The sequence below is a fragment of the Dendrobium catenatum genome, unplaced genomic scaffold (genome assembly GCF_001605985.2).
Source record: "Dendrobium catenatum unplaced genomic scaffold, ASM160598v2 fragScaff_scaffold_1608, whole genome shotgun sequence".
NCBI classification, from domain to species: domain Eukaryota; kingdom Viridiplantae; phylum Streptophyta; class Magnoliopsida; order Asparagales; family Orchidaceae; genus Dendrobium; species Dendrobium catenatum.
In genome coordinates, this window is record NW_021320070.1 from 554,740 (window position 1) to 610,147 (window position 55,408).

General features: G+C 33.5%; 1 protein-coding gene across 1 annotated transcript; it reads left to right on the forward strand.

Annotated features, from left to right (window-relative positions):
- Window positions 1-1,844: 1,844 nt before the first annotated feature.
- Window positions 1,845-33,936, forward strand: LOC110097218 (MLO-like protein 12). Its single transcript, XM_028700928.1, has 11 exons — window positions 1,845-1,978; window positions 2,086-2,143; window positions 2,229-2,401; window positions 3,038-3,154; window positions 3,241-3,301; window positions 3,397-3,485; window positions 3,594-3,668; window positions 3,758-3,846; window positions 4,037-4,086; window positions 4,188-4,228; window positions 33,474-33,936. The coding sequence occupies exons 1-11, from the start codon at window positions 1,865-1,867 to the stop codon at window positions 33,708-33,710; spliced, it is 1,104 nt and encodes a 367-aa protein (XP_028556761.1). The 5' UTR covers window positions 1,845-1,864; the 3' UTR covers window positions 33,711-33,936.
- Window positions 33,937-55,408: the final 21,472 nt, after the last annotated feature.

Here is a 55,408-nt window from a genome sequence, read left to right on the forward strand (position 1 = left end):
TCTAACAACCTATTTACTAGACTCAACACAGCCACCAAGCTTTTCGAAATGAAATTTCTACATGCAAAAAACATTATTCAGTGAATCAAAAAAGTAGAAAGTAAAGTCCTTTTTATAGTACTTTTCAAGTCTAGGAAATATTATACCTTAGAAGCTAACATAATACTATTATATGTATTGATGACTAGCTCGCTCTAATATAAAAGGAAAGAAAATACGAGAAATAAAAAAAAAATCAAAGGTTCAAAATAAAAGAAAATTAGGACTAGCTAGATAAAGTACATTGGTCTTGTAATCAATCAATTTATGACAATTTTTATTTATGAAAATTTTTGTCTTCTTGGCTGGCCTGGCCAACCTATCACTGTAGGGGCCTTAAATTAAACTTTTTAATTATTCTCTCATAATTTTAATAAGATTATGGGATGTCCATGAGTTTGCATTCAAAGTTATGCATGGTGAATGGCCAAAAATTTTAATGTAGAACATTGGTTTGTGATCATGTCCTAAGCCTTTATGTAGGTGCTACATCAAGATTAAACATGGACTTCTTTCTAATTGCACCTCCTTTTTTATACATCTATCATCCCATTCTTCTTTTATTAAATTTCCTCCTTCATTTCCCTATAGCTATACCAATCTAAATAGATTTTATTTAGTCTCTACTAGATTAGAAATCCTTAATTCATGCTAAGGGTTGCCTAATTTTATCTCTTGAACTTCTAAGAAATCTTCAGAACTTTCTGTAGGTGTACTAATCAAATGTCGAAAGCATCTAGTTAAAGCTATAAATTTATATTCATTTTTCAATACTAATCATCCTCCTTGCATGAATCTCATAAATATATCATGTATTTGTAGTCTTACAAATGGTAGTACAAAAAATTCACTAAATACTTCTATAAACACAATCCATAAATTATAGAATTTAGCCTTTCATGAAAATTTTCTTGTTGGCCCAACCATCTTTTTGCTTCTCCTTCAAACACATACAATCTAAGAAAGTTCACTATCCTCTGAGTACTTTATTTCAGCAAATACCTTTTAATTTCTAATTAACTGATTTTCAGCTAAGAGTGGTTCTATCTTCCCTTCAAACAAAGGCGGTTTCATACTTTGAAGTAAACTGATGTCTATCAACCATTTCATCTATACTCGTTCATTCTACTTTGTGCATTTCATGATAACTATGTTACTATATTAGATAACTAAATTATTAAGTTTAACAATATTTCTAAAATACCTTTAGTTTCCAACATATTATTATCATCAGCTTATTCACGTTGCATTATTGATTGTTTAGAACTTTGATCATTAGTGAAATCTTATTGTTTGTTTACGAAATAGTCCAACAACTATTAAACAAATATATTTATTGCGTATGCACATTAATTTTAGACAAGTTCCTTAATTTATTTTAAATAATCATAATGTCATAAAAAGGAAATTTAATGGCAAATAAATAAATAAACAGGTACCTTAATTTGTACTACCATCCTTATGCACCTCAATCGTAAGCAGTAGATAAATCCAACCGCTCTTATCCTTCTCTGTCAGGAAAAACAGCCTACCCATGCCGACATTAAACGTGTGATAATCCCGACCAACCCTAACAACACTTAATTTATCTAATCTTCCACTTCTTATTCTTCTTTGTTATTCAATTCTATAACTTATGTCTTATAATTAATCCGCCACGCATCAATACTAATCTCAGAGAAAATTCCAAATATGAGGGCAGCAAGATTTTAAATATTCCAATTTAACATCGAACTCGAACACATTTCAGGTCTATAAATATTTATGCACAAACACTAACGAAGAACTCCTATGAGAAGACAGCTTCCAGCTTCTGATTAAAGCAATGGCACTGGGAGAATCTCTGTCTTCTACGCCAACTTGGTCTGTTGCTATTGTCACAACTGTCCTCGTAATCCTTTCTCTGCTCATTGAGCACTCTCTCCATATCCTAACTCATGTACTCTCTCTCTCTCTCTCTCTTACTCGCCCTTTCCTTTCTCTCTCTTTCTTTCGTTTGGATTTATGAAAATAACTTTGATTTATAAGCTGATATACGCTATGTAGTTTGTTGATAGAAGAAAAAGGAAGAGTCTTAAACAAGCTGTATGCCAAATAAAGGCAGGTGAGAATTCAAGCTATATTTGTGTTGGAATATATTTATCTAATTTCAGAAGTAATCATTTTGTAAAGAAAAGTTTTGTTGACAGAATTGAGAAATTTGGGGTTCATTTCTCTACTGCTGACTATGGCTCAACAACCCATATCTAAGATCTGTATCTCTGTGAGCATGGCTGACACTTTCCTTCCTTGTAAGGAAAAGCCGCCTCTTCCGACCACAAGCTTTGACAACGTGGAGAATGCAAATACATGCGTGAAGAAGGTAGGTGGGAAACTAAGAACAAATCTATTGAGGCCCGCTTATGTCTATTTAGTTGCTTGTGCATATAGAATAGGTTTTAAGAGAATATGTAATTTAAAGATAATATGGATTTTGAACTTTATAATTTCAAGAATATATAATAATGATTCTTATTTCTCATAAACAATATTGAAAATAAAATAATTATTTTTTATAACATGGTGTAAAATAAAGCAATTTTTATAAGTAAATTAACTTGGTAAATTCCAATATTTGGTCTGATTAAATTAGTAATAATTAAGTATGATTTAAACTTGGAGTTCTCAGATTTAGAGATTTCTTCTGCTCAAAATGGGGGAAAAGGGAAAGAGGGAAATAATTTACTGGATCAGATCTAAGATTATCAATGAATACTTCTGATTTCTTTGAAATCCACGTGAAAATCAAACATTCTGAAATTACCCACAACCATATAGTTATCAAAGTCTTGATGAAATTGTTTCTGTTCAATCGTGTTAAATAAATTGATAATTACATTATACTATATATTAATAAAATGAGTTATTATTTTAGTTTAATTTAATTTAATCCATTCAAAAACTACCTTTTACTTTTTTTTTTAATTATTTTAATAAATTTTACTAATTTTTGTTGCAGGGTAAACTGCCACTTATGTCATCTGATGGAACACAGCAGCTGCAGGTTCTGATATTTATGCTGGCGATTTTCCACGTCGTTTCCTCCCTTCTTACTTTGGGTCTTGGGGAGATCAAGGTAATTTTTTTTTCAGTTTAAATATTTTTGCTCTTTTTTTTTTTACTTTTTTAATAGTTTTTCTAGCTTAATTGCTATTTTTTCAGACGAAGAAATGGAGAAAATGGGAAGAAGAGGCTCGCAGTCTGGAATACCAGTTATCAAATGGTGAGATTTTTTGCAGTATAGAGAAAAAAATATTTAAAATGACAATCATTCTCTTGATTTTATTATTGTTTTCTAAAAAGAAAATAATTAAACAGATCCGAGACGATTTAAGCTCGCTAAACAAACATCCTTTGGGAGAAGGCACATGCAGTTTTGGAGTAACCACGGGTCACTTCTCTGGATTGTTAGTCTGAGAATAAACACTGCGCTTAAACAATGCAATAAAAATATTATTTTTTTAATTATTCGCCTTTTTATAAATTATAATTAAGCACGGCTATACTATTTTCAGGTTTGTTTTGTGAGGCAATTCAAGAATTCTGTATCACGAGCTGATTATTTTGCTCTTCGAAATGGCTACATTGATGTAAGATATAATTGAGGAGATTAGTAATTTTGAATTTAAAAAAGCAAAAAAGGATAAGGTAACAATTATAGGGATTCAATCTGTTGCAGGCTCATCTTGGCCCAAAGTCAGCTTATAATTTTCACAAGTTTCTTAGAAGATCTTTGGATAAAGATTTTAAAGGGTTAGTTACAATCAGGTAATTATAAGATATGCACTTGGGTTACCTTTACCTTTATTGACAATAACATTTTAATGTGTAAAAAATAAAATTTTTAGTAGTTGACTTTTTGGGTAAGAACAACATTATCTTTTCTTAAAGATATTTTATTTAACATTCTATGTATTAACAATCCATTTTTACCTGCTTTCTTTCCACAACACTGCAGCCCTGCAATCTGGACGGCTGTCAACTTGTTTATCTTTTTCAACGCTCATGGTAATGTATTTTATATGCATGTTTTTCTCAACTAACAATTGTTGTTTAAAAGCTTTTACCAATTTTCGTTGTTAAACAATTTACTTTCTGCTTCATTGCAGTCTTTAACAACCATTACTGGCTTCCTTTTATCCCGTTAGTGGTGAGTACATATTCAATAAGAACTAAGGAAATTCAACTCAGATATAATATTCTGTGATGTGTAATTTAATTTTTATATTTGCATGACAGTTTTTTTGCTTTTTCACTTGATTATATTTTCAATTATTTCAATCAAACTGAATAATCAAACTGTTAAACTTTAATTTAACAATGTAATTTGTGAGAAGCAAATGATTTAATGTAGATGCAATGGTAGCATTCTAATAGTTAAATAGTTTTATAATGCTTATCTGCATGCAGTACTCAAATAAAATGAAAAATCTTAAGCACGGTAATATGATTTTTATGAAATTTATAATTGCCTTTATTTTAAAGGAAATTTTATCAAAAAAATAATTTTATTTGATGCATGCTTTATCATCCATTTTCTAATAACATTAGGTGATGGGTCAAACATTCTTATATACCTATATGTGTTAGATCCAAATTTAATTATGAATGACGTAGATGACCTGGAACTTGTGTAGGAATGAAGAGAAATAGAGGAGAGAGAGAGAGAGAGAGAACACATCCACTAACTCAAATATTTGTAATACATGAATTCAAGCTATTAGAGAGCTACAAAAGATGCCAAAAGATCCATAAAAGAGAAAAATTCCTTAAATGCTCGTCTTCACCACTTATTTATACGATCTAAGGACATTAAAAATGTCTACATCCATAAATAAAAGAAAAAAAAAATACAATGCTACACATATTACCTTTGATGTGTACGTGCTGCTCTCTAATTGATTGGTTGAGTGAAGAGAGACTCAATATTGTTATGGTAAATAGTTGTGGGCTCCGAAAATTCTGCCACAACCTCCGCTCGCTATGCTTTTTTTTCGGTGGAATTTTAATAGAATAAAGTTTCGGGGTAAATTTTTAGAAGGCAAATGGGTTTGTAGATAAGACACTACCCAGAGATCTCACCCTCATTTTGCGAGGACTTTTAAAATGTGACTTCTGGTTTCCAATAGGCGTGAGCCTCTATAGTTAATAAACACTCTCGATAACGAGAGAGAACTTTTGATTAAGGCTAGTCGTCAATAAAATACGTAGAGATACGTGCTATCAAGCATATAGTAACATCATGGGCAATGTGTATTTGAAAATGGTTGAGGGTTTGAAGATTGAATATTTAAAATAGAAAATTCACCATCTTGCACTTAAAGCGGATGGTGAGGGAATAGATGATAGAACCGATCAAGATCCCATGGTTCCGTCGTCCCGGGCCATCGTGGACCCTGGTCTACTTAGTAAAAGGTGGTAATCGACCCAACCTAACAGAAGGATCCTTGTCGGCAACCATGGGTTGCTTCGTCCAAGGTTACCTGATAGACCTGGGGTGAATATTTGTTTAAGGGGACAAATTTGAATCCAACTTAGCTAACAGAGGGCTTTGTGCCCTATCGATCATATCCTATATATACATATCTCAAGTATTTGATGCCATTACGGAGCAAATTGACTCTGGTCATGATCGGTATTTCGTGGTGCCATTTGGCGGCAAAACTACTCAGTTCAGAGGGCCCCGGGTCATAACCGTTTATCCTGTGGTGTCATTTGGTGGCAAAATTGTAGGTCATAGGACACGTACCACGTCCTTACTAGTAGGAGATTATTTGAGAATTGATCATAGTGATATTTTTTACTAGACAATAGCTCCTTATGAGACGAAGTAAATAGGGGTGTCAATTTTGAGTCAAAGGTTGGGTTCGAGACGAACGCAAAATTGACCCGACATTATTCGGTTCGGGTCGATCAGACCCATTTTTTGTAAATGGGTCAATTTTATGGACCTGAACCCGACCCACTTCGGGTTCGGGTCAACCCGACCCGACCCGCGGACAGACAACTGACGTGGAACTGGTTGCGGTGTGCTCGAGGGCTCGACACGGGATGTTAGGCATACTCAAGTACATGTCGTGGAACTATCACACAGAACAGATGCGAGACCGTTACGAGGGACGCGCGCGAGTTCTTGACCATCAAGTGGGGTGATGCGAGGATGCAGGGCTCGCACGAGGGCTCGACGCAGGATGCGGGGCTTGCACGAGGGCTCGATACGGGATGTGGGGTGCGCCCAAATACGCGACATGGAACCATCATGCGGAACTGCGTGGGGTAGCCGGCGCAGGCAGGGCGGGGTCCTTCGGGCAGATGGATTTATGTGTTATTTTGGGTGATTCCTGAGTTTTTGGGTCAACCCGAACCCGACTCGATTTTTCAAACGGGTCAGTTTTCTAGACCTGAACCGATCCGCTTTGAGTTTGGGTCAACCAAAACCCAAAACTTTTTGGTAGGGTTCGGGTCGTGTCCAATATTGACAGCTCTAGAAGTAAATTTTAATTTATCCACCTTGGTAAGCTATTGTAGAGGGCGGATGAATATTTGCTTTAAGTGTTTGATAGTGTTGTTTCAATTCTAAATATTCTAAATTTGAATGACTTTGATATTTTTGGAGTTTTGGATTTTTGGATATTCTTCCTCGGGCCATCGTGGTCCCTGGTCTACTTATTTAGAGGAGGTAGTCGACCCAACTTTATAAAAGGATCCATGTCGGCAGCCATAGATTGCTTCGTCCAAGGGTACCTTATAGATCTAGGATGAGTATTTGTCAAAGGGGACAAATTTGAATCCAACTTAGCTAATAGAGGGCTTTGTGCCCAATTAATCATATCTTATTGATTCATATCTCAAGGATTTGATGCCACTAAGGAGCGTATTGGCTCTAGCCATAACCTGTATTTCGTTGTGCCATTTGACGGCAAAACCACTCTGTTCAGAGGGCCCTGGGTCATAGTCATTTGTCTTGTGGTGCCATTTAGTGACAAAACTGCCAGTCATAGGACACATACCACATCCTTACTGACAATAGATTGTTTGAGAATAAATCCTAGTGATATTTTTGACTAGGAATTAGCTCATTGTGAGCTGAAGAAAATTTTAATTTATCCACCCTAGCAAACTATTAGGGAGGGTGGATGGATATTTGCTTTAAGAGTTTGATAGTACTGTTTTAATTTTAAATATTATGGATTTGAATGACTTTGGCATTTCTGGAGTTTTGGATTTTTGTAAGTATTTGGGTGGAGCTTATAAGGCATTTAAAAATATTTGTGAACTCCTCCGGTTGAAATAAATATTAAACATGGCCATTATTGGGATGTTTTGGGATTATTATATTTTCAAAAATTTGCATTTTGTGGATGAATCTTGTCAACTTTATCGAGCTGCAGATATAGGATATGGTTTTGTAGGCTTTATGCCTTTATTAGTGAATTCTCATATAATATGAATATATTATGGAAATTCTGGTTATCACCACTATCTATTTATTTGATGGTTCAAATCCTATCGACTCCTATTGATCTGTATAGAAGAGTTGTGTTTCGTAGGCTTTATGCCTTTATTAGTGAATTCATAATGTTATAGGCCTTGAAGGCCTAATATGAATATACTAAAGTAAACATACCGGTCACCACAACCATGTATTTTTTTGATGGTTCAAACCCTGTCAACTCCTATTGATTCTTATAGAAGGATCGGGTTTGTACTTGAATTTACTTAATGACCCGCGTAAAATCCCTAGACTTCACGTGTGTATCAATAACACGCTCGCAGGGGCCCATGCGGGTGTTTGGAGGTATTTTATAATTATACTTTGTCTACTCCTTTTTTTATCTACTTAGGGGGATCGGGTTCAAATTTGATAACCCGCGTAGCATCGTTAGACGTCATGTGTGTACCAATAATATGCTCGACGTGGCCCATGCGTGTGTTTGGGGGCATTTTATAGTTATTTGCTAAACCTTGTCGACTCCTGTTTATATGCTTAGGAGGATCGAGTTTAAATTTATTGACTCGAGCAGCATTCCTAGATGTCACGTGTGTACAATAACATGCTCGTAGGGGCCCATACAGTTATTTTGATTATAATTACCTCTTTGTGTACCAATGTGTAAATTGACTACGGTGCGGTGTATGGGTATTCTTGGAATATTTGTAACTACCTTTTGGCTTCTTATAGGGATGTTGCGGATCTTGTGGTGTGGCGTAGCAGCTTATAGATTGAGTTGTTCGTTGTTTTGTACAGGTAAATTGTCATGTACTACATGTTACTTTCTGTAGGTGGATCATAGTGCACTAACAAATCTCCTGCTTTATGTTTGTCGATGCTTACATTAATTATAATACTTTCATATTTTCTTGTAGATAGTATACTATGCGTACAACGAGTTTTCTACAGTGACTCATAGGAGCTTCCATTTGTTCATAAATAGTTTTCAATATTCATAGCGGGGCTCCAGTAGAAGCTCATGGGAGCTTGTATCTGTTGTATTCTTTATGCACTTTGTTGTGGTCTTTGGCTCATGTAGTGCATCCACCACTGTTACAAGTAGACAAGTAGATGTATTCTTTCACATACTAAAATTGACTACATTATACTGCATTTAATTAAGTCTTTCTGTATCTACCCATAATTGGCATGTGGCACATTCATCTATCTTTATAAAGAGCTTGTATGTATTGCAGATCTTTTTATCTGCTAAGAGAAAGTATCAAGTACGTATGGTGGACCTCTTGTAACAATTTGATAGCACTTATATTTAATATATTTCTTTTACACTTACACATACCCATAGAAAACAAGTTGAAAGTGTAATGGGTCTTCTACAACTATTCACATGTGTCTGCATTTATCACTACTCTTCTATAATCGTGTAGGACGAGTTTCTCACAGCAGCTCGTAGGCACTTTGTATTTGTTGCATATTCTTCTACATAGCATCTTTTATGTGCATCTGCATTCATAAGAAACTTATATATAATGCGGACTTTCTATCCTTACCTGCGGAGATTTTGTGTATTTTCTTATACCCTTTTTAATGCTCGTAGCAACTCCCACTTGTGTCTTCTTGATACTACAAGCTTTTGTTAGTGCTTGCAAATGAATATATTTTCCTGTATTTTGATGTTGAATGCAATGTATCATTGCATTATTCACCGATCCTCCCATATAAACCGATCGATGGACTATTATATCATTTGTACATTGACTAGTAAATTGCTATATTCACTCGCGCCTTGGCTTTTAGTGTACATTGGAGACTAATATCCTTGCTTGCATGGTTCATGTAAATGTTGCAAATTAGATGCATCATTTATAGGTGATATATTTATTAAATATCTTTGCTCCTTCAATTATGATCAAATTATATATCTCCTTTGATTTTTATTGCCTGTGAAATTCAGATGCTAACAAGTTATTATATTCTCTTAGGTTTCTATTAATCAATTCTTACAAGTAGATCACATATCCTTCATTTTTGTTGATGATTGCTTGCAACTAAATATTGATTGAATTCTTATTCATCATGAGTTCCTTGTTGTCCATCCAAGTCCTTACTTGAGTTCAACTACTCAAGTCAAGTTTGAATCAAGTTCTTTGTTCATTTGAATTTGAATGAAACTAGTTCAAGTCATATCCACTTGATGTTCAAATTAAGTCCAAGTTTGAACTCATTAAATTCAAGTATGTTTTGCATTATGTCCAAATACAAGTTCATTTCATAGTTTCAGTTCAATGTCAAAGTTCTAGTTTTGTATGAGTCCAAATCAAGTCCACAAGTTTGATGTCAACTTGTCCAAGTTCTTGTTCAAATTCACTTGAAGTTCAAGCCATTTTGTGGTTCATTTAAGTTCTAGTTTAGGTTCAAATTAAATTCAATGTGATTTTGTCAAAGCTTAAGCTTTAGCTTAAGTCCACAATGCAAGTTCAAGTCTTATGCTTTTCAAATTCATTTGAATTTAAGTTTATTTAGGTCCATTTGGTTCAAGTCTGAACTCATAAGTCCACTGTTGTTCAAATGTGTCCAATCAAGCTCAAGTATGAGTTCATATTACCATAAATTTTGGCAGCCTCCCCACGTCTCCCCCTTTTTAAGGAAAACTATGAGAAACTGGGTCTTCCCATCATACTTAGAAAAGTGTGTATGGTAGGTGTCCTCACACAAGAACACTGCAGTCGTATATTTTTTACCCCCTACCACGCTAAGAAAAATTTGTATGGCTCTTCGGTACCTAATGTAAAAGAAAAAAAGTTGTTTCCCCAAAAGCGGGTACTTATAGGTATGCCCACTTCGTCTTACGCATCGCACTGGGTTTTCATCCCACCATGCTAAGAAAAGCGTGTATAGGATATTTTCCGGAGATCTATGAACTTTAAAGAAAGGGACTTTAGGTGATCACCCAATTCGTCGAGAGCACCGCGATGAACTTCCTCCCACCATGCTAAGAAAAGCATATATATGTGGTCATTTTGTCGTGTTGCAAGCATCGAAAGCGTGTTCTCGGAGTTTTAGGGTTAAGGGATTGTACCTTGGCAGTCGACGCGCATATCAGGCAAGGAAACTGAAGTCCTTTTTTCTTTTTAAAATAATTAATTATAAGCAATGATAGTTAATTAAAATTTATAATCAATTAATTATAAATCATAATTAATTATTATTATCACTAATTAAGAATAAATAATTTATATTTAACTTAAATTAATTAGAATTGATTATCATTAATAATAATTAATTAAATAGTAATAAAAATTAATCATAATTTACCTTAATTAATTATAAATAATTATTATTATTAATTAAATAAAATTAAAAAATAATTAACTTAGATTAATTTTAATTAATTATAATTGATTATAATTAATATTAATAATAATTAATTGCAATTAATATCAATTAATTGGAATTAATTTATAATTAACTTTAAATAATTATTATTAGCTATAATCAATATTAATTAACTATTTTTTAATTACAATTTATAAAGATATTGTTGGGCTATAGTATTTATGCAACATTTGGCATAAGATTAATGTGGGATTTGAGCTAATTTTATGCTAAATCTTATCAGACTGGATTTGATCAACCCGTAAATCTCATAGTATGATAAATCCTCTATTTCCCCCTTTTAGCTACAAATCCAAGATTTATTAATCCTATAATATAATTGATTTATAGGACTTGGCCAAAGTAGTGCGTAAAAGGGAGAAATTACTTCAGAGCAAACTCTAGTCGCTACTTTCAATTTGAATGCATGATCTCTGATTTGATAGGAGGGAAAGTCAGAGATGGGTTAAAACGAAGCCGAGCGAGAGGTAGGTCGGATTCTCCTCCCTTTCCCTCTCTCTCTCTCTCTCTCTCTCTCTCTCTCTCTCTCTCTCTCTCTCTCTCTCTATGGGCCTGAGAAGCGAGGGAATCGGGATGGGAGAGGGTGGTCGGCTTGGGTGGAGTTATGGCGTGGGAAGTAGAGAGCGGAAGGAGGAGGTTGTGGTTTTGGAAGAGGCTGATGGATCGTGGAGGTTAAGGCTTTCGATCGACTGGCTAGGAGGTCATGGAGATGGGATCAGAGAGGGGAGGTCGGGTTGTTTGCAAATGGAAGAGGAGCTCTCAAAGGCTTCAACTAGTTTGGTATTTAGCGATGAGAGTTGGGTACGATAAGATTTCAGGTATCGTGGGAGGGGAAATTAGCAGCATCGGATGTAGTAGTTTCAGTGGATTTTTGGGATGACGTACATACGAGGTATGCGAGATTTTAGGTACGAATGCTGGCTTTTATACATAGGTCAATAATAGCCTTTAGAGAGTGCTAAATTGTTCAGTATGTACTAGCGAGTATGATACAAGCAAGTCTACTAGCATGGTCAGAGTAATGAGAGGCTCGTAGCTGTAAAGTGCTCAAGAGTCATTTGCAACCAATTTCTTGGAGCCTAAAATCACTTAAGAGGGAAAGGAGAGTGAGCAACCAAGGGGAAGGCAAGTTCCATAGTTTAAAGAAAATGGAGGAATGATTTGAAGCCTTGAAGGTGGATGCTTTCTTGTGGATAAGATGATGAATAGACTTAATAAATTTTCTCTACAGATGGTGGCGAGTAGCTCTAGTAGGTAGCTTGAGGTGTGAGGTGAGTAGTGCATAAGTCTTATGGTTGGCGAAGGCACTTGTACTACACCAATCTTGTTTTTTTCGACAAAATTATCAACTGCAAAGTTGAAAATTTGGCCAAAAATGGTATTTACGATCGATTTTTGACAAAAAATTTACCACCAATAAAACACGCGTTAAAAAAGAATTAGTGGTGGAATATTTTCATTGAAATAATTACCAACAATTTTCTATTGGAATACTGGCGTGGCTTGAACTAGGTTTGGAGGGTTATCCGACAGATTTCTCACAAGTAATTCTGGAGAATTACTAACAAATGTTGCGGCAAAAAAATCTGCAATATGTTACTACCAAGAATTTTTTGTATCAAATTATGGCGAAAAAACCACAAAAAATTTGTCGGAAACTTGTACCATAGACCGAAAAAATTCCTTATTTGTGAATTAATATACAATAATGATAAAGAAAGTATCAAATACATAAAATGCTCAATTTGTAAAGAATTATAACATATCATAATAACACCATTCAAATTTCAACATAGGATGACCAAGAAGGGTATTGTACAAATCATAGTCTATTATTGTACAATAATCCATGAGTTGTTAAACATGAAAAAAGCCAAAAAAAATTTTTAACCATTCACACTCTACTCCTCCACTATCTCATCACCCTCCTAAGGCTTTGAAGGCTATTTTTCATGGAACTGCTCCCTGATTCTGTTCAGCTCCTCCAGTATATAGCATCGCTTCATCTGTATAACTAATTCTTATGATTTTCTCCTTGTTGATTGTTCATTTGGGTTGTAGTAGTAGAAGCAAAATTAGGTTGCCTCATATGAGAGATATATTTCTTCTTTTCGGATATGCTTTATTCTTATCAAACTTTTTAACTTTATTTAGATACATACACAACATGTTGATTTTAATGATCTATTAAAACTTTAAAAAAACAAAAGAAAAGAATTAGCACAAAAGGAAGATCACCTCTGAAATGGATATATCAACTGATATTGAATTTTTACAGAAACACTAGCCTGAAATGTCAATTTTAGAGGAAGATGTTCTAAGGAGTCAATAAATTTGGGAGAAAACATCTTTTGAAGTTTGCATAAAATTAACAAAATATTATGCACACTAAGAACTAAAGTGACTTCTTTTAGTCTAGATGAGCATAATTCTTTTAAAAAATACTTAGTATGATTTAGGGGTGTCAGTATTTAACCCAACTCGAAACCTAACACAAAACCCAACCCGCGCCAAACTAAAAAAAATTTAGCTTTTGGTCAAACCAGTTTGTCTAATTACAACAAAATCACTTATTACTGGTGGCCTTTTCTAGTAGAAATTGATCATTTTTTGGTAGTCTTAAAATTTATCGATGGTTTTTCGGGTGGAAAAATTTTTGTTGGTAAAACCCATCATTAGAAAAAAAATTTAATAACATTTTCCATCGGTAAATAATTTTTGTAGCTATCTGGCAAAATTATGCCATCAAAAATTTGCTTTTCCCGGTCACCGGCCTTCTTGCACAGCCAGAGGCACTCCCGCACTACCCGCCTAGCTGGTCAGCTACCTGAAGCGTCACCGCACTGCCAGCCTGACCAAAGCCCCGGCCCTCCCTGCCCGCCTACCTAAAGCCCGAGGGGGGGGGGGGGAGGATTAGTTATTTTAAAATCTCTTGAAAATAAAATTATTCTTTATTTTTTTTTTGTAAAAAAAAAAATTCTGAGTTTAAAAGTTTTCAACCGTAGAAATTTAAAACGTGCAAAAAAGTAAAACTACAGTAAAACTAAGAACACAGAAATTTATAGTGTTGCTCCCTCTTCAGGTATTACACTATTACCAAAGTGAGTCTCCTTTTGCTCTCACAGCAGGGCGAAGAAGCTTTTACAATTACCCTCTCCTCCACTAATCTCTAGTGCGACAGAGTACCATCATCCTTTCACATCCTCCAAATGTCGGTAGAGTAATGTCGTCCTTTGCACCCTCCAAGTGTAGGTAGAGTTCCATCATCCTTTCACAGTCTCAAAGCATCAGTAGAGTATCACATTCTTTCACACTCTCTAAGTGTTGGTAGAGAACCAGATCTTCTTCAAAGATCTTCTCTTGAACATCTTCAATGAAAGTAAGGAAGAGATTTGCCATAATTATAAAGAGACTCTCACGTTTTAATAACCTTATGAACCCTTCTCACTCTCAATTCATAAGAACTCTCTCTCAAACACTCTCCCAAATCACTCTCACACTTTCTCTAAAGAAAAATGAAAAATAATTTTGTCCACAGTCAGTTTATAGGACCTTATGCATGAAAGAAACAAAAAACCATCCAAAAAATTAAAAATTTTCAATTTAACCGTCCACAATTGTTTAGAACTATCGATGATCGTATGTAAAAATAATTCCAAATTTGCTCTTACGATCCAATACAAACTGATTTTATACTTTGATTGACCTGGGTATGAACTTATATAATACAATACGATTAGTTCAAAATTGAATGGATTTTTCTAGTACTATTAAGTACCAAATGATTTCATATTCTGAATAATGTATTGTACAAAATTTGTATCGTATAGTATAAACTATTCTGATCAAACCATGTTTCGTTTGGTACAAAAATGGCCTCAACCATTTCGTACTTTAGAAGTCATTTATATGATCCTATGATCATACAGTACGAACAATTCAAAAAATTTACTTGTTTGTCTGGGCAAAAAAATACGCATTCATTTCGTACTCTAGATGTCATATGTACGAACCTACGATCTTTTAATACAAATAGTTCAGAAAAAATTAGTTGATCATCAAGAAGTACGTGTATGTATATATTTTCTACTCTAGAAGGTGTACATACGAAGCTAACTTCATACAATATGAATAAGACTTACAAAATTTTCCTGGTATGGTTTGATTAGTTGCTTTCTGGAGGTACGCTCAAGCCAAATTATCTCAAATGATGTAAAATCATACATTACAATTAGTTTTTAAAAATTACAAATTTTTACACTCCCCTAGTGTATATGTGCATGGTTAACCAATTATAATCACACTCTTTGAGACTCAAGAAAAGTATAAAAAGTATAGACTCCAAAAATAATAAATCCTAATCTAATATAACTAAAAGTCTTCAGCAGTTTAGAGTATGATTTCCCTAAAATATTAGTACAAACAAATAATAAAATTAATATTTCTAATATATGTTAGAAGAAATAATAATCAATACAATAAAATTTTGGTATCATCAAAAAACATAAATGATATGAAAGCATAATTATGAAAACTAAGTTGTAACAGTCTCCCCCATTTTAATGATGGAAAAATAATTATTGCATGAGTTAACATTCAAAATAATTTTTCTCCTTAGCTCCCTCTAAACAAATGACCAATTAAATAACATGGGATTCCCATAAAGATAAAAAATAATAAACCTAAACATAAAAAATACACCAAATAAAAAACAACACAAATAAAAATAGAAACTCAAACAAAACAATGAAAATGAATGAATATTCAAAAAAACATTCACACATGCACTCAATACACACACAAACATAAATCATTGAGCATTCAAATAATATTTTAACTCCCTCTTTTGGCAACAACAAAAAGGGAAGTACATCTTAAAATGAAAGATTTCTATAGATAAACAAAAAGAGTTGAAGGAGAAAAGGATTTTAAACCAATTACAAATACAATATTAATTTTGTAATACTAAAAAGAAAAACTTCAAAATTTAAAATCAAAGAACAACTAAGATAAGATTAGTCAACCAGGTTAATTGTTCATTCAAGACAAATTAAATCAAAATGATTATTGCAAAAATGATGAAAAGAAGATCATATATAAATATTTATTTTAGAAACATATCATCATGACAACTCACATCATATCATCCAGTCTACATCTTCTTTACACATGAAAACACTTATCTAAAGAAGAAACATCACAACAACAAATACAAAAACTCAGAAGAAACAACCTGATAGAAGTATATCTAAAAATCTGAGAGGTCCTAGTCTGGAGGAGGTGGTAGATTGAACATTAAAAAATAACTACTAATTATAGCTATATTCATGTTCACTAAGTCAAACTATCCACAAAACCACCACATATTTTCATTGTAGTGAGCATCCTAATGGTTAAGGTGGTCTCAATATGCTCAAAATGTTGATCAAAATGAGTCTACAATCGATCGAATCACTATACCATTTCATGGTAGTAGTTTTGGTCAGGTCCAATCATAGGTGCTAGGGTAGGAGCTCCCCCTTCTTCCTTAGAATCATCACTCTTTTAACTCTGATCTCTCCCAAAAAGTTCATGAAAGAGGCATCAGTGAAGTAGATAAGAAGTTCTTTGGGAGGATCAGGATGAATTAGGTTATACTTCTTCTATAGGATGTAGGAAACTAAATATCCTAAAGCTACATTTTTCTTCATCTTATGATGTGGAAGCCCAATTTCAATTATAATTATAGTCCAAGATGAGTTGGGCTTCATCAGATAGTTTTTCAGTCATAATCAGATAGGTGGCTTTCGATAAGAGTGGAGTCATATTTATTTGATCATTAGCTTTAGGGATAATAGAAGTTCTTAAAATACCCATGCATTTTGATATAAAGTGTAAATCCTAGACAAATGATATACTTGGGATACACCTCTAAGAAAGTTATTAATTTCAGTTCAATCAAAATTGGCCCTAGAAGTCAAAGTGCGGGCTCAAATGCCTTGGGTTCTAAAATGAAGAATGTTGCCTATGACTTCCTTGGTAATTTACACTTTCGATTTCTGAACATAAGAACTAATAGTAGAGTGGTCCTCATTAAATCTCATGTTGGCCAAGAAGTATTAGAAGGTTTCTTTGTGGTAGGCATAAATGAGGGTAAGAATAAAAGAGTACTGAGCCGATGCAAATAGGGGTATAACAAAAAAATGAAGATCTCCTTGAAAGAGAAGTCAAGAGGGGGTGATGTTGGTAGCAGAGTACCTAAAAAAGGCATCCTCATTCTCCTTAGAAAGGAAGCTGTCATCCCCTCTGCTTCTAGAATAGGAACCCTTAGAAGGATAGGATCTCTTACTTGAACTAGACATTCCTAAGATAAGGGATCTAGAAGGATTTGAAATGGAAATGAAAGTAAATGAAATTGATTTCAAATTCAATTCTATTTAAAGGAAAATGACCTATCGTAAAGTATAAAATTTGAATCATACGTATGATTTTAGAATTGTAATGGATGAAATTATTTTCATGCGTATGAATGGAAATGGCCAAATATGAAATGGCTTTTCATAAAATGCCATTTATGAGGCATTCTTTTATATAGGCTTTTTGACCACACAATTATACAGATGAATATGTGTTCGTCTAGGATGATAAAAATATTAAAGATTGTTTTAAAGATGGTTAGGTTCGTCCCCCACAAAAACTAATAACTAGATCGTACATATGAAATACAGTTTTGTATGTACGATCATATATAAATAACTGACACCAACTGGTAAATTGTCCCAATGCATATATATAAATTTATACAAATTTTACAGTATGATGACATCATCGTACAGAACAAACCCTATATAAAAAAACTATGTTTTGCATGCTCAACTCCAAAACCTACCATTAACATGCTATATAATTTGTACATGATAAAAAAAATTTGTATAGTACAATCAGAAGGTATGAAAATCAGAAGACTTGCATCTTAATAATAAAAACAATAAAAATAAAGTGAAAAATACACAACAAAACACATAAAAATAAATAGGACAAATAAATAAAGACAAATTAAACAAACACATATATACAACAAATTTGTAAATTGTCCCAATGCATAATATAAAATCTTTTTTTTCCATTTGTGATTCAATTCTTATCTTCACACTTAATACTCAATGATGGTGTATGGCTATGCATGAGCGTGTGTTTGCTTTTAAATGCTTAGGTTTTATTTGTTATAAAATTTCCACTAGATATGTAAGTATATGTATCGATCAAGTAAAAAAGTTATTGAGTGAGTGTTCTACTATATTGTAATTAAATTAGTATTATCTACTATATAGGCAAGGTTTACTCTACTCAATAGGAATTAAGGGTTTCGAGATTCGCTACTTATAGAGAATGCAAAAGATGATGAGATACCTATATAAAATATATTTTTAACTAATGCTCGTAAAGATAATATATTTCTTAATAAGACTCTTTAATATTAATGTAGATCAGAGAATATGCATCTTTAGATATCTGCAGAGAATATAGAAGTGAAAAGGGAGATTTATGGTCTTTATACAATTCTAATATCTCAATAGAACCTAGAACATTTAACATCATATGTCTAGGTATACCAACATTCTATCTCAATAGGTCCTATGTTTAGGCACACCAACATTCTATTTCCAATATTCCTCCATCGAGGTAATATATCACACTAGATATTAACTACACATATGGCCATTCTGTGCATTAAATTAAAAATAGGAGATATTAAAAACATTCATAATGTCATTGAAGGCATGAGAGTCTCAATTAGTACTTCTATTATATTTATATTATTAGCTTAAAACTCAAAAATTAGCTCAACATAAATAAATTTGAAAGAAATATATATATTCACTTAACTTATATAGAAGAAAAGATATTGGAGAAATTAAAAAAAAAGCCCTTTAATAGGATAGTACAAATGAATTCATCATACTCCTTTCTCCTCTAATGGTAGGATTTTTTAGACGAGATAGGCAAGGATCTCCAATGAAAGTATCTTGCACTTCCTTAGCCTCTCTTATACTTTCCTCAAAGGTGGCACCAAATAATTACATTAAAAATTATATAAAACTATACAAAAAGTGATGGAAATCTTAAAAGAAAAAAAAAAACTCCATATAGTAGGCCTAGAAATGGCCTCAGGCACCACGACGCTCGACAAGGTGGTGTCAGGGCTTTATAAGATGAACTACCACCTCGGCTATATCGTGCTTACTCTATTACAGTGTTGTGCTAACTCGACGCATTTGTTGGCTATACTAGCACGACTTTTGATTGAATCGACATGGCTCCTTAGTGGATTTATTTATGGACCAAATCAATTCCATACCTCTTAAAATATTTCCTAAATTTCACTAATAACTCCAATGGGTGACTACAAGTGCTTTGAATCATTCTAGAATTTTAATTAATTTTTAATTATTCAATTTAATTAATTAATATATTTTTTAGTTTTGTAATTACGTTTTATTTTGAATGGATTTCAAAGGGCTTTTTAATTTTTCTCTGTTAAGCTTTTAATTCTAATCATGTAGGGATGTATAATATATTTTATATATTTATTTTAAAGGTAAATTTTATTTGTTAATCTTGGGTTCACTAAGTGACTAACCAAATAAACTCCAAAAATATAATAAATTTTAAAACAAAAATGCAGCTCGAAAGAGAAAATTTTGTTTTGTTGATATGTCATATGTGAGCACTCCTTCTTCCCATAATAACTTGAGGTCATGCTTAATGGTTGCAAAAAAATATTAATTTTTGCTTTTGGATTAAGTGGTCAAGGTATTATAAGAGTTAAGAACATGTATGGAGTAGTCATACACATCTCTGGTGGAAGGTTATATGGTGTTAATATAATTGGCCAACAAGAGTACGGTGTAGCTGTTTGACTATAGGGGGTAAAACTATCAGCACATAATTCCAATCTTATGTTGCGGGGTTCAGCAGCAAATTAAGCATGCACTCGATCAAAATGTTTCCACGCTTCAGCATCTGATGGATGAGAAAGAACATCATTTTTTGCTATTTTCTCCTTATGCCATCTCATATGGTCTGCTGAATGCAATGATGCATAAAGTCATTGAAGTCTTGGAATGATTGGTAAATAAAATAAACAGGAATATGACACATCTTTCTTTGGATGATGTTGCTTTCCTGAGTTTTGCTTAAACCGAGGAGCATTGCAGGTGCGATAAAAAACTTCTGCTGCATCATCCTTGTAGTATAACATACATCCATTGATACAACAATAAATTTTTGTAGCAGTGAGACCCAGCTTGGATACTAATTTCTTCGTTATGTACAAGTCTGAGGAAATTAAATTGTCCGCTGGATTAGTTTCCTTCATAAGACCAATAAAGTCATTGAAACAATCACGGGGAATATTATACTCAGTTTTAATACTTAGCATCCTCACTGCAATGGATAATTCTGAATAAGTACTGTAACCATCCCAAATTGGCTTTTGAGCTGAATGTAATAACTCAAAGAATTTTTTTATTTTTGCATTTGGTGGCTCTTCCGCACTAGACCTTAAATTATGACCTACTACATAAACAATCAGTTCTTCATAGGGTCTATTCATTTGATCTTCATCAAATGTGTCATAAGCTATAGATGAACCGGCATGAGCATCTCTGTGTGGCTCGTACTCATCATGTGATGTCCAAATCCAGTAGTTTGGAAGAAATCCCCTACGATATAAATCAACCTTCACATCATCGAGCTTGAGGAATGCTAGATTTTTATGCTTCAAACATGAACATCTAAACATTTTATCAAAATAAAAGGACGGCAGTTGAGATGCAACTTGAATGAAAGTTTCAACTCCCTGTATAAATTCAACTGTCAATCCTTTAAGACCCGGCAACAATCTGTTATACATCCAACTTCTCTCTTCTTGGATAGTCATTTGGACGTTGAAGAAAATGTCCCCCTACATAGTTATGAAAATATTATTTATAACACATGTGAAAACGTGCTATACTTTAAAACAAGTATATTAAAGTCAAGGGAGACTATTGACCATGATTCGACACGATAAAGCATTGCAAATCTTGCCAACATATTATAAACTTTTTACTGAAGTTTAAGGGAGACTATTCTATCACACAAGGCATGATCGCTGCCTAAAAAATGGACCCATTGTCATTACTAGGTCCTAAGTACTTGATGAAAAAAATGGAGGGTTGTGTTAGGTAGTTGACAACCAACATAAAATGCTTTCATATGAGTTGAAAGTCTTTTCACCCCACAAAAAACCTATAATCACCAAGTTGATCCTTTTTTGAACCCTTGGAGTTTAAAGTCTTTTCCCTTGGAGATAATATGCTTTTCTGTCAATCCTTTTTTGAACCCTCTAAAGAAATTCAAGTGCCCTCAATAAGTTGTTTTCTCTCCACCCCACAAAAAACCTTAAGACTTGTCTAACTATAGCATCACAATGGTGTTATAGCTATACTCCTTGAATTCCTCTAGCCACCTAACATGATTATTAATCATTGTGGTGCTTAACTGTCAATAGAGCGATATGACTTGTCTAACTATAGATTTTTCATTTGGCATATAGATTTCAAATACAACAAAGTGCACAGAAGCAAGATACTAAATACACATTCTTATATATAAAATGTAGTACATAGATACAATCTTTTGGATTACCTCCCATGAAGAGCTAAATTATAGTCTTTAGCTAGACTTTGTTAAGTACTCTTCAAGATGAGCTGATGTTAACATACTATAAGATCATTATTAAATTTAGAGGAATGGGTATTTTTTTATCCTAATTTTTATAACTTCATAATGTTATACTCTAATGATAGTGAATGGACCGGGCCACCTAGACTTCAACTTCGCAAAAACTAATCTTAGTTTAGGGTTATAAAATAATACATCCTAATTGTGTGCAAATTATTTCTTAATGATCCTACAATTATGCAAGTTCTTACTTTATTCATTACAAATCTTAAAATTTTCATAGGCATCCAATCTAAATTCTCAAGTTCATTCAAATATATTTGTCTCTTCTCCTTAACATCTTTAAGATAAAAGTTTAATCATGTAAGCCCATAGAACAACATTCAATCTAAGTTGAATACCTAATTTGGTGATACACAATTACTTTTCTATGTTAAATACCTAATTTGGTGATACAAACTCTTGCAAATGTCTAGTGAGAACAAATAATCACAAAAAATTATTCACGGTACCTTCAACTCCCAGTTATCCTTCAACACCCACGAACATGAACGCGTACGGCCAGTGTGGGATCGACGGCGGCAAGGCAGTGAGGCTTCAAGGAAAGGCCGGTGTGGGGTCGACGGCCGGAGAGAGGACGTCGGCCTAAGAGAGATCGTCCAATCGAGTGCGAGGTGTGCGGAGGCGAAGGCAGAGGTCAGCCAAAGTGAGAGAACTTAAACATAGAAATGAACTGGGAGGCGCGGACCTGTTCATTTTAGGGCTTAAACCGGCAGCATTCCAGCAGTCAATACCGTCGGTAAAGAAATCACTTATCACCGTGGTATAAGTTGTCGTTAAACCGCCGAACATTTTAACCGCTGGCGGTTTGATGACCGCCGCAAGTTCCGGTGGCCTTAACTAAGATAACCGCTGGTGTGCCGTTAGTAATACCCGACAGCTAAATCGCCGGCGAAATCACCGGCGAAACTGCCGGAGATACCGGCGGTCCACTAACCGCTGGTCAAAACCGACGGTAACAGCTGAATTTCCTGTAGTGGCTGGCCAACATTTGTTGTTCCCCAAGAAGAAGATTTTGTTATTCTAAACAAGTTTATTACTGATGGAGTTTGGAATGAAGTTAAATTGTTGGAAACATTTGGGAAGGACCTTGTTGATTTGATCATTCAAACCAGAATTATTAAAGATGGTGGAGAGGATCATATGGAGTTGATCCATCAAAATTCTGGAATGTCCATTATAGTACTTGCTTTCAAATCCACAACCATTGAAATTGATTATATCCAATACTTGAATTGGATCAGAAATGTTAAACTAAATGCCCGGGTAGAAGTATTCTGGTGGAGAATTTGTAGAAATGCAATCCCAACTCTTAAATTCTTATCATATAGAAGATTAATTGATCATGTTAACTATCCAAGAGGATGTAATTCCATGGAAGACAGTGAACATATCATGTGTTCTTGTTTGAAATTCAAAGAGTGCTATTCCACCTGAACCAATGAGGTTTTTGCATTCCACTTTTAGATAAAATTGAGCATTGCCTGAATTGGTTGGAATCCAGTTCTAAGAAGAAAGGAATGGTGATCAATTTGTATTGCAACACAGTGTTATTATCTTGGAAAAGCAGGAATGGAGGAAAATCCAATTCTTATAGCTTCCAATGCCATTTGCCAAGCTTCAGTTTCTTACAGCTTTAGTCCATACAATGTGGGCATTTGGGATGTCAACCAGTCATCAAGACTGTTTAATATTTGGCATCCTCCCCCACCCAAATGGCTAAAGGTAAATGTAGATGCATCTCTTTCTTCCTACAAAGCAGGGATAGCAGCTATTTTTCGTGACAACAATGGAAGATTTCTTTATGCTTATGGTAGATCTTGTACTCATTTGGATATAGTTCAGCTGGAACTATTAGCTATTCATTCTATGAATTAGCTATTCATTCTATGAAGGAGGAGATAAAGGATTGGATGTTCAAATATAAAGGCATCAACATTGAAGGAGACAACTCAAATGTCATTTGTTAACTTCAAAAAACTCAAACGGATGAGGGTATGGATTTTTTACAAAATTTCAATTTGGTCATTTTTAATTGTATAAGTCGTGATAACAATGAGTTAGCAAACATGTGTGCTAACTATGCTTTATTTAGTAGTTTTAGTTGGGATGAGTTCTCTTTTAATAAGGTTCCTCCTTTTTTTAATAAATTGAATGAGGAATCACCTTTGTAGTTGCTTTTCCTTTTCTTTTAATATATTAAGCTTTGGATTTTTCTTCAAAAAAAAAAAACTTAAAATAATCAAATGAAACACTCAAAGGTTTCCAATTAACATGAAATGTTTTTGGTATGAAAAACATATGATGAGGAATCATCTATGTCAATTGAATATCATGGTGAAATGCATTTGAAGAGAAATTTGAAAAATACCCTTGGGATTATTTATAAAATTACTTTTAATATATAAAATTTAAATCATACAATCATAGGGCTTTTATTCTAGACCTTAATCTGAATCCATGAAGCCTAAGATGGCCTAATTTGGTCAAGTGGTTGACGAGTTATGAATTTTTAAAGCTCATGTAATTTCTTTGATTAATTTATATTACAATTACACACTTAGCCATCCTTTATACACAACATGATCTAATTAATAGGGCCATGATTGCACATTAATGGAATCATGCATTTAGATTAATATCCATCTAATCCAAGATAAAAAAAAGGCATGGTTTAATCCCATTCAAACCACATGATCTTGAAGGATATAATTCAAGTCATTGATTGAAGCCAATGGCTAAACTTTTATCTTCAACCTCAAACCTGATTTAACAATCAGGGGCATATCTTAGACATGTACAAGAGATCAATCAAACCAAATCCCTTCAAGTTAATTAGAGAAGATCATTAGATCATGAACCTTCAATCCAATAGTCAGATCCCTATATATTGGAGGTTTCTTTCACACATGATTGGACCTTCCTAGATAGGAGCTTGGAATTAAGTGAATACCTCAGGGAATGCTCCAATTTCCAAGGCTTGAGCTTAAGCAGCTTTAATTGGGTTCAATGAAATTTCACCTTCAAGGAGGAGGGAAAGAGGACAAATGTATTAGAAATTGACTTTTGAGTAGAAAAGGGTAAGAACCCCAACAGGATTGGTTGCGGAGCTGGTGTTTAAATCATATAAATCTAGGGACTATTTTTAATTTGAAAACTAAAACCCTTATTCATATTAAATTTGAGTATATATAGGCAGTGGGCAAAAAAGTGGCTTGGAAATTGGCTTGGTTTAGGCCATATCAAGCTAGTAGGTTGGGTTGAGATGGTCACATGTGACCTCAATGTGGTATTTAGAGAGTAATATGCAGTAAAGTCACATGGTGATCAAGCTTGAGTTGAACCCATGGTACATGTGATCTATTTTTAGAAATTTAGCTAGCTCTGACCATTGCATGGGGAGAGTTTGAGCTGGTACATATTTGGAAAGTTCTTGAGTTCAATTCATGAGGTCAATTATGTATAGTAAGGTCTTGTCATGCAATGTGGTTCATGATGACCTATTTTTGAGGCTTTTGGTCAACCCAATTAGCTGGCCTCAGCTAGCCCAAAGGCTCGATGCAAGGGACTACTATGCATCTAATACAAGGGTTAGTTTGACCCAATTTAATTTGGGTTGAGTTTTTGACTCAATATAAAGCTATTTTGAACACCTGGGTCAAGTCATGTTGTTAGCCCAAGTGGACCTTGGTTGCAACACCTAACATTATTCTTAGTGACCTCATGGATAGTCCCATGGATTCAATCTAGATTAGGTATGCTTGGATCAATACAATTGAATGGGACTTCAACATATATATATTTGGTAAACTATATAAGACCATGGGCTAGGGTTGCATCCAGCACATTCCAAATGAGATTTAGAACCCATTATAATATGCTTCAAAGCTTAGTTAGGTCTCTATATAAGACATGTATGTTTGAATGACTTATATTTCACTTGGTCAACCTTATTTGACTTGGTCAACCTAGGTTGACTTGGTCAACTAGGTTCGATCATGGGTTAGGGTTACGTTCAAATGATTATAAATGATATTTTTAATTTAATGGAAATGGTCCCAAAGTATGGAGATGTCTTTAGGTTAGAAATGTAGGCTTAAAAGCTTAAATGTTGATTTGGTCAACCTAAGTTAACTTTATCTACTAGGGCCAACCATGGCTTTATTTTAGATCTAACTCATTATAAATAATAATTTTGACATGTTCGAATGGGTTTCATATAATGGTTAACTTGGATGCATGAAATGCTTATTTAAAGTTAGAGGGATTGGTTTGGTTAATCTAGGTTGACTTAGTCATCCACATTTGACCAAGGCATGGGTTTTGGTTCAATGCACTCCAAATAAGAGAAATGTGTTATAGGTTATTTTAAGGTTTGATTTAATTAAAGCATGTTAATATTTAAGGAAATTCATATTTATAGAGTTTTGAGGTTTTAGGGTTATGGTGGCATCATGGTCAATCATGGTTAACCAAAGCTCACCAAAGGTATAATGTTGCTTCAATACATCCTGCTAATGATAATAATCATGCTCAATACTTCTGAGGATTCTTTCAATCTACATTTTCATAATATACTTAATCAAATGTCATAGGCTATAAATATTTAAAGGTTTTGCACTCTTCAAATATACTTTGAGTTTCATGGGTTAGAGGACTTGTAAAATCTCCGAACTAATATAATTGAACCTAAAGACATTTTAAAGTTCATGAAAAGTGTTAAACCCTAAAGAACTAATCCCAAGGCTAACTAAGAGGGGGGGAGGGGGGGGGGGAGAATTGTTACTTAAAAACTTCTTTAATGATCAAGAAAAAAAAATTTATATCATAATGTAGAAGCAAATTACATTTACAATAAAAAAGATAAATCAACGTTTTTCACCAACATAATTAATCACAAAAAAAAAAAATGCATAAGAAATAAAAGGAAAGACCACACCAGAGTTATAGTGGTTTGGTCCAACCTGACCTACATCCTCTCCCCGGAGGCACCCTCTAGGTGTTGCACAAAAACCTTTATGTCTCTCCTTTTTCCGCCACAGCAACCTCTTACAAAATATTTCCACCATCCTAGTGCAACAGAGGACTGAAAATTCTTTGAGAGGCAGAGAACCCTTAGTCCTTTTTCTCCCTCTAGGAGATGGCTGAGAACCACAAATCCCTTTCACCTTTCACAGTGCGGTGGAGCAGCCAGGTCCTTTGACACTAAAGAGATGTTCTTCTTTCCAAAACTTTCCTTAAGATGAACTTTAAATCTAATGGTACTCAGGTACAAGCTTGCCAGAGCAAACATATGAAATACCTTCCACAGTCTTTTCAAACCCCCTCTAAGGATCTTCTCCCACTCAAACTCCACCATTTCCTCTCAATCCCTTTACAATTTTCTCCAAAAGAATAAAGGGATAATGGTTACCAAAGACGCTTTACCAAGTACCTTGACAAATTTTAAATAAAAGGCTTTGAAAACTCCTAAAAAAAAATATCTTGATAAAGATTATCCTATATAATTAGTATAAAATAACCGTTTCAACCAGCACGATCAACATTGTCCTGTACGATCAGTTCAAGTATTTGTACATATCTTCCAATACAATCCAGAAATCATCTGAGATGATTAGTCCAATCAAAATATAGTTCATCCAGGATGAAATATGGAATGAACAAAATCTTCTCTATTGATTATACAGTACGATCACAATATGATAATGAAGTAGATTTGATTGAATAAACACATGATCAATTTAGGTATGATTTTTATAGATCATCCTATATGATGGACATCGTCTTGGATGATTATAACAAAATATGAAATTCAAAATCTTGCCTCAATTATGATTGGTAGTTTTTGTATGATCATAAATGATCATTCTAGATGATCTAAATCATTTAGTACAATTAGATGAGCTGATTATACCGTACAATATAAGTTGTATTGTATGATTACTTCAAAATTTTAACTTATAGTTTTGACTTAATCTCACTCCCCCTCTTTGTGTTTATACATGATCAACAAACTAGCATACACCTTTACAGGACTTGACTCAAGAAATAAAAAATACATCAATAAATATTATAAAAATCTTTACAGTATAACATATTCTATCCAATCTTAAGCCTTGAATCTTCATTGGATGGTGCATGACATTCCTGAAATATATGTACACATAAAAAAAATATATATATTACAAGTACAATTAGATATAAGGATGTGAGCAACAAAGTTTGTTATTATAAAAAATGTAAACTCGTGAGCTCGAATTTTAATAATCTCTCCCATTTTTATGATGACAAATATTACTGGTTGAATTTATAAATTTTAAAATATTTTCTCATAATCTCCCCCTCACTAAGATAATAATATTAAAAATAGTGAAAATAAAAAAAAATATTTTTACTTTTTTTTTGTATTAAAGCAAAAATAAATAAAAACTTTTAAAACCTAAAATTACATATAAACTAATACAAATACAAGATGAATATATGCAGCTTAAATGCAAATACAACTAGTTATACAAATTCTCCCTCTTTGACATTATCAAAAAGAAGAAAAACACATAGAAAAAGTAAAATGGAACACACATAAAATACTCTAATCATGTGGATGTGGTGTTGATGTTTAAGAAGAATAAATTAATTTCAATAAATTTTTTTAAATGAGAAAGTTAGCTCTTGATTTTATTCAAAAATATAATAAGAAATGAATTTACTGCACTATGATCCAGAAAAGGTTAGAATTTTCAATTTATCAACCCTAGCTTAGGCTCCTTTGTGGTTAAGGTCCTTTTTAAATAAAAATCTAATTCAAAAAAAGAATTAAAGAAGAAAAATATCTTTTTCAATCTTCTTACTTTAAATATATCTAATAGAATAACAATGCAAAAATGGTGAGTCGAGAATCATGATTTTCAAACTCAAGTATCGAAAATATCATTTAGAGACATGTGTTTTCTAAGATTTAAAAATACAAGAAAGATAAGTTAAATTATTGTGGGCTCATTTTATACCTCTTTATTAGTTTTGACACACTTTGCATATCTTTTAATTTTTTATTCACACTTGTGCATCTTTCAATTTTGGCGTATATTGCACATCTTTTTATTTTGGGCTCATATTGTGTCTCTTTTAATTTTTGAATTTTACTTATTTTCTTAATATTTAAAAACTCAAAGTAAGCTCAATCTAACGATAAAAACAAACAACTTGATTAAGAAAATTTTGAATTGGATTCATCATCTTGTAAAAGATTTCAATGAGGTAGTAGAAATATAGGATGATAAAATAGTTTTAGTTTCAAAAGTTCAATTCATAAATTGGTATAATTTTTTATTCAAAAAGTGCAATAGCTTGATTAAGAAAATGAGAAGTAGAGACTTAATCATGAATTTCCTTCCTTTAATAATTTAGAAAAGTCAATCATCACTTACTTAAAATTTTTAGATAAAAAGGAGGTAAATTTTTTATTAAAAAAATTTGAGAGAAGTGAATTGATTCTTTTATGCAAAAATAATGTGAAATGTGATTTATGTGTGTTGATTAGAGATAAATCACATAAAACATGCATGACAAATAAAACATAATGATTACAAATTAACAAAAACATCAAAAATAACACAGAAAACATTTAAAATGAACAAAACAAAATAAAGAACATATACGCTTGCCTTAACTACAACATATAAACAAACAAACCAAAATTTATACGTTGTTATCTTGCACATGGTTTGATGATTCAGAAATTAGGTCTATTTAGGAGATTTTTTTTGCTTTTTTTCATTTGCCATTTTTGTAATTTGCTTATTTTTACCTTTTTTTTTTTGCTGGAAGAGTTTTTAAATTAGGCATTTATTTTTCATACGTCTGGATTTCCTACACCTAAGGAAAATAATGTCAGAAGAAATATTAGCATTCTTACAATCTTTACTTTTGTTCCACTTTTATTGATGTTGACGTTTATGTTTCAGTAGTTTTTCAAGTTCGCTTGTTATTGAGGCTACCCAATCTTGAGCCTTGAATCTTCATTGGATGGTGTATGGCGTTCCTAAAATTTTAGTACACACATAAATGAATATACATTGTAAATATAATTAGTTATAAGGTTGTGAGCTACAATATTTGTAATCATCAAAAATATAAACTTATGAGCTCGAGTTATAATAACATGCCAAATCAATTTATAACTGATCAATCATGAATCCAAGGTCATTTTCTTAGGTATTGAGGTGATTGAAAGTTTCCCAAAAATAGGTTATGGACCTAGGGTTTTTAGGTTTGTTTTTGAGCAATGAATTTTTAAGTTTTAAAATTTACATTGTATTTGGATAGTGGGTTATGATTGAATTATATTTGATTAATGATTTGAAGGAGTTCTTGATTTAAATTCTTATGTCAATGATAATCATTGAAGATTGTTATTGATTGAATAAATAGTTAGTTTAGAATTGTTGATGACTTTCAACTAAAGAATTTAAAGTTTTGGTTTTGCTTTGGATTGTGAAATTGATTGTAGAAGTCAATGATTTTGGGTATTTTAATTTTTAAATAATTATACCACTAATAATAATTAGTTGATTATCAAGTGATTGATCAGATAATCGAATAATAATCCATGGAGAATATAAAGTGATGATTTTGAGGTCAGTGATGGGATCACTATGCCATAGCACAGTGATGGATTGGATTTAAAGTTTAGAATACAATTTAGTGATATGTATGTGAATATTAGATTTTTTTTAAAAATTTAGGGAACTGACCTCAATTAAATATGAGAAAATTAGTGTACCAATTCAAAATTAGTTGTTACGTAGCACATCATAAATCATAGAAATTTCGTGCTTTCATAGTTGGTGACATTTTTGTATATTATTAAAATTGTGGTCTAGTTGAATCATAAATCCAATCATCATATGGCCTAATATTTTTTTTCTCGACCATGTTGAAACTTATTGAAACCATATTAAGAGTCAAAATGTGATTCAAACTCACTATGTGATGCCCAAAATTAATATTCTTATGTGAATCCTCTATAACACACAAATAATAACATCATCTGGTGTGAGGTACGCTTGGGTTATGCTTTGAACAAGGACAAAAAAATCATGACTCTGATATAAATTAGAGTAGTTGACAGACCTTTTTAACTAAAAAATTCACTCTGTTGATGAATTCATTTGTTAATGTCTTGCACCCATGTAGTAGTCATGTATTCATAAAAAATTCTTTGATTTCAATATTCATATTAGATGTGATCTATGAAGTCCTATACAAAAACACTAGATTCCAATTATGGTCAATCATTAATAATAGGTTTGGTAAGTAATACATAAAAAATGGTTTATCAAGCCTTGAGGTGAGCACAAAAAACACATAAAAAAGTTGTACAAGTATGTGCCAATAAAGTTAACCCTATTTGGATGAATAGTTTTGAAGCACCAGCCAGCAAAAAAATGTTGGAGTTCAATGAGGAATGTGTTCATCCATGGAGAGTCCAACCGTTAGATCACAATTGCAAAGAATTTACATGTGCTTTGTTAAGATGACACAATTTTGGAGCTTAGGCTAGTAGCTCCTGACTCTGAAGTAGAATTATTGAAATCTAACATTTTTAGGGATGATGAATTAAATAACCATGTGCTTTATTGAATTAAGTGGTTTATGAGAGTTTTTTTAGGTTGTTATGAGAAGCATTGAATACATAACCATTATTTGAAGCCAAGTGTCTTAATCATAATAATTAGAAACCTTTGCATAATCCTAAGAAGAGCATAATGATGGCTTGATGCCCATTTTGTAAGTATTTATCCACAATTGAAATTATCTTTCATTAGGTGCAATCTAACAAGAAGTTGTGGGGTGGGAAGTATTTTGCATGCTAGGATGCTTTTGAGGAATGCAAAGACTTAATGGATTTTGGTTACCTCTATAGTAAAAAGAATTTTAGGAGGAAAACTAAAAGGTTTATAATAAGGTCAATGGTGAGTGACGATCAACAGAGGCACTATAGGAAATTTAGCCATTTTCAGCAGAAAAATCTGCTACAAAACAAACCAAATTTATTCCAAATTTAACTTTTCGGCAAATTTGCAACAAATTTATGGTAGAATACATTCCGACAGTGAAAGTCACGTCAAAAAAGTATTTGCGACTAACATAATCTGTCACAACTATTTTGTGGTGGATTTGTGACGGATTTGCGGTGGAAAAATTTCCTTTAGAACATTAAAAAAAAGGTAAAAAAATACTTATCATTTATAACCAAGGAACCACAGTCCAGTCCGCGGAGCTAGTGTCGAAGAGAGTCTGGGAAGTATTGGAATATAATGTGCTATAACCATTATTTGAGAGTTTTTTTGGGTTGGCATGAGATGCATTTAAATACATAATCATTCTTCATAATTCGCATAATCCTAAGAAGAGAATTAGTTTGGGTTGATGCCCATTTTGCAAGTATTTGTCCACAGTTGAAATTATCTTTCTTTGGGTGCAATCTAACAAGAAGTTATGGGGTGGGAAGTATTTTGCATGCTAGGATGCTTTTGAGAAATGCAAAGACTTACTGGATTTTGGTTATGTCTATAGTAAAAAGGAATTGAGGAGGAAAACTAAAAGGCTTATAATAAGGTCAATGGCGAGAAATTTAGGCAAAAAAAATCCGCCAACAAACAAGCCAAATTCATTGCAAATTTAACTTTTCGGCGGATTTGCAACAAAATTACGGCGAAATACATCCCGACAAGTGAATGTCACGTCGAAAAAGTATTTACGACTAGCATAATCTGTTGCAAATATATTGTGGTGGAACAATTTCCATTAGAACATAAAAAAAAGGAAAAAAAAACTTATCATTTATAACCAATGAACCATAGTTCAGTCCGCTAAACTAGTGCTGCAAGAGTGCGTGAGAAGTATTAAATTACTTAATTTAAATTTAATATAATAAACTAATTTAAGCTTAATATAATTAGTTTAACCGTGAGATTGTAAAATAAATAGTTAATTAGTTAATTTAACTTAAACTGTGGTTATTTAGTTAAGTTAATTTGCTTGATTTGTAAGTTAGTTAATTTAATTTAATTTAATTTACATAAGTTATTAAATTAGTTAGTTAATTGAAGAAGTTAGTTAATTAATTAATTAAACTAATTTAAATTTATTTATGAATTTTGGCGGCAAATTTGTAGAGGAAAAAGCCTACACAAGTTTTCGACAGAAAATCTGTCACAAAAAATTCGTAAAAAATTTCCACTACAAATTAGTCGTAATTTTCGACAAAAAATATTCCAGTATAAACTCTGCCTCAAACTGTTAATTTTCCAGTAGTGAGAAATGGTGGACTTCATTGAGGAATGTGTCTGTGCATAGGGAGTCCAATCTGTTTGATTGAGAATGGAGAATTGAGATGATGAGGATCAATGGGTAAGCCGCTACTCTGCATAGCATGAAAATATATTCGGAAGGTTATTTCGCGTGAGTTGGCCGAGGAAGGGACGGAATTGTGGAAAAAAGGCTTTTAAAGACAGGCATTTACACCATAATATTTAAAACAAACATAATTTTCGGCGAAAATTTCCGCAGAAAATATTTTTTTTGGAGGAAATGACCACCTTAGTGTCCTCCAACGAAAATTTCAAAATGATATACCGACGCCCCTTGGGCTTATGAATTCCACAAGCAATTTCCAACTATGTTGTTTTAATCACAAGGAGAAATTTATTCTTAAAGAAAACTTGTTTAAAGGAAAAAAATGCAATTAGCTTTTTTAAGTGTTGTTTAGTGCTTGCAGGTGCTCTTGGCCATAGGAACAAAATTAGAGGTTATCATTACAAAATTGTGCCTAAAAGGTAATAAGCGGAGAGTGATTGTTTCAGGCGATGTTTATGTGAACCCAGATGACGAGCTTTTCTGGTTTGGACGGCCTCGATGGCTTTTGCATGCAATCCATATTATCTTAACTCAGGTAATTATATGTTGGGCTGCAAACGAACCGAGCCGAATCGAGTATATGAGTGTTCATGTTTGAGTTCATTTATTATCAGCTTGTTCAAGTTTAGTTCATGATTGATTCAAGTTTTATTGTTTGTGTTCATGTTTGATTTATATAAATTAATGAGTGTTCATGCATGTTTGATTCATGTTCGATTCATATTTGATTCGGTTATAGTTTATCGAGCATTAAACAAGCAAACCTTAACAAGCTATAAATGAACTCTACTTCTAGATGTTCATTAACTTAACAAACGAGCTTTATTGAGCATTCTAACAAACTATTACATCGCGCATGTTCGTGAATATATTTATCAAATTTTTTTAGTTAATATATATATATATATATATATATATATATATATATATACATGACAAATCAATTAATATAGTGATAGAGCATAGTATCTATCCCATAAGAGTCGTGTGAACTGAAATAGGAGATGGGGTCGGGATTGGGAGGTTGAATCAGCTTAATTAATTTTAAAACTAACTCTTAATTAATTAAAAATGAATGGTTAGGATTGATTTATGCGTTAAAGAAAGATTCAAGGGTTGATTGGATTTGATCAAAAAAAAATAATAATAATAATTTAGACTTTATTAGATGGAATTTTGGGTTTGATTGATGGATTGATTTAGGCCCAATGATGTATCGGTTTGATCGAAAACGAATTAGATTGTATTAAATTGAGTCGATCGAAATTGACGAATCATAAATCGGGTTTGATTTGAGTTCGTTTTGGAGTTGAATTGAAACTAGATTGAATTGATTTTGATTCAAATTGATCGATAGGTTCGAGTTGATGCTACGTCATTAGGTGTTCACCTAAGGGAAATCCTGTGGGTGCGACATCTACACTAGGTTAGGAAGACCTAGGTGCTAGAGTTGATTCCGGGAAAATTGACCTCGAATAATGAGGTCAACAGCGGCGATAGAGAAATATATAGTTTAACGTCTTAGCATTGTACGAAGATCCAGCACAAAATCAGATAAGTGAGAGGGTGTAGCGTTCATAAGAGACTAGAGTTTTTACGTGGAAAACCACTGAAAAGAGGGAAAAACCACGGGGCATAGCCCAGTTTGAATGAATCCACTAGTATTTGTAGTCGATTACAAATAAGGCCTTCTTAGGGAGAAGGCCTTTGCTTGATGTCACAAATGTACATCATATAGAGTGTATTACATGGTGGGAGTTACAATAGATGTATTTGTTTTGTCAGCATGACCATAGTCGATAGGATGGAGGTCGGAAGGACCATAGTAAGCGACGGAGGTCGGGAGGATCGTAGTCGGCAGGAGACTGGGGTCTGAGTGATCGTTGTCTGGCGATGGAGGTCGGAGTAGCCATAGTAGGCGACGGAGGTCGGGAGGACCGTAGTCGGCAGGAGAACGGGTCTGAAAGACCGTTGTCTGGTGATGGAGGTCGGAGTGACCATAGTAGGCGATGGAGGTCAGGAGGACCGCAGTCGACAGGAGACTGGGGTCTGAAAGACCGTTGTCTGGTGATGGAGGTCGGAAGGACCGTAGTAGGCAACGGAGGTTGGGAGGACTGTCTGGTGATGGAGGTCGGAAGGACCATAGTTGGCGACGGAGGTCGGTAGGACCGTAGTCGCCAGGAGACCGGGGTCTGAAAGACCGTTGTAGTAGGGCGATACTCTGGTAGATCTCTAGGCATCAGTTAGTGGCCCTGTAGAAGTCCGGGCCTCAGGTGGTGTCCTGGTTGAGCTCAGGGTCTCAAGTGGCTGTTCGACGGAGCAACGACGTCAGGTGAGAGCCTTCGGCGGTGGTCTGATAGAGGTGAGAGCCTTCGGCGGTGGTCCGACAAAGTTGAGGGCCTCTGGCAAAGGTGATGGCCTCTTGCAAAGGTGAGGGCCTATGGCGAAGATGAGGATCTTTGGCGATGGTGAGGGCCTCTGGCAAAGGTGAGGGCCTTTGGTGAAGGTGAGGGCCTCATGTGTTCCTCACCAACCGGACGTAGAGGAACGTCCGGTCGGAGGCAAATTCCCGCCAAATACCGAGTTGTACCGAGTAAACACCAAGCAATATCAAATAATAATGAGGAATAACATCATGTGAAGACTCAATACCGAGTTTTTTCGAGCTATCTTGAGCAATACCGAGTTATACAAAAGTTGTACCGAGTTTTTCCTAGAAAAAACTTGGTACAACTCGGTATTTCTCGATATAGCTCGGTATAACTCGGTATTGGTCTTCAAAGAGCGGTATTCATCGTTATTATCAAATAATACCTAGTTGTACCGAGAAAATACCGAGTTTTTTGGCGAAAAATTAGCTCCGACCGGACGTTCCTCTACGTCCTTGCACCGGATGTAATAAAAGTTCGTTGGTGAGGGCCTCAGGTGTTGGTGAGTGCCTCTGGCAAATGTGAGGGCCTTTGGTGAAGGTGAGGGCCTCAGGTGTTGGTGAGGGCCTTTGGCGAAGGTGAGGGCCTCAGGTGGTGGTCCGACGAGGCTCCGGCGGTGGTCCGGCGAGGCTCCGGCGGTGGTCCGGTGAGGCTCCGGAGGTGGTCCGGTGAAGCTCCGGTGGTGGTACGGCGAGGCTCCGTCGGTGGTCCGGCGAGGCTACTGCGGTGGTCCGACGAGGTTCCGGCGGTGGTCTAGGAGGAGCTTCTTCCTTCTCTTCCTTCTCTTCTTCCTTCTCTTCTCCTCTTCTCTTCTTGCTTGGGTCCCCTCTTATGAGGAATGAGGGGTCTATTTATAGTTTTTATGTAGTTGCATAGCTCGTAAATAGGCGTGAGATCAGGGGCGAATTGGCAGTGGTCGAATGGACGGCCGATATTGAACCCTTCGATTGTGCACCGTTCGTTGGACATTTGAAGGTCTTAGTTATGTCAGAATTCCGCGATCTTGGACTCGTTGGATTCGTCTCATTGAGCTGCTAGATTCGAGTATAAGTTTGTTAAAATCGGAGACCGTTTGGTAACTCAAATTATTGTTTGAATCTTCCAACAGCGCTTCGGGTCCTTGATTTGGACCCATTTGGGCTCGGATTGGGTTGAATTTGGTGTCATTGGGTTCGTATTTCTGAGATGCTCAGTTTGACTGTAAGTTTGCTGAAATCGGAGTTCAGATGATCCCGGATTTAATTTTTGAAGTTTCCGACTAGCTTTTTGCCTCGAGATTCGTGCCCGATCAAGATAATTTTTGCATGGCGTATCAAATGAAAATTTATTTTATATTTTGAAAAAAAATAAAAGGCAATGGGATTTTGATTCGAGCAAAACTTTTAACTATATATTTTTTGAGAAATAAAATGTCAAGCATATATATATAATATTTAATTTTAATATTATGTTACATCTAAAATAAAATTTTTCTTAATTTAATTGCTTAAATGTCCCTCAAAATGGACGAATTTTAGGACTGATTTGTTATATATTTATAAATTATTTTCATTTTTTCCGTCTTAAAAGTTCAAATTACATGCATAGATATCGATGTGAAGGAACTAATTAGCTTTTCCTTATTGATTTAACAAAAAGATGGGATCAACAATGAGGGAAACGATCTTCACAGACAGAGTAGTGATGGGTCTCAAGAACTGGCACATGTTAGCAAAGAGTAGCCTCTCATTGAAAGAATCTAACACCGGCAGCACTACTCCTACAACTCCCTCTCGTACCCACTCTCTCTCTACCCATTCTCTGCCATTAATGTCCTATCCACCTGCTGGAAGCTCACTGTGGACTCATGGTCATTCCCCATCATTTATTGCCAGCCCTATAGCTCCTACAGCTTTAACTTCTTCAGTGCTGAATGCTCAATCGCCAGTGAACAGATCATCAAGAACTGCTGCGATTCAAGGAGAAGCCTCGAGCTCTTGTTCAAGTTCTCGGGCTTGGAATCGAGGGACAAGAATATTCGAGTTTCCTACGAGAAGGCAAGAGCTTGTTGAGATACAGCGAGTAACGGAGGAGATGATGGGAGCGATCGGAAGTCGTGGTGGGTTTGAGGGAGGGGAGATGTCTTTTAGGATGTGGTGGAAGCAAGAAATGATTTCTCCGATTGGTGCTCGTAGAACATCTTGATGTTTTAATTTATTGAAGGTTGAGACTTTGCACGGCCTCTTCATGAAATTTGTAATAATAATATTTTTTTAGCAAGAAGATTTTTTAGCTCAATTTTATTTACTTTGCCATTCATTTTTAGGGGAGATTATTCTAGGATTCTATTATTGAGTATTAGTTATGTTATAATCTATTGACTAATTGAGTTTGTTAAGGATTCTATAATAGAGCTAAGGCACGTAAACTATATTCGGCAAGTAGCTTCTAAACTCTACAAATGAAATTGACTTTTATTACTAGTTGTAGCAATCCTAGAAAAAATATATATTTGCCTATAAACTTGTCAATTGAATTTGTTAAGGTTACTGTCTTTATTAGAATGAACTCATCAAAGGAAGTTGCCCTCGTATAAACTAATCATTAGGTCTAAGGGTGCGTTTGGGACGGCTGCAGCTGTCGGTAAAGCAGGTTGTGAAGTTGTTGTCCAGAAAGTTGCTTTCTAAAGTTGCTGTACAAAAATCAATACATTTTATTTGGGTAGTATAACTGTTGAGTTGCTGTGTTGCTGCTGTATGACAACAAATTACCTTGATACCCTTTTATACATTTAGATAAATATAATAATCAACTAACATTTATGAATTAAAATTAATTAATTTTATCAAATCTTCTATAAGTTTATATATCAAAATACTATAAAATTTTAACTTAACTTTTTCTATCCCAAACGCACCCTAAGTAAACTAGTTAGAGGTCTCATGAGAACCTTCAGTCATGACGATCTCATCATTTATTTGGTGCTCATAAAGAGTTATATATATACAAAAATAGCTATAAGCTTTCCATGTTTACTCACTTTAGAGCAAGCACTTATTAAACATTTAATATTATTTTAGCTATTTATGTAGTTTAGGACATTATAATTATAAAGATAATACTCTCAACCAAGGAGTTATAAGTATAATGAAGCATAAAGTAACTGTAATAAAGGCAAAGCACCATGAAAGAAAACACCAAAACTTTACTTAGTTTGACTCAACGTAGTTTATGCCTATGACCACATAGAGATCAAATAATCTATAGCTTGTAGCTCATGCAACTTTAACTTCTAGGGCATTAGCATTACTAAAAAACCTATAGCTTGCAATCCTAAGATAACATAAGGATAATAACTTAGTTTTCTAAATTTGATAATTACCTCACTCTAGCCAATAATGTTGCTAGAACACCATGCACCTTTGAATTCATTATGCCAACAGATCAAATCTTTAACAAAGCTCCATTTATAAAACATGGCTATCAAAACTTTACTTATATATAAAAAATATTGCTAAATTTGAAATATGTGGATAGAATAAGTTGAGTCTAAAATCTACTATAACTTATTCCCCTTTTTTTCTATATAACAAAAGCATCACTAATTTCACAAGAAAAATATGAAATACAACCTGAATTAAGTAGCCTATATTTTCAATTAAATCACTCAAATGTTATTTAATAGACTTAATTTTTTTCTTCCAAGCAAATTAAATAGAATCTCTACTTCTATTAAGGTTTATTGGGAACGTTTCATTCATATAAAGAAATTTCTAGTTTGAGGCAGAAGCCTTCTCTAGTTATATCTTTTAAGACATCTATATATAGCTTATTAACCAAATATAGTTAAATTACTAAGATAGCATTTGCATCCATCTATTATTTTCTTCATAAAAAATGGTTTTAAGTCTATTGATATGCCCAAGGAGTAATTTTATAGGTCCCTATATAACATGAATTTTAAGTCTTTAAAGGCTAAAATAGTTTGAGTCATTGAACATTTAATCTCAAAGTTCATATTTATCATACTTTCATAATCTCTATCAAATACATTTTAGGAAAAATAAAGGCATCAGCCTAAGGGTTATAATGAACTATAAATTAATTGTAAAAGAGTTCAAGCACCATAAAAGAGAAAACCAAAATTTACATATTTCGAGTAAGGTAATCCAACATTCATGGCCACAAAGAGATAAGCAAATTTAACAAAGAGTACATGATAGATTATATAGCAAAAATGTTGGATATAAGGACAAAGATACGACTTTATCTAGTTAAGAGAAAAAGCAACATTGCTATAAAAATGAGGGTTAGATGTGAAGAAAGAAACGATGTCATTGTATTAGTTACTTTATTTAGCACTCGATTATAAATTTATAAATGAAATTATTTTTTGTTATTTCTAAGAGATTATTTTTAATTTAAAAAAATATTAATACTACTTCCTTCTTTAAGAAACTGAAGTACTCCCCTTAAAAGAACACAAGAAAAACTTCTTCCTTTCTTTCTTGGAAGATACGCTCTCCTTTGTTTTCCTCTTTCTCTCCTTAGTTTAGTAATTTTTTGTATGGGATACATTAATACAATGCAACTATCTTGTTATAAAATGCTTATACATGATTGTTTGTTGAAAAAAACTTTGCTTTGCATTGGAAAACATACAAAACAAAGTGAAATTATAATTTCTTTTGAAATTTTGACTTCTGAAATTTTCGTTTTGATGTCAAACATGTAATTATGAATGATATATCACATCAAGAGGTAAAAATATCTTTCCTTCATTTGTTTAGATAACAAAACTGTGAGTTCATCCTGATTATCATAGTCAAATTATATCATCCCAAATGGTCAAATGATGTTCGAACGAGTATTTGACTATAATAGTCCAAATGAAGTATCATTAATTTCATATTTAAATTCATGATAATAAATGTTATATCTTCGAGAGGAAAGAAAGAATCTTTTTTTATCAATCATCTGAATCTGATGATAATGGTCATTATTGATTTTAATTTTTCTCAAATAGAATTAATTGAATTTTAGAATTGATCAATGGTCTTTAAATCATCTTTTTTATCACAAGCTCTCATAGTTAATTTTATCATAAGAAATTTGAATTTCTTATGAAAAATCTCTATTATAATAATGGTAAAAATTTTAATTTTGAATTCTCAAGGTGTGATATCATAGAGAGTGAGGCTAAAATTTCAATCAGGATTCGATCAAATTTGACACTTATTTATGGAGGTCAATGAAGAAATGGTAGGCAATATTAGAGATGGTAAATTGGCAGAAGTTAAGACAAACTTGATGGAAGTTGCTAGCAATCCTGCTGTAGTTCGTAGTACAGTTGAAGATGCCGTGAATTCTATTGAAGCTGAAGTGGATGTTAGTTTCCAAGCTAGAAATTTGACAGAACACAGAGATCCTGAGGGGAATTTAGAGGTTGATTCAACCCAGGTTGCCTTTTACGTCATGTAATAAATTTGAATTGCTGAACTCTTTATGTTAGGGAGGTAATGGTGTAGAAACTCAGGATGATTCCAAAGAAGAGGAGGTGGAAGAAGGAGAAGTAGTGGAAAATATGGAGGTTTGTCCAACCAATGACATAGTTGTAGCTGAAAAGGGTAGTATTGAGAAGAATATTGATAGTCTTGATGAGGAGAAAACTGCTCTGAGTAATGTAAAGGCTTCTTCTCAAAAAATAAAACTAGCTAAGGAATTGAGATACTTGGGCGCGTTGAATAGGGTTTCTAGGAAAGCTAAAAATTGTATGAACAAGAGAAGGGGTGGGGGTATATCCCCATTCTTATCCAAATGAGTTCTATTAGCTTTTGGAATTCTAGGGGGGCTAACAAGAAAAAGGCCTCCTTGTATTTGAAGGAGTATATAAAAGATTGGGATGTATTTTTTGTGGGTATTGTTGAAACCAAGATTGCTTCTCTTTCTAAAGAAGAATTTCGCAAGTTGATGGGTGAGATATGGGATTATTTTCTGCACCCTTCTAGAGGTAATTCTGGTGATCTGGATAACTAATGAGGCTTCATTCTCATTGATAAAGACCTTAGACCAATGTGTACTGGGTGAGCTGAAGGTATTCAACAAGGGCAGTTGGATGGTAGCTACTATTTATGGTAGCAGGGAGATTCAAGGTAGAAGAGAACTATGGAATTTTCTGGATGGAAATTTTAAGCCGGAGGTTCCATCTGTGGTAGGAGGTGACTTCAACTACATTCTTTCTCAAGATGAGAAGAAAGGTGGGAAGAAATTTTCATTCTCACATGGGCCACTTGAAATGAAGGCTTTTATGAATAGGAATGACCTACATGATGTGGGTATTATTAGTTCTAAGTTTACATGGTGCAATAATAAAAGTGGAAGTGCCCGGATTTTGGAAAGGCTGGTTAGGTGCATACTGAATTCAAAAGCTATTGAACTGATCAATTAAGCAGCAATGAGGCATTTGAATAGAATTGCGTCTGACCATTGTCCCATTGTATTGAAATTGTTTTATCAGCAATTTCATAGAACAAGATTTTGCAAATTCGGAGATGCATGACTGTCTTATTCAGCTGCAGCATCGGTGGTCAGGAATTCTTGGGCAAAACCAGTAAAAGGTGATGATATGGAAGCTCTTAATAAGAAACTATCAAGGGTCCTTCAAGCCTTATTTTTTTGGAGTAAGGCTAAACACCAAAAACTGGAAGAATTGAAGGAAAGTTTGAAGATGGAGATAGAAGAATTGCATCTGAAACAAGCATCAAAATAAAATTTTTGGATAGCAAAGCTCTGCTTCTTAGAACCAGAGTCAAGGAATTCAACTGCACTCTTGCACGGTTGAACACATGGTGGAGACAAAGGATTAAAGCCAAATGAATGAAAGAAGGGGATTCAAATTCTAATTTATTTCATGCCTTTGCTAATGGTAGAAGGAATGGTAATTCGATCAAGCAATTAAATAATAAGGATGGAGAGTTGATTGAAGATCCTGTTATTATAAGAAGCAGTTTTTTTTTAGTTTTTTGTAACAAATGGAAGTACAGGGAATGCCAATTGGTCAATTAGCCTTCAAATGAGAACATCCTAAAGAAAGAAGAATGTGAAATCTTGGAGGCTATTTTTTCTATGGAAGAAGTTGAGAAGGTGATTAGAGAACTTGGCAACAACATTTCTCCTAGAGTGGATGGAATAGCATATTCCTTTTTCAAAGCATATTGGAAGATCATTGGGATGGATGTGTGGAAAGCTATTCAACTATGCTTTACTTCAGGTAAAATGTCTTCCAAATGGAAGGAGACATTGGTGGTGCTTATACCCAAAGTAAGTAATCCTCTATCTCCCTAAAATTTTAGGCCAATTAGCTTATGCATGTCAATTTACAAAATTGTGGCTGAAGTACTATTGAATAGAATGATGAAAGTAATTCACTGCTTAGTATCTGAGGAACAAGTGGCATTCATAAAAGGGAGGGCCTTATCTGAGCATATGCTTCTTGCTCAGGAACTTTTTCATAAGTTCAAGTTCTCAAAATCTGAAAGGAGATTGGTGGCAATCAAACTAGATATGGAGCAAGCATACGATAGTATGGCTTGGAATACCCTTAAACAAGTGTTGAATTACTTTTGTTTTCCAAGAAGATTTTTTAACATTATTATGGAATGTGTTACTAATCCTGTATTCTTGGTTCAAATTAATGGAGTTGGACTGGAAGGAATTAGAGGAAGGAGCGGCTTTAGATAGGGTTTCCCTCTATCTCCTTACTTATTCATTCTTAGTTCCTAATTATTCACTAATGCTTTTTTGTCCAAAGGGAGGAATTTGGGTTTAAAAGTTTCCCCTATGGCTCCAAGGATTTCGCATTTTTTATTTGCAGATGACATTTTGATCTTCTCTAATGCCAAATTGGAGAATCTAAAGAAAATAAAAAAAATCACTATGGATTATTGCAACTGGACGGGTCAACAAGTAAATGTTTCTAAATCCTCTATTATTCATAGTAAGAATATGGAGAGAAGGAGGAGGGTGATCTCTAAGCTTATGGGGTTCATGGAGGTCAAAGAGCTCAATTACTTGGGCAATAAAATTACTATAAAAAGACTTGTGGCAATAGACTTCTCAAATATTTTGGAGAAAGCAGCATTTAAATTGGACATATGGGGTAAGAAGTTTATCTCTTCGGCTGGCAGCGTAACCCTTATCAAATATGTGTTACAAGCTATTCATGTCTACACATCAATGTCTCTGATTCCGTTGAGTGTATTGAAGAAACTTGACAGGATGTGTAGGGAATTTCTGTGAAATAAAAGCTAATGGGATAGAGAATTACATTATGTGGCATTGAACGAGTTATGTAAACCGGAAATCCAAGGAGGCCTTGGCATTCATTTAGTAGTTATGCATCTACTTCATCTTCTAATTTTTATTCAGACCATTGGGGTGCTAACCAGCATAATAAGCTGATTTCTTCTACTTGGAATCCCCCTCCACCCTGATGGATTAAAGTGAACATAGATGCATCTATACTTAACTCTAATGAAGCAGGGATTGGAGGCATATTTAGAGATCATAGAGGAAGGATGCTTCTATCCTTTGGATTCTCGGTGGTGCACTAGGACATTGGATACTTGGAGATACTGGCTTTCTATTCATTGAGAAGAGTTATCAAGGACTGGATGTTGAATGCTAAAGGCCTAATTGTTGAAGGAGACAACTTTAACGTCATTACACATTTAAAGGACTCGGTTAGTCTTGACAACCGAGCAGTAGGCCGTTCTAAGAAAGAAGACTTGGATTTTCTTAAAGAGTTTGAGGTAATTCTATTTCATTTTGTTAATAGAAGTTATAACAAGTTAGCTCATTGGTGTGATAACTATGCTTTGAAAGACGATTTCTTTTTGGACATTTTAAAAGTCAATAAGGTTCCTCCTACTTTTTATTCTTTGTTAAAGGAGGAAAGTGATAGGGTAGCTATCACTTAGTTTTTTGTTTTTATTTTATTTCTTCCTTTTAATGCAATTGGCAGTTTTATCAAAAAAAAAGAAGAAAAGGTAGGAGGCATTTTAGGATTCCTAAGCACTTTAGAAATGCCTCAATTTATCTTATGTTTTGGGCATCAAATTTGTATTTGAAGGGATATTTTGATTTAGGTTGTCAACTCACTAGAAAGTTTGGATTATATTCCCCAAGCTGGGGTCTTAAGATTTTGAATCTGCATCGGATCCTAGATTTATTTTATTCACTAAACAATAGTGGACAAAAACTAGCTAATGGAATACAAATCTAGAACTATCTTGGCCTAGATTGAGGAGCCAGCTAACCACCTAACACTTCAAAACTATTAATCCAATCTTTTATGAAAGATGAGTGGGTTATTGTTTAAGTTTTGATGAATTGGGACCAATGTCTAAAGAATATCAAAATTTTCATTTATGTTGGGTGATTATGCTTGAATGAAATAAAATTTTTAACTCTTTAAATAGTTTCTAATTCAGTGCATGCTAATTGACCTTATATGCAAACTCGGTATGAAGTAGTTTTAAAATCTAGTTTAAAAATAATTTTTCCATGGAGATTGCACAATATCCCTTAGACAGAACTGCACCCTAATAGGTCAAGTAGTTAGCCACAACACATATGCGAGGAGTTTCTAAAAAGGAGGAGAAGATTCTAATATGTATGCAAAATATCCCTCAATAAGCCCAAGCTTACTCTAAAAATTATTATCTTTTTATGTGAGCATGATATTTTTTATTTAATTTGGGTTGGTAGAAAAAGTTTTTAGCATACCCCCAAGAGCCTTCGAGTTCTTCCAGGCTAAATTTCAAGTGATATGTAAGTAAGAAACTTAGAAAAGCAGGCAATTTTTAAGTAACAAATAATATAAATAATCAAAATATCCTTAAATAAATATAAAGTCCATATGTTAAGTACCACTTAATTACAATCTAGGGTCTGTGAAAATTAAAAGTGGCAGGGTATGACTAACAATAACCAATATTCTAATCATAAAATTACACAAGTTACTTTGAAAGTGGGATGTTCTTGGTGTCTTCACTTCGTCGTCTTCCTCCCTTTTGCGAGCTCTTTGGATTCATTGACTACAAAAATTCAAATAAAAATAACTCCTCTTTAAAGGGATATTTCATTTCTCTTTGAATTTTTAAATCAACATAATTTGAATCTCTAAATAAAGAAGAACTCTCTCCTAAGGGTTGCTTTCTTTCTCTTTGGATTTCAAGTTGGATGGTTAACATCCCATCTTAAAATTAACTTTCATAACTCAACTCTGTTAACTTTAAAATAATCTGAATGGTTATCCTAGGAATTTATAATTGAAAAATATCCTAAGAAGTTATATATATATATATATATATATATATATATATATATATATATGATCATCAAATTAAAATAACATCCACACTTAGCCAAACTCTTTTAATTTTAAGAGGGACTTAATATTTTAACACATGCAAAAAAATTTTCAGTATAATTTTAATTTGACCCCATTAATTTTATTGCCTTACATGAATATGGTCACCAGTAAAAAAAATTTAAAGAGCATCCATATCATTCCTAAAATAGGAGTAATCTAACACCCATCACATTAATTCACAGATTACATAAATAAATTAACATATCAATCAATTAATTGCAACCAACATGCATTACAAAATTTAAACCACACATTTTATAATAGTGGGCTCGAGGAACAATGCTTCCTTAGTACACTTAGCCCCGCAGCTCAAGATAGTCCATCCTAGAAACAAGAATGATGTAGTTGAATTTATGGTTAAAATTTATTTAAAAAATTATTAATCAATTAATTTTAAGATTTTACACTCTATTGAATATGTTCGAGGAGTTATCTCAGTGGGCTCGAGGAACCAAGCCTTCTTAAGACCCTTAGTCTAACAACTCAAGATAGTCCATCCCAAAAACTTCATCATTGAAGTTCTTATTTTAGTGTTTTAATATTTTTTTTCTAAATATTATACCTATGATGAGTAAATAAACACTAAGTTTGCTTGATTCGGAATTGTTTAGATTAAGATATAATTTTGAAGTTTAAGTTAAATTTTGAACTATAGTTGACCAAAAAGTTATTTTTTTTACTTATGTTGATTTTTGGAGGTTTTATATTTTTAATAAATACTATACTCCTAATTGAGTCTAATTCCTTTGAGTTTGTTCAATTTGGAATTTTTTAGAATTAGTTATGAATTTTTGAAATTCTAGTATTTAATTGAATTATTAAATTGCGTACTTAAGAATGTTTTAATAATCTTACTTCGAACTCATTCCAAACTTCTTAAATACATTCCCAAATGTCATGGATAACCTATGAAAGTGTTCTCAAGTGTTTGAGATTTATTTTTAATTTTTAATAATTTTTAATTATTTAATTTAATTAAATATTTATTTTGCCCTAAAAATTAAATTAATCTCAAATCAAGGGTCTAGTCATAGGGATTTTTAATTTTCTTAGGTAGAAGGTTTGATTTTGAAGAGATTGATATAATTTTTGAATTTTTTAAGTTTTGTTTGAATTAATTAAAATTTTTAAAAAATTTAGGCTTAATTTTGGGACATATTTTAAATTAATTAAAATCTTGACTTAATGGGCTCTGAATACAATAAAACCTGATCCTATAGCGTATGATGTCACTAAGTTCACATTTCTTGAATTTCACCCCTTTTAGATGTACATTTATATTTCTATAATTTCCCTAAATTCTTATACCTTGTACCTTAATTTTTGTTCGTAGGTGTCCCTAGGTACCATAGGTTTGAAATCGGAGCTCTCTAACCCGTAAAATAGACAAAACCAATCACACCATGAAAATGAAAGCCAATCATGTGACATAAGTCTATGAGCATTAAAAATAGTGAATTTTCAAGCATTTGTGTCAAATAATTACCCAAATGCTTGAGAATTCTCTCACAAAATATTTCCCAGTTCTACCGTTTCCAAGTGCCTCGAGGTAGTTAGGAGGGTAGGATAAACAAAAAAAGACCAAGGATAATGACTTCTAAAGTTTGTTTTGTCCTTATATGGGGTGGAGACCACTTGAGTTTGTTTAGAGCTAAATAAAAGTTTAAGACTGGTTCATGTGGAGTTTAGGAAGCTTCTAGAAAGGATTTGAATAGCTAAAATAAACTAATATAGAGTGGAATGATATTCATAAGAGGATTTAACCACTTAAACTTATTTGAAGGCTTGTTTGATTTGTTTGACCAGTCAAATAACCCAATTGACTACTAAGGGGGCACTTGGAGAGCATAATTGCTGATTAGGTGGCTTGGAAAGAGTATGAAGCCCTAGGTTAATATATGACTAAAATTTTGAGTGTAATGAAGGTTTGACCAAATTTTAATTTGTAAACTTGGTCTAAACCACTAAAAATTGTGTTAATAATGGTTTAGATGTGTTTAGACCATTGAACAGAATAATTATAAAGGTTTGGTTGGATTGAATTGAGTGCATAAAGTGGTTTGACCTAAATATGTCTTGTTTGACCAAACAAGGATCCAATTGACCAAGTTAACAATTGACTAGGTTAGGGTGACTAGTCTTATCCTTTTCATTGGGAGACATATTCAAATGAGTTTGATAAACATAAGAGTTCTTTTGATGTTTGATTGTAGGTAGGTGGGGCTGATGATAACTTGAGCTAGCTTGAGTTAGCTCATATGGGTTAGATTGGGTCAATCATTAGCTGAGGAGTGTTGACCTCATTTTTGTATGAGGTCACTTGGACTATTCCTGACTCTAAATCACCAATCCAAACTCTAGGATTCTCCTAGAATCTCAACCTTAGGATCTACCCAGATCTTAGAATTTGAAACCAAAATCCAATGCTAAAAGGCCAAGTCCTAAAAGCCTTTTTCAGTAAATTTTCAAACACTTCAAAAACCAATCAAATGACCTCCGATTCAAAGTACGTCAGTTGCATATTGATGGGACATGTCTCTGGAGGCAACCCTCCAAATTTGAGCCCATTCTGAGATCTCTAATCTCAAAAACTAAATCAAAATTCAAAGGCTGTAAAACCTTCAAATATTTACAGTATATGCCCCTAGACCTGTCACATAGAAGTTTCTGACCTTAGAGCCTTCACCAAAGCCTCTAGTCACTTCTATACCATTAATCCTTATATGTTGATCAATAAACTGAAATTTTCTGGACTAACCTCAGCCCCCAGTGGGCATGAGCCCAAAATGACCAAAATACCCCTATGGGGCTCAAATAGGGATTTCAAATCAAATGACCTCTTTGAGCCATGAAATCACTTCTATTGACTTCCAAATGTCATTTCAAACTTGCTGAGCCTAATTCTAAACCCTGGATCTACCTGTTTGACCAGATCAAACAAAATTGACCTAAATGCCCTTAATGGGCCCAATAGGCCCATTTGATCAAATCCAACTCTTCAGACCCTAGGGCCACATCCAATAAACCCAAAATGACTTTTGAAACATGTTGAACCTATTTCCTGACCCTGGACCCGACTGGTTAACCAAGTCAATCAGTTTTGGCTTAATGGCCCATTAAAGGCCCATTAAGCCCTCTTGACCCAAACAACCTATTAAAACCCTGAAATCACTCAATCATCATGCTATAAACCCATACAATGCTATCCTTCATGCCATGTCATCAATCGATTTGACTGGTTGACTGGTTAACTCCATTAACAAATACCTCATTTAGCTTTAAAAGACTAAACCTCTTAGCTTAGAGCTAATCCACCATATTTGAACCTCACCAAATTATCCTAACAGTATTCAAGACTCCCCTTGACTGCCACATCACCAATGTTTGACTAGTTGACCAGTCAAACAGTCAACATGGGGGTTTTAAAGGGGATAAATATAACCAAATAAACTCTTAATCAAATCCACCATAATTAAAAACCTCCCCAGCAGACTTAAAGAGCTCTAGAACCTTCCTAAGCTGCCTCCTAACCCTTGGATTGAAATCAAACAGACCAAATCAACTCCCATGTGCTTATAAAAGGACAAAGACACCTTTCCATGAAGGATGTCCTTATGATGTCCTTGCTCTCAGCCTTCCAACAACCCACAGGGACACTTGACAGCATCTAGGGACCTAGCTAATCGATCCTAGCTGTTCAAAACCACATTGGGACGTTTGAATAGGAGAAAATGCCCGAATGAGCCATCATTCAACACCTAACCCTCTCTGACTATCCAGTGCCCCTCAAGCCCTGAATCTTACTTCCTGGAGATCACCAGACCCTCTTCAACACTTCCTCACTCAAATCCCACAGGTCAAAGCCTTTCTCTGGCGAGTTCCCGGCGAACCTACTTCAAATCCATTCAAGACGATCTCGCACTCGATCCAGATGTTAAAATCTCGAGCGATCTTCTACAAAATGGAGCGTGGACAGCCTACAAATGCAACATGTCATTAAACGAGTTATTCCGTCCAAAATATAGGTATAAAACTCAAACCCTAGGTAGATTCACTTAGTTCAAATTATCTTTTCTATAAGCACTTTTAAAAAATTAATAATATAGTCCCACTAATGCTCTTCATTAGGATAATCTATGTTTAAAATTTCAAGTCCAATGGTTAATTATTTTGAGAGAATGAGAAGTTTTTCATCCTTAGGGTTTGGTTTACACAGTTCTGTAACTGTGTGATGTCGGGACCGTTGATCTTACGATCAACGATCACGATTTAGCCCTCCCGCGGTCTATCTAAACCGCGCAGCGCCTCCACCCGTTCGGGTCTCCATCCGGCTAGATCCAGGCCGTTCATTCCAGAACTCAGGCGATCGAACGGCGGGCAGGATTGGCTGACTCATTAAATTGATTTGCGCGTGGGCCCCGTGGCTGGACGAACACCGCTCTGCCACGTGGCATCCCGCCGTCAGACACCTAAAAAAATGATTTAAAATTCTTTTTTAATTCATTTTTTTAGCTCAAAAAAATTTATAAAAATTATAAAATTAATTTAAATTATAAAAAATATATAAATTTATTTTATATTAATATTTCCAGAAAACTAAACATTTTAATTTAAAATTAGAATTAATTTAAAATATTAAATTATATTTTAGTTTATTTTAATTACTAAATACTTGATAATTTTAAATTAATAGTAAATTAAAACTTATTAAATATTAAATTTAACTTAAATCATTTCAAAATATTAAAATTTAATATTATTTTTTTAAGAAACATGGCTAAAGCTGTTTTACTGCTACTAGACAGAGATGAACTGTTGTTGGATATTTTCAAATTGCTCCATGAACCAACCCATGTCATTATCATGTTGGTTTTAATGTTTATTGAGGAGAGTATAAAGTCTATCAAAATGCTAAATACATTCCTTGTATGGGTAGTGGTGAGAAGGAGGTGCAGAAACGAGATTAGTTGCAGGGGAATCATCTCCTTCTTCATCAAAAAGATGTATTTTTTATCCAAGATATATCTAATCACATGTCATAGAGTAATATTTTGCTTTCTTCTAATGGTTGTAAGTTAAATGCAAGTGAGGTTTTGGATGTAATCAATTAAATTTTGGGCTTCATCTATTTGGGTGTTTGACATTATGAAGTATGTGACAATTGAAAGTAGAGGAGTGATGTTTACCCTATGTCTAGCTTTAGGGATAATTAATATTTTCAAAATATATTGGATAACACTAGAATTTTGATTTAGAGTGTGAACTAAGGGTTGGTGAATATTAAGAGCATCATTTTTCATAAGGATATTTATAGTACTCCAGTCAAAATAAGATCTGGAGGCTATGGAAAGGGGTTTATTTCCTTGGGTGTTTAGCTGAAGATGGATTGCTCTGTCTTCTTTGGTTATTACAACATTCTGATAAAAAACATGGGAGGACATTATAGTAGAATCCCCACTAATCCTAAGATTTGCAAGGAACTCCTAAAGAGTTTCAGAGTGGAAAGGATAGGCCAAATTCAAAATGAATTGAAGTGCAATGGAATTAAAAAGGTTCATTACAGGAAAGTTTAAGGACTGTTGGTTATGAATCCTAGGAGTGATCCTGGCTTCTTTGTATTTGCTGTACGTAGCTTCATGAGAAGCTATTAGAAAGCAGTTATCGATAGGTTGCGAAAGAAGGAAGCACCTTGGGTTTGGTGACTACACTTTCCATTGCTAGTCATTATGTAAATTGTGATTGCAAGGAAGATTAGAAGGGTTTTGTGAAAAATTTGAATGAATTAGGGTTGTTTAAATATAATTTTAGGAGATCATACAGTACACTCATGAGATCTTACAGGACAATTATGAGTAAACTATTAGGCCAGACGATTAGTCAAAAAGGGTGTTTGATTGTATAGTATGATCAAACATCATACAGGATAATTAAAGATGGAGATCATCCCGAGGAGTTGAGTAGTATGAATTTTGACAAAAAAGGTTTGTATAATATGAACATGTGTTGATATAGTGTGATCAATAATAAATATCATACCAATTGAAATGAATTCTTCTTAATCTGGATTGACACATGGATCATCCAGATGATCAGGTGTTTGTATAGTATGATTGTTAATCATATATTCAAACTGGTTCATACATTAAGTCAAGGGTTATGATCAAAGCAATGTTATGTAGAACATATAGTACGAAGGTGGTTTGTACATTATGATAGATAATGAAATTTTTTATTTTGCTGGAAAAAATTGTGAGGTTTAGTAAAGTGGTTAGTCTGATGATTATAAAACAATCATAAAGAATGATAACAACAAACCCAAAAGAACAAAAATAAGAACAAAAATAAATCATCAATGAAAACAAATTAAAAAAAAATAAAACCACAAATAAAAAAAAATATAAGATAAAACACATATGTTGAGAAGCTCATGAATTGCAGATTTCAAGTGATAAGAAAACAATATCGAGCCCAAAAACCACATGCTCCCATTGGGTCTTTTATGAGAGACCATAAATCCAAAGATCATGAAATAATAGTTTGGGAGCCTAAGGGAGTTTGGGTCCCTTCTTGAATTTGGATTAATCATCAAAATATATTCCATGTTGTGTTTAATGCAACTTAGGCCTCCACACTAAATGAGTTTGATAGTGGATTATCCAAGTGTGGCTAATGTGTCCTAACATGCCTCGGAAAAAAAACATATAATATCAGGAAAATGGTTATCCAACTTATGATAGTTATGATTCCTATTCCTAGGTTTATAAGATGTATTACATGATGAGTGCTTAAGGACATGTTTGTTTTGAAAGTCTTTATTTTTTCTAATAAAATTTCATTAGCACTTTCAAGAGCAGATATTTTAATTTTTAAAGAGTTCTCACTAAGATCTAAAATGTTAACATATGATTCTAACTCTTTAAATTATTTTTCTAAATCAAGATGCAATGATTTCAAAGAATTATGTGTTTCAGATTTAATAGTATATTTCTTGTTCAATTCATCAAACACATCCAGTAAAGCTATATGACCCTTATCTAAATCAGAACCATCTTTTCTGAGCATTTCATTTTCTTTTTGTATAACTAAGCATTCAATTTTTAAGCTGGCATGCTTCTTTTTTCAATTTCCTATAAGAATTATGAATCTGTTCTAAAATATCAAGTAATTCATTATATGAAAGTTGACATACCTCATCTCAATCAAACTGATTAAGATAGCTATTTTCCATTAAGCATAGATTTGTCACCTCCTCTTCTACTTCAATTCCAAATGAATATAATGGAGAGTCTACACAGAATGCCTTATGAATTCTTTACTTTCAGTTTATAAATTTAGCGTTTTTGTCACCCTTCTCATTGCTTAAGTGAGCTTTAAGACTTGGGCAATAAGACTTCAAGTACCCTGATTTCTTGCATTCATAATAGATAATATCAGAAGAAGTGTTAGAATTTTTATAATTTTTACCTTTGCTCCACTGCTGATGTCGCTTTTGCTTTTTCTTTAGAAAGCTTCTGAACTATTAAGTCATTAGTGTGATATCTTCCTATCCTCTATTAGAGGAACTTTCTAAATCATTAGCCTTTAAGGCTATCATTTTCTCCTTCATTCTTTCTCCTTGATCAGATTTCCTTTAGCTTATGCTTTGTTCATAGGTGATTAGAGAACTAAGTAAGTTACAATAGAATAAACATTTAAATCCTTGGATTTTGACATATCACTTATTTTGGAATCACATGAAGAAGGTAAACAATATAGCATTTTATTTAGTTTTTTAAAATTTGATATTTCTTTACCTAAAGCATGCAGGGTGTGATGATTGGTGTAAACTTACTGTACATGTCAAATATAAATTCGGTAGGTTTCATGTGAAAGAGTTCATATTCATGGAGCGAAAAATTCAACCTAGATTATTTCACTTCACTTTTTCTTTCATAAGTAAAGCATTATATATCCCAAATTTCTTTACTAGTAGTACAAGAATATACACGCATGTAATCTTTAGATTTGAAATCATAAAAGAAATAGTTTAAGCATTTAACATTAAGTTAAGCTAGATTTGTATCTTCCAAACTACCTTAAAAAATGGGAAGTTCAATTTTCATGTTATTAACTAAACATGTTGGTGCTGAATATCCTTCTTGAACTAACATCCACATGCGATAATCAATTACTTGAAAGAAACTAGACATGCAATTTTTCCTAAAATCAAAAGGAATATTATCAAATAGAGGTGTTCATGTGATTGACCCAATTATGAGTGAATGACAAACTAATTTCTTGAAACTTGGTATATATGAAATAAAACAAAATATCATAAAAATATGAGAAAGCAGTAACAAACACAATAATATTTGTTAACATCAAAATCAAGTGCTATCATCAAATTTGCAACACTATTGGCTTCATGCAAAATATAAGATAAATTATAGTTAAATTGTTACAACAACTGTTTGATCTTATGAATTATGTAGAAAAGTTCATGAATGTGATTAAGGGTCCCACGATCCTACAAAGTTTTGGTAATAAGTAAGGTTTCAACCTCAATCTAAATGTGTTTGATCAAAATAAAGATTTAGTCTGAAACATAAAGCCTTAAAAAATAATAGAATAATTTTATAAGGGCCCACTAAACACTATAAAGACATCCCCTTTACAGTTTGTAATGATGCCCCCACAATAACAAGCATTATGTTTTATTGAATCTTTAGTATTCAATTTAATATATAGGAGACGAGGTTTGATCCAATACATAATTCTAGCTTTATGAATATCCTCCCCCTTCCCAAAGTTCAAGCCAAAATGAAGTCACCTTATTGTAGAAATTTAAAATTTTAAAACTTAAAAGATTGGCTTTATATAAATGACAAACATTCTCATTAATCTTAGAAATAATTTTCCCATGATCCATTCTTTGAGTGTCATGATTTGCATTATTTCTATCTAACCATAAGGACTGAAGAATAAGAACATGAATAAAATTCTTAACATGCCCTTTGGAATTAGAAAACTTTGACATAAGAAGGGAAATGATACTAGAGTTCCATAATCATTCTATAAGAAAGGAGTCAGAATTATATTCATAAAATTTTTCTTGCCAATGGTACAACTTATGAGTTTGATGATCTAAATTTATAGAGACGTGTATATAATCTAAACTTTTACCTGCCTAGAGTGGGCTCCCAGCTAATATCCTACAGAAATCAATCACCTTATACATCTAAGATATAAAGGTTTTATATATAAGAAATAAAGAATTTAGTTTAGGATTTAATCAGGATTATTTAATGTGAAGATGCACCTATCTAGTGCAACCTAACATAAAGAAATTTTAAACTCTAATTTTTTTTTGTTAACTCTAAACTTCCAAAATTTTCTAAGTTAGTATTCTTTAGAAAAATTTTGCAACATAATAACCCTAACCCTTAAAAAACTATGTCAGCCCCAACTCTCACC

Excerpts from the sequence above, each read along its gene's own strand:
- LOC110097218 (XM_028700928.1), top strand. The coding sequence starts at position 1,865 with ATGGCACTGGGAGAATCTCTGTCTTCTACGCCAACTTGGTCTGTTGCT. Across the intron at positions 3,155-3,240 it reads TGGGTCTTGGGGAGATCAAG|ACGAAGAAATGGAGAAAATG; the intron begins GTAATTTTTTTT and ends CTATTTTTTCAG. Across the intron at positions 3,302-3,396 it reads GGAATACCAGTTATCAAATG|ATCCGAGACGATTTAAGCTC; the intron begins GTGAGATTTTTT and ends ATAATTAAACAG.